General features: G+C 35.2%; 3 protein-coding genes across 4 annotated transcripts; 2 read left to right on the top strand and 1 right to left on the bottom strand.

The window, feature by feature from the left end:
- Nucleotides 1-26,045: 26,045 nt before the first annotated feature.
- Nucleotides 26,046-31,091, top strand: LOC127074766 (isocitrate dehydrogenase [NAD] regulatory subunit 1, mitochondrial). The gene is made up of 4 exons (XM_051016113.1): nt 26,046-26,675; nt 28,041-28,280; nt 29,529-29,607; nt 30,522-31,091. The coding sequence occupies exons 1-4, from the start codon at nt 26,151-26,153 to the stop codon at nt 30,794-30,796; spliced, it is 1,119 nt and encodes a 372-aa protein (XP_050872070.1). The 5' UTR covers nt 26,046-26,150; the 3' UTR covers nt 30,797-31,091.
- Nucleotides 31,092-31,476: 385 nt separating this feature from the next.
- LOC127074764 (isovalerate--CoA ligase AAE2) lies at nt 31,477-33,859 on the top strand. The gene is made up of 2 exons (XM_051016112.1): nt 31,477-31,964; nt 32,277-33,859. The coding sequence occupies exons 1-2, from the start codon at nt 31,641-31,643 to the stop codon at nt 33,756-33,758; spliced, it is 1,806 nt and encodes a 601-aa protein (XP_050872069.1). The 5' UTR covers nt 31,477-31,640; the 3' UTR covers nt 33,759-33,859.
- Nucleotides 33,860-34,082: 223 nt separating this feature from the next.
- On the bottom strand, nt 34,083-56,121 carry LOC127074763 (isovalerate--CoA ligase AAE2). 2 transcript variants are annotated; one of them, XM_051016110.1, is made up of 3 exons: nt 55,662-56,121; nt 35,733-35,957; nt 34,083-35,628 (listed from the first exon to the last, which is right to left on the bottom strand). In XM_051016110.1, exons 1-3 carry the CDS (start codon nt 55,869-55,871, stop codon nt 34,198-34,200), a joined length of 1,866 nt encoding a protein of 621 aa, XP_050872067.1. In that variant the 5' UTR covers nt 55,872-56,121; the 3' UTR covers nt 34,083-34,197. The 2 variants fall into 2 exon arrangements, with proteins under 2 accessions (XP_050872067.1, XP_050872068.1); XM_051016111.1 differs by having other exon boundaries at nt 34,083-35,648; nt 55,662-55,808.
- Nucleotides 56,122-72,089: the final 15,968 nt, after the last annotated feature.

Genomic DNA, 72,089 nt, shown 5'->3' with positions numbered 1-72,089 from the left:
TAGGGTTTTGACCACTGGTCAACCCTAATCAGTTGCATTGGGCCAATCAGGGCATAATCAGGAGATGGGGTCTATGATGAATGTGGAGATCATTCTATGGTTTTATTGAGATTATTGAGGCTAGGGTTTCACCCTTGGGCCATTTCATCAGAGGATTGGAGCTCAGATTGATCTATGCATTGCCAAATTCATCTATCAGTTGAAAAAGTCAATTGTGGTCAACTGTGCTTGATTTTATGGATTTGGAGGTGGGATTGAGTTGGATACACTTCACTCATGTTGGAACAAGTGTTATTTGACATTTCAAAGCTCAAGAATGGAGAAAATCAAGTCAAGACAAGAAATTGCCAAAAATAGAAAGTGACTTGTAATAGAAGTTTCCAAAAATGGAAAGTTTTTGACCTCAAAATTACATGTCCAAGGAAGATTCAAATGAAAATTTGTTCAACATGAAAGTTGTAGATCTTGGTCTCACCTTTCCAAAAAGTCCAAGAACTTGAAAATCCCATGTATGGTTGGCAAGTTATGGTCCATTCAATTTCAAAAATGACCCATAATCAGAGGGGCATAACTTCCACATGGAGTGTCCAAATTGAGTGATCTTTTTATGTGCAAACTCCATTTGACATGTACTTTCATGGTGCATAATTGGAATTCATCAAAAATGGTCAATACAAAAAGTCAATTTTCAAGTGTACAATTAAAGATCCAAGGGCAAAATGGTCCAACTTGAGAAATAATGAGAATTTTGGAATGGGGATTTTTGCAACACCTCACAAATGATAATTAGAGATGGTTTGGACTGTCATAACATGTTGAGGTTCATTATTTGGTTAAGTCACTTGTGAATTGCACTTGAAAATTATACAATTTAGCATGGCATAGTGAAAATGCAAAATACAAGTCCAATGACCATGAGACCAATGCCAACTCATCATAACTGATATTTGGAGAGTGTGTGAGCTGTCATACAGCTGTCACAGGGCCTATGTGAAAAGTCCATTTTGCCCTTGCTTAGCAAACTCGACTTACAGGATGGGCATTCGATTCCACAAGGAAATACGAATCTTACTCGACTGGGGAAGAAAAAGACTTTGACTGAAGAGTGCATGAAATATATTATCTATTACCGTCAGAACGTAGATAACATACTCGCATGGAAGATTATCCATAACCGGTTACTGTGTTAATAAAGGATAAATCTACCGAAAAAGAAAGGACATCGGGATACCGAATACTGGGTATAAAATAATGAGCAATAAAAGGAGAAACAGTCATTACCAAACAAAGGTAAATGAAAGATGACTCTCAAGGGGATAAATTGCTTGATAAGAGCAATTATCCAAGAGATATATCACCAGTTACTGGGTGGTATACTCAAAAACGAAGGAATATCAATACCGAATATTGGATAAAGATAACCAACAAAGAGGGGATTACATCTACCGGTTACTGGGTAGAAAACCACAGAAATAGGACTTACAACTACGGGTTACTGGGTAGAAGGCCACAGAAATAGGACTTACAACTACCGGTTACTGGGTAGAAGGCCACAGAAATAGGACTTACAACTACCGGTTACTGGGTAGAAGGCCATAGAAATAGGACTTACAACTACCGGTTACTGGGTAGAAGGCCATAAAGTTCGTTGGGGAGAAGATGGACAATTACTGGTTACTGAGCAATTGAGCAGCTAAACCACAAGGGAACCGCAAGGGAATAACAAGAAAGGAGTCAATCTAGGAACAATCTAGAAAGACACAATCAAACAAGACTCAACCCAATGAGGATATAACTCAGGGCAGTAATTCCATCTCGATACACAACTGGGGAGGAAACTGAAACAATAATCATCCACGAGGACATAACTCAGTGGGGAATAAAGAAAGAAAGATATACACTTTTTGCTTATAGGGCTGACTTTATATGGAGAGATCAGACACAAACATCTGCTTAGGGAAGAACATTTCACCGATAACAGGAGATAACAAGCAAAGATATATGGCGAAGAATGCAACATGAATATCTGAATGTTATGATTATGCATGTATATGCGTGGTTTATGTATGACTGATGCTGACAAACAGACATATCTAACACAAACAGGTTCGAGAGCCACGAACAGACATCCGGTATAACATCTCAACAAGAAGGACAAGGCCCACAGGAGAAATCAACTCTGGTGGGGATGATCTAATACCAGGAGACGCCAATCACCGCTGGGGACAAAGACCACCGTTGGGGATAAGCAAAGTCACAACTTACGGTTGCCGGGGATATTCCAACAATTCTCGGGGACAGGTGACTAGATATCAATAAGATCTGTCGTAGAAGAACTCTACTGGGGATCTTATCAAAGGATGATGTGAAACTCTGTGGGGAACAACCGCCAAACAGATACACATCAATCAATCATTCCCTTCTAACTGCTGGAGAGACATCTCTGCTAAGGGGAGAAAAAACAATTGCTCCGTTGGGAAGGAAATAACACTTCTTCCTCATCACCGTCCAATACTGTAAGAGATCTTCAACCATGGAGGGGATACAAAGTATCAAGATCGGATTAGGTAATTCCACTGGGGATGGACTACAAGCGACCAAACTGGGGATAATCTGTGAGCAACCCTACTGGGGATTGAACTGCCAACATTCTCAAAAGAGATACCTTGGCTGAGGGAAACGGAAACGAATCCTTTGTCAATACGTACCAAGATGGGGATAAAAAAGGGACTCAAGCCCTTCACCAACCACCTTAGACAAACTTCCTGCTGAGGAGACAAATATCTGGAGAGATAGCTCTACAGGGAACACATGCTTACTCCGCTGGGGACTTCTACTCATACCGAGGAAAGATAAACTTCCTCGTGAATAGATAGCATATCAACCTTTATCAATCTATAAGGGATTTTAGGTCAGTCCACACAAGGGATGACAACCATACAATTGATAAAACGCAAATGTTAGTGTCTGATATAGAGGGATACACGTCTCTAAAAGATCAAAGCAAGAACTGGAGCAGAGAGGATCATCCACATATCAACCATACTGTAACACCTCAAAATTTGCCCTCCTCTCTTGGGACTAGCTTAACATATTTGCATATCATTTTAGATCATTAGGCATTGCATATTGCATATCATATGGTTACATTGTGCAAGCCATTCTCCCAAGTCTTGGTCAGAAGATAGAGAGGTCATATGCAAGCTAGGGTTTCATTGGACTGGTCATTAATCATCTGAGGATGTGGAGGTTCAAATTAGGGTTTCATGGTTCTCAAAAGATATGGGTCTTCATCTTGTTTGAAATGATTCATCATCATCATCATGGTTTGTCATCATCAGGTGTGGGAGCATATTCTTTGAGATTAGGGTTTTGACCACTGGTCAACCCTAATCAGTTGCATTGGGCCAATCAGGGCATAATCAGGAGATGGGGTCTATGATGAATGTGGAGATCATTCTATGGTTTTATTGAGATTATTGAGGCTAGGGTTTCACCCTTGGGCCATTTCATCAGAGGATTGGAGCTCAGATTGATCTATGCATTGCCAAATTCATCTATCAGTTGAAAAAGTCAATTGTGGTCAACTGTGCTTGATTTTATGGATTTGGAGGTGGGATTGAGTTGGATACACTTCACTCATGTTGGAACAAGTGTTATTTGACATTTCAAAGCTCAAGAATGGAGAAAATCAAGTCAAGACAAGAAATTGCCAAAAATAGAAAGTGACTTGTAATAGAAGTTTCCAAAAATGGAAAGTTTTTGACCTCAAAATTACATGTCCAAGGAAGATTCAAATGAAAATTTGTTCAACATGAAAGTTGTAGATCTTGGTCTCACCTTTCCAAAAAGTCCAAGAACTTGAAAATCCCATGTATGGTTGGCAAGTTATGGTCCATTCAATTTCAAAAATGACCCATAATCAGAGGGGCATAACTTCCACATGGAGTGTCCAAATTGAGTGATCTTTTTATGTGCAAACTCCATTTGACATGTACTTTCATGGTGCATAATTGGAATTCATCAAAAATGGTCAATACAAAAAGTCAATTTTCAAGTGTACAATTAAAGATCCAAGGGCAAAATGGTCCAACTTGAGAAATAATGAGAATTTTGGAATGGGGATTTTTGCAACACCTCACAAATGATAATTAGAGATGATTTGGACTGTCATAACATGTTGAGGTTCATTATTTGGTTAAGTCACTTGTGAATTGCACTTGAAAATTATAAAATTTAGCATGGCATAGTGAAAATGCAAAATACAAGTCCAATGACCATGAGACCAATGCCAACTCATCATAACTGATATTTGGAGAGTGTGTGAGCTGTCATACAGCTGTCACAGGGCCTATGTGAAAAGTCCATTTTGCCCTTGCTTAGTAAAATCACATTTTGCTAATCCATTTCATTTTGGCTAATTAAGGTGATTAAGGCTTGATTAATTGGAGATATATATTCCTAATCATAACAAACTTCTAACAGAATCATCAATCACAAGAAATCACAACCTCTTTTCCCTCCAATTTCCCAAATTCTCTCAAGAACACATCAAGCAAAATTCCAAAAATCTCTTCCAATTCTTGATCATTTGGCAAATTTCTTTTTGATTCGATCTTCATTCATCTTATCCTTGGACTGTTTTGGTTATTCATCATCAAAGGATCTCAAATTCACAACTGTCCAAGCGATGTGCATCCATGGCTTTTGAAGAATTCGTGCATTAGAAGCAAATTCAATCGAACCTGAGCACTTCATTCAACTTCTTGAAGTTCATGCTTCATCTGTTTTGGAACAAGGAGCGCAAACATCACACGAATCACCACTGCCTTTGAATCAAGGTGATTTTTCGAACTTCATGATATGATGAATTGGTATATGCGTTTTGAAGAGCGTTTAACGTAGATTATCATGATACCTTTGGTTTTGGAAATGGTAAACCCTAGGATAAGTTATGTTGATTCGAAGCTTTGACACCAAAACCTAATCCGTTCGATTCGTGAAACTTAGGAAGAATTAGTTGAAACCATTGGCATATTTGGATTCCTCTCACTTAGACCGTTCCAACGCATATTCATTTGTGAATTTTGGTTGAGTTTTAGTGTTCATGTGTTCTTGGTGATTCTGGGAAAGAGATGAAGAAATTCTGGAGAATTTTCATGTTTGATCCGTTTTGTGCCTTTCCAATTTGAATATCATGTTTACCGCGCCTGGATCGTGAAAATTACCATACTGCCACTGATTTAACTTAATTAAATTAAAACAATTCAATAAAAATTTAAAAAATCACCAAACATTAAAAAATTCATAGAAAATTATTGGAAGGTCAAAAAAATATGAGGATTTTTTCTATAGTTTCCAAATTCCCTCTAGAATTTTATGGATATGATTTTCAATGTTGTGCGTGGTGAATTATTGACTTGGACCATTGATCTTTGACTTGTGTCATATTTTTGCATGTTTTACCATTTTCATTGTGAAATGCTCATACCTTAAAAGAAATGCATGAAATTTTTTGAGCTCATTCTAGACATGTTGATAGTGATTTACATATAAAGTTCATGATTTTTGGATACCTGTGGAGTGAGATATGTTTTTTTGAACTTAGGTGTGACAATTTGTGTCACACCTAGCTAGGTCGTCTTCATGAAATTATTTGCCTAGCCTAGGATTGCTGGATTGAGTTGAAATTTTACATGGATGTTTATGGATATGTTGAGATGCTATGTGAATTTTTCTGGATTTTTATGTGGCATTTTCAATTTGATTGATATTTTTCATCTCTGTATGTCAATTGTGCAAGCTCATGTGACACATGTTTGTGTTATCTTTGTGAAATGCTCATATGGTTTTAGATGAATGTGAAATTTGGTATGATGGTTGTAGACACATTGTAGGACATCCCTGTTTTGGTCCCATTCATTTCTTAATTGTTTTCATTGACTTATGAATTTTTGAAGTGAATGTATGTGTTGATGCTATGGTTTGGCTTGAATAATTGTGTCTGTTTTTCTTGATTTTCATTGACATAGTTCCTTTTGTCCAATTGAGCTGAAAATTGACATGCTATACCTTGAATATGTCCTGTTTAGGTGTGAATTATTTGAGGATTTTTGGAATTGTTTTGATATGCTTTTGATTGAAGTTATGCTGTTTTGACATTTGAGGTTCCATTTGACCTAGTTTGACTTGTTTTGGTCATGAAATGAATATGGTGAATGATATGAGTATGGGATCAATTGCATTTGCTTTCTATTTGCATTAACTTGATTTTGGTTGAAGATTGCTTGCTGTTTAGGATTTTTTCTCACTTTTGGACCCTAGGCTTGGCCTAGTGGTCTTGTGTCTCACATTTGCTTGATTTTTCAGGATGAAAAGCACGATGCTTAAGGAGATTGAACCAAGTCAATTAAGTTGATGTTGTTTGATGTTGAGAACTAACATGAATTTGTTTTGTAGGTTGTGAAGCTTGAGCTTGAGCTTATAGCTTGCCTTTGTGTGCATTAATCTGTATAGTCTGACTGATTAACATTTGCTGTTTATTGTTGTCTGTCTGAGTACTGATGATACTTGATTGTTTTCAGGTACATTTAGTTGCTTACAGTTCTTTTAAGAACTTGCTTGCTGCTGCTTGGTTTTTAACCACTTGAGGTAGGACTTCTATTCTTCATGTAGTCTGGGAGACCCGGCCGGGCAATTGTCTGAAGTCCTCCTTAAGAGGCAATGTTTGTGGTTGTTTACATTTGTGCCAAGCAGGTGAAAGACCTCTATGAGGCAATTGGTGGATCAAAGGGATATGCAATCTATCCCCCACTATTCTGTGAGTCGTCCCTCTGCTCACCCGGCTGTGTGTTGATGCATTGGGACACAAACCCAAGATCTTGTGCTGTTGCACAATCGAGTCAGAGTCTTTGAGCGTAGAAGGGTCCCTCCATTCTGGACCCACGCTCCTTTGTCTGAAGCTCTCCCTGGTCAGGGATAAGAGCTGTGAGGTCTCATCCTCACTTCACCTTTTCATCTGCTTCACCTTAGCCTCGTAATGGCAAGGTTAAGAGCGAATCATACCCATGCGCAGATGACTTGCTTCGGCAGTCAAACCCATTGTTTGAGCCTCACTTGATTGGTTATAGTGTGTGCTATGTGAATATTTGTTTGAAATGCTTGGGTTGTTCTATTTGTATGCTTGTATGCTTGCTTCTTTCCTGGATAGGATTAGCTTGCAGTTGCGCAAGTAGGTAGAAACCTGAACATAGGGTAATGATGCATGACAACACTAGGCTCGAGTACAGCTCCCTGGTAGTGTGTCTTCCCGTGGTTTCTGGCTAGATTTTCTTTCCCTTGAGGGGGAACTACATCGCCCTGATCCTCGTTCCAGACGAGGTATGTAGGCAGGAGACCGCGCGAGGTCTCTCCGGGCACCCTTTTCTTTTTTGCGTGTGTTTTGTTTGGCAGCTATCAGGCTCGAGTTCCCGACTCCCTGTTAGTCTGTGTGTGCCGTTTCTTCTGACGTCTCAGCGTCTCTTCTGGCTTGCTTGATGACTTGTAGGCTCGAGTTCCCGACTCCCTACTAGTTTGCATGTTCTTCCTTTCCCTTGAGGGGGAACTACATCGCCCTGATCCTCGTTCCAGACGAGGTATGTAGGCAGGAGGTCGTGCGAGACCTCTCCGGGCACTTTTTTTCTTTTTTGCGTGTGTTTACTTGTCATCTGATTGTGTTTGTTTGGTTCGGATGCTGACGTAAGCCCAGTGATTGGCTGTCGGGCTCCACGTTTGCCGTTTTGTGCGTGTTTTGGTTCGGATGCTGACGTAATTCCATCGAGTGGTTATCAGGCTCCATGTTTGCCATCTGTTTGTGCATTTTGTGTTGTTTGGCGTGCGTAAGCCGAACTACAGCGGCTCTGATTCTCGTTCCAGACGAGATATGTAGGCATAGGACGCGATGTCCTATCGAGCTCCCTTCTCCTAACCCCACCTGCGTTCCCTGTGTGTGTGTGTGATGTTTTAGCAACCTATTCTTTATTTTAGAACGTGGATCCCGTCGAGTACGACGGACGTGAGGGGTGCTAATACCTTCCCCTTGCGTAACCGACTCCCTTACCATTTCTCTTTGGTCGCGAGACCATTTCCTTTCCAGGTTTCTCTGAGCGTTTCCTTTCCCTATCTTGGGATAAATAACGCGCAGTGGCGGCTCTGTGTTGTTTTTGTTTCAGCCCGCCGGTTGTTTTTTCGCGGATGCGACACATACAACCAATCACGGATTGCTAATGAAATTCTGGTATCAGATATGAGATGTCGAAGGTAATGTCACGACACTAATATCTGAGTAATGCAAACATGATAAAGATAAAGAATAGTAATGCAAGAGACACAAGCAATTGTTAACCCAGTTCGGTCCAACTCACCTACATCTGGGGGCTACCAAGCCAGGAAGGAAATCCACTAAAATAGAATCAGTTCAAAGACTCTCCGTACACTTCAACAAGTTACAGTCTTTCTCACCTGATCTCTACCCGTGCAATTTCTACCTAAGCACTCTTAGATATGAGAACCCACTCACTTCCCTTCAATCACACCTGTGATTTTAAACAACAATTCCTTGTGAAAAGAAAACACTTTTCAATAACACACACTTGATTTTACTTCACAGTTTCAATCAAGTAGACACACACTTGATCTTGCTTAACAACTTTTATCAAGTAGACACACACTTGATCTTGCTTAACAGCTTTGATCAAGTAGACACACACTCTTGCTTACAAGCTTAGAGTGACAAATTACAACCACAAATCAGACCAATTCAATCATTTATGGATGACTCAAATGGCTTACAAGTCTCACGACTAAACAAGACACAAACTCTTGCTCTCTCTTAATATTTCGTTCAGTATTGGTTGTGTGTCAAATCATGTTTTCCAAGTCCCTTTTTATAGAAGCTTTCAGCTGGGCTTGGACATCTTGAAAACCCTAAAACTATTTTCCAATTAAATCTTCTCATAACAGCTGGTTAGATCTCTTTGGAAAATAAGTAAATCAGGTTGTAATCAATGATTGAATGCGCCTGTAGATCAGATCTTCAATCATACACAGATTGTCATTAAATGCGCAATCACAAAACACATAACATTCTCCCTGAATGTTCTGTGTACAGGATGTCATGACATCGGGTCTGACATCCTGGAACAATCCTGCATAATTCCATAACTCCATTTATAATTTCCAGCAGGTACATACATATCAGATGCCATGACGTTGTGTATGACATCCTGATACAATCCTGCATAATTATATTTCTTAAACTCCAGCAGGTACAAAATGTCAGATGCCATGACATGGTGTATGACATTCTGAAACAATTATGCATAATTATGTTTTTAAACTCCAACAGGTACATAGATATCTTAAGTTAAGACATCACATGCAACATCTTGTGAACACTCTTTGTTTTACCAAAATTGCTGCCAACACTTAGAACCAACAAACTCCCCATTTGGCAAATTTTAGCTAAAACATATATCTGTCCATTTTGTTCACAAGAAAAAACACATCAGCAGTTAAACAGCATAACAGCAGTTTAAGCAGCAGCAGAAGCAAACACAATTACTAGCTATAGCTACTAGTAATACACACATGCACAAGGGTACTACTTCTCCCCCTAAATTTGTGCAACACAAACAGAATTACTAGTTATAGATGCAACTAGTAAGACTCACAAACACATAAATGCACAAGGGTACTTCTTCTCCCCCTAAATCTGTGCATTACAAACATCTCCTTTAAAAATAACAGCGTTTGTAACCACAACACCTGTAACAGTCAGAATTTCATTCTGACATCTGCTTCAACATCACCTGTGCACCACATCAGACATCCCCTTTGACATCTGTAAACAGAACAACATTCTGTCTTACATCAAACACATCTCCTTCAATAATAGTTGTTCATCTGTTCAGCTACATCTCCATATAAGCTCCACATATTTAACTGTTTCCACATCAACACTTCTCCCACTTTTTAGTCAAAATTGACCAAAGGTGACCAATTAGACAAAATAAATGTCAATTAGCCTAGCAGAGAATGTCACAACAGATGTTATAACATTAAAAATGTTAAAACATAATTGTTAGGAGATACAAACCATCATCATACACAGCTGTGACAGTTGAGATAATGAGAAATCCATGGAACTCATTAAGAGCCCAAATATTACATAAAGGCATCAGTAAGAATTGCCACAAATTACACATATTACAACAGAAAAACAACAGTAAAACATCAAATTCTTCAGCATCCAAAGTAGCCAAAACAGCAGGGGAGCTAGTCTTCATATCAACATACAGAACAACCAACCTAACCCAGTCTTCATCACATCACATACAGTCTTCATACCAGGGGAGAACCATTACCACTTACTCTGAGGAAGAAGTATCATCTTCACCTTCAGAATCAGATCTGCCACTAGATTGAGCATTGGACCTCTCACTTGAGGTATTGGCATCTGAATCTTTGGTCTCACAAGCCTTCTCCATCTCTTCCTTCTCTAGGCCACTAATAAGAACCTCCAAAGCCTCCTTTCTTGCCTTGGTAACCCTAATACCATTATCTAGATCCTTACAAGTTTCCTTTAATTGATCAATCAAGCTACCTTGAGAGGCAAACTCCTTTCTTATAGATGTCATGACAACATCATTGACATGGCTTCCTTCAAACAGCTTGTAGTGAATGGATAGTGGAGGCTTTATTCTGCTTGGAATGTCACTTGTGTTGAGAATTCCTGGTTGCTGGCTCAAGATGATTCCACAGATGATAGAAGGAAAGGCAATGGGCAGCTTCACTGCATTAGTAGAGGCATGTCTGACAATTTGATCAAACATAAACCTTCCAAAGTCAAAGTTTATCCTGGTTCCAATAGCATAAATGATTCTTCCAAGGCCAATGGAGATGGTTGAGATATGATTAGTAGGCACCCAGTTGGTTGAACCAATCTTATGTAAGATGGCATATTTGATAGTTAGCTTGCCAGCTGATAGGTGATTCCTACTAGGCCATTCCTTAACTTGGCCAGCAGTAATAGTCCTACAGACTTCATTGTCTGTAGCCTCTAAATCCACACCTCCATCAGTTCCTCTCCCTAGGAACTTGTTGATTATGGTTGGGGAAAATCTCACACATCCACCTCTTACAAAAACCTTGCAAAACTCCTTGCTACTCTTTTCAGAAATATCCTCTGGGATATTCACAACAAATTCTTTCACTAACCCCTCAAAGCATTAGGGTAAACCAACAACAGTTTTCAACAGCCCAACATTCTTGATCAAATCCATCACTTCCTTCACCTCTACAGCCTCTTTTCCCAGCTCCCTTTCAACAGCTACCCTCCTTTGAATGACAAACTTCCATTTGGCAGCACCATCTTCTAAATGAAAAGAGATGTTATCTAAGTGCACAGCTGCAACTTTGCCTGGAGACTTCTTGATAGTCTGTCTTTTAGTAGGAGAGATGTCTGGGACATCATCTTCGACATCATCATCAGAGTCAGAACTCTCTCTTTCTTTCCTCTTTCTAACCTCAACTTTACTCCATGATTTGGAGGGTCCTACACCAGTAGTCTTCTTCCTAGTCATGACTATCATCATTTCAGCCACAGTCTTCCCTTTTCTGGTCTTTAATATCCTAGCAGCACTTGGTTTCACATGATGAACCAAGGTGTCATCCTCTTCCTCTGAACTCTCTTCCTCCAGATTAATAACATTCTCAGCAGGCTCATGAGAACCATCTACTGGTTTCTTACTAGGTAAGGTTTTACCTAGAGAGCATAATCCTTCAGCAGCCCCTTCTTTCTCTGATCTAGATGAGTCATCATCTTTCTCAGCTTGGGGTTCCACCTCAGGCGAGGGGTCCCTTCTAGACAGAGGGGTAGAAACACCCTTGATTGCATGCCCTTCATTCAGAATCCTAGTAACTAGGTTCCTAATGGTACGATCAGTAAAGTGCATGTCATCTTTATGAGGAGATTTTTCAGGAATGTTACCTTGCTTACTTCCAGCCATGGAAGAAGGGTCTGGGGCGTCACCTGATATCACACAAAGAGGAGTAATATCCAACACGTCTTCATCTAGAGACTCCATGGAGGGAGTCCTTGCATGATGAGAGGGTTTTGAACCAGAGGATGGGGGATGTTGAGACATTTTGTTGAACTTTTGAAAAAAATCTCTTTGCCCTAGCAGAGGTTTTATGAGAGGTTGGATAAAGATGGAAATGGCTGTGTTTAGGTAGCGTGTAGAAATGACATAAATACTAGTTCCAATACTAGGTAATGATGCATCATTAATGTGGCTCTTTCTTTTAAGTGGATAGAAACATTTTTATTACCTTTTCCACTCCACTTTAATTGCCATAACTTCACAAGAATCCAAATCCCCAATTTCACTCTTACATATTCAAGCTGATTATCATGCAATCCTCTTGCAAATTTGTCAGCTAATTGCATTTCATGCTTTAGAGCTATGAATTTGTCTTCCACAAATTTTCTAATGGAGTGATGACAGAAATTAATGTGCTTGGTCCAACTGTGCTGAATAAGATTTTTGGACATAGTTGTAGCATTCAGGTTGTCATAGTACAATGTCATGACATTGTGTGTGACATTGTATGCAATCATCAGTAGTTTCAACCAACCCTGTTGAGAACAGCTACTTCCATATGCTATATATTCAGCATAAACACTATTTTCATCTTTCAAATATGTAGGAGCAGGTGTCCTTTCACTCTCCATCCCAATCTTCACAACATTGTTCTTGGCACTTTTGCTTTGAGATAGACACATAGGCCCTTCTATCTGCTTGATTTGTAGCCCAAGTCCAACAAAGCTCTTTCCAACTTCAGACTGTATATGTCTAGAAACATGTTCAACCATCTGATTCAACCTCCTATCTATGTGAGCCATCATGAGCTTTTCTCCTTTGGAAGTGATGTTAAGTCTGAGTTTCTGGTGTGACATCCTTGTCTGACATTTCTCACAGACTTTCAATTTGGGAGTTTCTCTAGCAGATATAATCATCTTCATCCCTTTCTCTTTGACTGAGGTACATTTAGAGGAGTAACTAATTTGAGAGTTCCATATGTAACAGTTGTCTTTGGTTTCTTTGTTAGTAATCAGACATTCAGTTTTAGTGAAGTTAACATTTAGACCTTTGTCACATAGTTGACTGATGCTTATTAGATTTGCAGTCAAGCCTTTAACAAGTAGGACCTTATCAAGTTTAGGAACTCCAGAACAATCAAGCTTACCTATTCCCTTGATTTCACCCTTTGCTCCATCACCAAAGGTTACATATCTTATGGCATGGGGATGAAGGCCAGTTAGCAGGTCTTTGTTTCCAGTCATGTTTCTGGAGCATCCACTATCAAAATACCAATCATCTTTGGCTGAGACTCTGAGGGGAATGTGAGTTATTAGACTTGTAACATTAGTCTTAGGAACCCATTGCTTCTTGTTGACAGGCCTGTGCTGTTTGGGTCTGGGTTGATAGTGAGTTTGATGATGAATAGGGCTAAGATAACCATACAACTTATAGCAGAAGGGCTTCAGGTGACCAAATTTCCCACAGTAATGGCATCTCCATCTTTGGTGTTTCCCTTTCTGCTGTCTTCTCTTCTGATGTTGTGATATATGATGTGACATCACAGGTTTGCTTTTACTATGGCTGCACTTAGGTTTGGCTTTAGGTTTGCAACCGGTGTAACTGCACCCAGACTTAGATCCATTATATCCAATGCCAGATTTGTCTCCTGTTATTTGTCCAGTTTGGAGAATCTTGTCTAGGGAGTCAAATCCATTGTTTAACATTCTTACATACTTGGTCATCTCTTCTAGTTTAGAACTCAAGAACATAACTTCAGTTTTCAACTTGGAGATGGTTTCCACATGGTCTGCCTTCTCATTCTCCAGTTGTACTATCTTATGGCTTTCAACTTGTTGACTTTCATCTAGCTTGGCATTCAGAACCACTGCTTCTGTTTTTAATTTGGAGATGGTTTCCAAGTGTTCTACCTTCTCATTCTCAAGTTGAGTTATTACCTTTTTCTGGCTTTCAACCTGTTTACACACCTCTACACTTTTGTGACACAGCTTTCTGTAGGTAGTGGCCAACTCTTCAAAAGTTACTTCATCATCACTTGAGTCTTCATCAGAGCCCCATTTTACATTCAAGGAAGTCACCAAATTTGCAGACTTTTCTGTTTCACTCTCATCAGACCAAGTGGCAGCAAGACTCATCTTCTGCTTCTTGAGGTAGGTTCCACATTCAGTCATGATGTGTCCATACCCATCACATTCATAGCATTGTACTTCTTTTCCTTCTTTGGGCTTATCATCTACTCTTGTTCTTCTTCCAACATTGTTGGATTTACTGATGTCTTAAGAGATGTTCTTGACATTAGCCTTAGACCTTACATCCATCTTTTTCAACAATCTGTTGAACTGTTTTCCCAGCATTGCCACTTCATTGGCCAAATCTTCATCAACATCCTGACTATTTTCCTCTTCTGTATTTGACATGAAGTCCATGCTCTTGGTTTTCTTTTCAGAACCATCATTTAACCCCATCTCAAATGTTTGGAGGGAACCAATTAGCTCATCAACTCTCATGTTGAAGATGTCTTGAGACTCTTCTATGGCAGTCACCTTCATAGCAAATCTCTTAGGGAGTGACATGAATATTTTCCTTACCAATTTTTCATCTGACATCTTCTCTCCCAGGGCTCCTGAGGCATTAGCAATTTCAAGGATACTCATATGAAATTCATGAATATTTTCATCTTCTTTCATCCTTAAATTTTCAAACTTGGAGGTGAGCAGCTGTAGTCTAAACATATTTACTCTAGAGGTGCCTTCATGAGTGGTCTTGAGAATGTCCCAAGCATCTTTAGCCACTTCACAGTTGTTTACCAACCTGTAAATATTCTTGTCTACTCCATTGAATATTGCATTCAATGCTTTAGAATTTCCAAGGGCTAGATCATCCTCCTCCTTGGACCATTGTTCTTCAGGTTTCTTATCAGTTGTGGCTTCCCCTTCTTTAGTAATTACAGGATGTACCCAGCCTGTTAACACAGCCTTCCAAGCCTTGTTATCAAGAGATTTTAGGAAATATACCATTCGAGGTTTCCAATAGTCATAGTTAGATCCATCCAAAATTGGTGGCCTGTGAACAAATCCTCCATCTCTCTCCATACTACCAGAAAGTATTGTCCATAGATCTCACCCAGAACCAGAGCAGGATGTCTGCTCTGATACCAATTTAAATTCTGGTATCAAATATGAGATATCGAAGGTAATGTCACGACATTAATATCTAAGTAATGCAAACATGATAAAGATAAAGAATAGTAATGCAGGAGACACAAGAAATTGTTAACCCAGTTCGGTCCAACTCACCTACATCTGGGGGCTACCAAGCCAGGAAGGAAATCCACTAAAATAGAATCAGTTCAAAGACTCTCCGTACACTTCAACAAGTTACAGTCTTTCTCACCTAATCTCTATCCGTGCAATTTCTACCTAAGCACTCTTAGATATGAGAACCCATTCTCATAGGTCTAACATGGTCAACCAAGATTTGACAAATTTTTTCAACAATATTTGAAATCAGAAACTATTTTAAAACAATTAAAAACAATGAAAAATAACACAAATGGATTAAAATCTCAAATAAATTTCAAATCAATTAAGAAATTGATGAGACTATTTTTCATTGACTTATCATGATCCACATGTGTTAAGAAAATATTTTTGGATTTTTCAGATATCAAAAAGTATTTTAAAATGAATTAAAACTATTAAAAACCAAATAATTCACAAAAAATATTAAATGAAGTCACAAAAATAATTATAAATCAAAATATGAAACTAGATTTTTCAAGAAAAAAATTGGTGTTGGTCTCATATTTTTGTGACTTCAAATAAAATATTTATGAATTTTTGAAAATAAAAGGAATTAAATGGAATTAATCAGAAAATAGGAAAATAGCAAAAACCCAGTGCCCTTGGATATTTCATTAATTGACGTGGCACACATCTCATGGCTCAGAGGCGCGGTCATACCATATGCTCAAGTCAAGCGCGCAGTTCATTGAATTAAAAGAAGTCAAACAAATGGAAGGCCAAGATTATAACATTTCCTCAAGATCCAATGGACCTGAAGCTCCCACGTGGGAATGGTGGTGGAAACCACCATCTTCTCCGGCCACCACCCGCAGGGAATTCAACTTTAATGAAAATGAAAAAGCAAGGTATCAAAATGAAGCTGGAGTGATGAGGATACATCTGAAATGGAGCTTCAAACAACACGATTTGTCCAAGCTTTTGATCCAATCTTGTTCTGGGAGTGTGATGAGGATGCAAGGTTAAGGAATTAAGACTTGAAGATCAACTAATGATGTTGAAATTCAAGCTTGAAATTGAAAATGAAAACTGAAATTCCTTTGAGTGAGGGTGTGGTTTTCAATCCAACAGCGTTTTAGATCTCCTTCAGGTTTATTTTTGAATGAGTAAGAGCTTCTATTTATAGCTGAACTTGATGCAAGGTGGTGTTTAGCTCGTGTGCATGAAAATTGGACCTTCCATGCATGGGCCTGTACAGGCGCTTGCAAATCCCAAGAATGAATGGAAATGCATGCTGAGGTCAAATAGAAATGATTTGGACGTGCAGCTGGCTTGGCATTAGCTTGTACATCAAGTTATGAAGTGAAATGCCAAAATGCACATAAACATTAAGCTCTTAGAAACTCCCACATGGAAAATCCAAAAATGGTCATGTGAGTAATGGTTGGAAAGATCTTGGAATAAGGAACAAAAGTCATGTTGGGAAAAAATTGATTTGTAGTTTGGAAATTTATGGAAACTGGCTGTGAAGTTTGGGGTACAAAACATGTCTAGGTTCCCTTTTGAAAAACTTGCCAAAAGTAAGCAACTTCAAGCCCTTCTGTTTCAATGATGCAGGCCTCAAATGGAAAAACCTCCAATATCAAAGTTGTAGATATTTTCAAGATGATCAATTTGAACTTAAATTTTGTATCATTTGGATTTTTCATGAGAAAGTTATTCGCACTTGAAGTTGGACATTTTCAAAATTCAATGACTTAGGTCCAAATTGACCTATAATGTTTTGTATTATCACATGTGTTTATTTTAGGATTATGAAACTTTGTCCAACATAACATTTGAAGTAGACATATAAAGATTTCCAATGCAATTGGTCTCACCTCAAAATGATAAAAATTAAGGAAGTTAGGTCCTTGGGAAGTTGACCAAAATTAGGGTTTCGGTCAAAATGACCTATAATGTTTTGAAATGAATGATGACCTTCCAAGTTTCAAATGGATTTTTGATGAACATTAAAGTTGTTCATATGATTCATAAGAACAGTTTTTCTCTTGGGGTCATCTTCATTTGACAAACACATCACAAGTTGTATCTCGGTGATCCTCAGCTTAGTCAGATGACTTGACTGGTCAACTTCTAAGGCCAAACTTCACATCTTGATGAATGAATGATTGAGGATACTCACATAGGCTAATATATGCATAAAATAATGAATGAAAGAACTTACCTTGATTTTATTTGATCATAGGTTGAGGTTGCTTCATGAGCAAGGCACAATCAATGCACAGTTGAATTAAGGTTTCCTTGGGAAACAATCCTCAAGCCCTTTGAGTTATATTGATCAAATTGGAAAATTGAGATACTTGGGAGACATATATGATGACTGGGAGCTTTGTGGACCATTTTCATGCTTTCTTTCATCTTCATCTAGCCACTTCATTGAGCTTAGGAGCCTCCTAGAAGCATGGGAGCACATGATCACTTGAGCTTCAAAACAAAAAGAGTTAGTGACATATTTTTGTGCTTTTGGTTAGTAATCAAAATAAGAAGAGCAATAATATACAATACAAGCATGCTTGGTGGTCTCAAACCACTCACACAAGTCCCCATCCCTAGGGTAAAGGAGCCAAACATGCTATGATCCATGAGGCAATGCAATGAGCAAATGATATGATGCCATGAGGGATCTTAGGGTCAAAATTAGGGTCTTACACGATCGAACATAATTTTAATTGGCATCAAAGCAAACACCCTGATCTGATTGGGTAAGCTATATGATTTTCTCTATATTCTGTTCAAGATGGACAATGCCAAATAAGAAGGATTTATGAACCGATCATTGATTCTTGATGGTACGCACTATGATTATTGAAAGGCTCGTTTGGTTTCCTTTCTCAAGTCAATGGACTGTAAGACTTGGAAATCAATCATAAAAGGATGGACACCTTTAAAGATCACAACTAAAGACAACACTGGAAATGTGAAGCCCCAAAAGGATTGGACAATGATTGAAGATGAAGAAGCACTTTGAAACTATCGTGTTTTTAATACAATTTACAATGGAGTTGATAAGAATATTTTCATAATCATTAATACTTGCACTAGTGCCAAAGAAGTTTGGGAGACTCTTGAAGTTGCTCATAAGTTACATCCAAAGTTCATATGTCAAGACTTTAACTTCTCACAACAAAATTTGAAAACCCAAAGATGAAGAAGGAAGAAACTATCTATGAACTTGATGACTTCTCGACAAGTATACCGATAATTTAAAAGTAATAATAAAATATTTGTCTCCACTAGGATTTGATTTTAACAAGAAAATTAATTGAGAAATTTAGTAAATAATTGGGGGTTTCTTTTGAAAAGTGGTTCTAAACGAGAATTGAAACGCGTAAAAATCAAGAATGTGAAGGCGATTAGGACTATTTATCGAATCCCCTAATTTTTGCCTATTGTTGAACTGTGTATCTGTTGAGTTTCAATAATATTACCATCTCACTGCGAATTAACAAAAACACTACACCCAATCCATTGGTGTGTAGCTCACTAATTTACACAATAATCCACTAATTCCGTAGGCCAATTCAAAGACAAATTAGGCGTTGTCAACGCGTTAATTCATAAGCAAAAACTCCAAAATTCTTCCCATTCCTAGTCCATTTACGAAGTTGAATAAAGTGTATAGTTCAGATAATTAGACTAACGCTTAGAAATCCTTAATTATCTGGATTGATTAGTACGCTTGTAAGCGACAAGAAGCATTAAATACAAGAAAATTTTAAATAAGATAATAACATTAAAAGTACTCAACAAATCTCAAACAAACCTATGATCCAACAGAGTAAAAACAAGGTTAATCTCAAAAAGCCCTAATCTGGAGAAACTTAGCTACTCATTGATAAATTAATAAATACCATGAGTTAAGAAGTCTTCATCATCAAAATCTATGGAAGAATTGCTCTCTAATGACTCCAATGTGCTATAAAATCATTGCTTGAATGACCATAGTCGTCACTTTCTTCTTAGAATTCAGAACCTTTGAAAAAGTGACCAAAGTTGCATATAAATAGAAAAAAGCGTGTCAGGCTAAAAAAGCAATATCGGGCCATGATAAATCGTCATTGCACCGCGATGGGTTGCATCGCGCGTGCGACAAAAATAGTGGCAAAATCATTTTTTTCCTCCACTTTCTTCATTTTTTCACCAAGTCTTTATATCTTCCTTGTATTGACTTTTTGATACTTTCTTCAGGTTTTAACATGGTTTTTTTTATCACTCTTCTTCTGATTTTAACCCAATTTATTCATAAAAATCACGTAATGAGAATGTCATCACAATCCCAAACTTGAACTATTGCTTTTCCACAAGTAACTTGTCTGCACACTGAATATTTCATCAAAATTAAAATGCTTACCCTTACCAATAAATGTCACATTTTTCTGACTAACACTTCAGTTACATGTTTCAATCCAATAAACTATAAGAAGTTATATTGACATATAAATACTCAATTTATCTTTCATCTCACAATTACACACTCAATTTGAATGGGTAGTCACTCATGCAAAAACATTTAGCAATGAATTTGAAAATTTTCTAATTGAATCAAACGATGTCATATTTAAACACACACTTTTGAAGTCTTTTACAAGTTGTAATGTGTCTTATATTAGGGTAGGATAATTTAGGATAGTAGGCTTAAACCTTTGGAGTTATGTACCTAATTTTCCCAATGCTACCGTATTCCTTCCATATTACTCTTTTATAATGTGCTTTGTACTATAGAATTTCATTTTGTTGGTCCTATTTTTCACAATTTTTTTTGAAGAGGCTATTTTAAGTTATTATTTTTCTTTTTGACTAATTTCTCTAGTACTCCAATCTCAAACTTATTCGTTACTCACTTCCAAGAGCAACCTTAAACTTATTCTTTTGTATCAATAAGTAAAAAAATATATTTCTACCTAACTCCCAAGAGGATGATAAGAATTTATCTTATAAGTCATTGGATATAATATGGCTATGTCATCAAAAGAAAGGTTTTAGGCACAACGGGGTTAAACAACATATATTATTATATTAAAATATGGTGGCTCCAAAAGGCTCAAAGTTTTGACAAACAACTGCCTAAGTGTGTATTTATCAGGCCAATAGACTCAAAATCATAAAAGATGTAAAATCTAGAAAATGACTAATGCATGAACACTCTCACAAGAGACAAAGTGAACAATGGAAGTATTTGGCTAAACACTTACAAGCTGAGGTATCTGAAGATTGAGTAAAAAGAGTCGACTTCCCTTTTCTTTATCAATCTTCAACCGACAAGGAAACTTTACTGTTGATATTTCATTCTTTTCTTTTTTCTGGTGACTTTTTCTTTTCTTTTTCACGATGACACTTGGTAAGGTATCAATTTAAAAACTGAAAGAAAAACAACATCAAACAAGTTTATTAATATCAAGAAAAGAAAAGAACCAAAGGGAAAAATCTTCTTCAATTCCGGATAGTACTCACCTTTATTTAAAAAACTGAATAAAAATTGCAAATTAAAATTCAAATTCTAATGGGTTGCCTCCTATTAAACGCTTTTTAAGGTCACTAACTTGACTCTTTTTCTAAGGTTCTGCGAGCATCAAAGAAACCTTCTCCAATGCATTTTCACTACCTTCATATGACCTCAATTTCTCTTCTTTCTCAATAAAAGTATGCCCCTCTCGTGGATTTATTATTTGAACAACTCCACTTGCAAAAACTTATCTCACAATAAAAGGACTAGAAGTTCTAGTTTTCCACTTACCAATAACCCCTTTCCAACTACATTTATAAAGCCCAACTTCTTGTCATACCTGGAATTTCTTTATCACCATTATCATACCATGAAGCTTTTTCGTTTTTTCTTTCACCATACTTACTTGGTAACAACGAGGATTTTCCTTCAGATGCTTCAGCGCTTCAAACATGTTGAAGATAACTTTTTCTTCGTTAAATCTCAAAATCAATTCTCCCAGAGCCACATCGATGGGAGCTTTACTTGTTTCCAAGAAGGGTCTTCTTAAATGTAATGGTGTTTCTGAATCTTTAGGCATCTCAAGAATTACAAAATCAGTTGGAAACAATAACCCATCAACTCTAACAAAGACGTCTTCCAACACTCTATATTGATACATGATCGAACGATCAACTAGAGTCAACATCATCTGTGTTGGTTTTGGGTTCACCACACTTAAAATTTCTCATCATGGACAAAGGCAGCAGGTTGATGCTAGCTCCTAAATCACATAATACATGATTAATGGTTAGTGATCCAATTGAACAAGGAATAGTAAGTCGACCAGAATCAATGATTTTTTGTGGAAGCTCCCTCTGAATGAATACATTGAACTCTTTCGTTAAAGCGGTGTTTTCACCATGCTTCAACTTCCGTTTACCCTATAAGAGCTATTCCATGAACTTTTCATAAACATGCATCTACTCGAGGGCTTCACAAAATGGAATATTGACTTGTATCTTGTTCAACATTTCCATAAAACTCATACACTAACCAACTTCCTTTTTCTTTTTAGATGTCTTTTTTAGAATCAGGTAAGGTGGTTTGATGTAGTCGGGTAGCTTGGGATTTGACTTAGTTAAGATCAATTTCTTAGTTCTTCTGAAGGGTGGATCTTTATCAATGAACTAGTCAAGGGAGTACCCATTTTTCTCATCTTCACTCGTATGCTCACTTTTTTCTCCCTCAAAATTCTTCTCAACGTTTTCCTTAACCACCACTTCTTTTCTTTTCCTTTTCTTTCCATTTTGAGGTTCGAAAGACACCGATCTATTTCTCAACTCAATGGCCTTGCATGTTTCATTCTCCGGGTTATCTACGATATTACCCATAAATCCCATGCTTGAACTAGCTTGAGCTGCCATTTGACGCGACAATTGACTAACATGTATCTCTAAGTTTTTAATGGATGCATTAGTGTTCTTGTTCATCAGAATATGGTCATGTGCCATATCTTGTTGGTACTTAGTCACTTCTTCTTAGGCCTTATTCATTTTCACAAAACTCTTAGCAATGGACTTCACGAAACTTCATAATGCTTCTTCAAGAGGCGAAGGCTTGCATTGAGGTGCTTAAGAAGCCTGTTGAACACCTCAATTAAAGTCTGATTATTGCTCCATTTGAAATTAGGATGATCCTTCTAACCCGGTTTGTAGGTGTAGGAATAAGGATTATTCTTCTGAAAAATTAGCATACTGAACTTTGTCACTTTCAACCTCGATGGAACGATTAGCCATTGACCTGATCTCCTCCACATAAATCACAATAAAGCACCCGAGTCTAACTTATATTAGCTTGAGCAAGTTAGGTTGCGACTAACTGTTTAATAAGTGTTTCTAATTGAGCGGCCAAAGTTGTTGTCGAGTCGACGATATGAATACCTTTTGATTCCGTTGCATGTTCAGTTGAATGGTACTCATCATCACACATATTTTCAATAAACCTCTTCGACTCTTCATAAGTTTTTAATCTCAAAGTACTTCCAGATGAGGCATTGAGAAACATTCTCGTTTGTGTTCTCAACCAGATGGGACAATGACAACAAACCAAATGGCCTCAAGCAAAATTATCCTGCCAAATAGTGGAAGCAAATCCACAATATGTAAGAGGAAGATAAAAGACAAAAACACAAATAATCTTCTTACTCAATTTGATCAAACTCGCCTACTATAAGGAGAGAGTGATCCTCTTGTACTTTTAAAAATTGTTACAAGAGATTACAAATGAGTTACAAGAAAATAGTCTCCCAAATTTTCAAGAACAACCCCTACTTTCTATTCAAGTGTTTCTCAATCTCCCAGACTCTATATATATGAATAACACAAATCCAAAGTGTTTAAAAGTATTTCTCAATCTCTTTAGATACCTTCAATGGTCTAGTAAATTCCAAAAACACACTCCAAAAAATGTATACTTTTGCCTCTATAACTAAGATTACCCACCTATTCCTTTAGACTTTGTTTGAGAGTTTGGAGGGGAAGGGAAGAGAGGACTTCGAAAAATATTTTAAAAAATATATAGAGAAATCTTTAACATATTTTGGAAAAAAAAGACATTGTATAGAATGATAAAATAATGCTTATTATTAATATCTTTTTAATTTTTGAAATACTATAACAACAAAAATTATATTTTAACAATTTGTCTAAATCCTCCCAAACTCTCATCCAGCATAATTTTCTAGTTCCTCCAAATCAAAGAGATTTTGGTTTTTAAATAAAAATGAATCCCTAAAAACCCTCCCCGTCTAAATCCTTATATTCTTTTCACCAAATATGTTACTTTTTTCTAAGCTCCCCTATCTCCTTGGCCAAACTCCCAAACATACCCTTAAAAGTGTGTTTGGATGAATAATGAGGAAAACTAATTTTTTAAGGAAATTTAAAATGACTTGACCAAAATCCATTTTTTAGATAAAAAATATGAAGAATTGTTAAAATAATATAAGTTTATGAAGTATTTTATTCAGGTTAAATTAAAAAAAAAACTAAATGACACAAAAAAGTAAATAATTTGAAACGACTCATTCATTCTATATAATGTGAATGTTTAATTGATTATTATTTATTTCAAAATTTGTAAGATAATTCTCATATTTTATGAAAATTTCATATTCAATCATTTTTGTAAAAAAATAACAAATAAGTCCCTAATAATTTTCAAAATTTATAAAAAAGTAAATAATTTGAAATTACTCATTCATTCGATATAATGTGAATGTTTAATTGTTTATTATTATTTTTCAAAATTTTCAAGATGATTCTCATATTTTATGAAAATTTCAAATTTATCCATTTTTTAATTTTTTTTTTACAAATAAATCCCTAATAATTTTCAAAATTTACAAACTGATACTTCAAATTTTAAAAAATTACAAATAATTGGTCTTTGTTTTTTATATTTTAAATTTGACCAAAATTTTTAAAATTTATGAAATGATCCCAAAAATTTAACAAGGAATCATTTTAATACTCCATCCAAATAAAATAATTTAAAAATAAATAAATTTTAATTGAATCATTTAAATTACTTAGAATTTTAAATTTCTTAAAAATTTCGAATTACTTCATCCAAACATATTGTTAGGGTGTGTTTAGATGAAGTATTTAAATGAAAATATAATATTTTGAGGGTATTTAAAATAATTTAGAAAAAAATTGTTGTTTGAATAAGAAAATGAGAAGAATTGTTAGAATGATTGAAATTTATAAACTATTTTATTTAAGTTAAATTTAATGATTTTGAAATGACACTCAAATTAAGGAATTTGAAAATTTTCTCAAATTCTATAGAATGTGAATGTTAAATTGGATATTATTATTATTTTAAAATTTACAAGTTGATCCTCATATTTTTTAAAATTTATAAATTAGCCTTTAAAATTTTTCAAAAATTGCAAAAAAAGCGATCCTTAAAAATTTAAAATTTATAAATTGTTCCGTTTAAATTTTAAAAAATTATTACTTGGTCCTTTTTTTCAAAGTTTAAATTTGACCTCAAATTTTTTTAATTTTATAAAATTAACTTAAAAATATTTAACAACGAATCATTTTAACCCTCAATATCACTTTTAAAGATAGAAACTCATTACCTCATTATCAAGTCAAAACTCACCCTCAAAGAAAAAAAATAAAATATAAATAAAATATAAATGCAAATTGGATATTTATAAAATACATTGAGTTAATAAAATATGATACATTTACTTAGTAAATAAACAATTATTTTAATATTTGAATATGTAAGACATTGTCATTATAATAATTCAATATATCAAAATTGTAAATATATCCTCGTGATTTTTAATCTTTTTAGTCATCAAATATATATTTTATTAATAATTTTGGTCGACAAATATATTTTTTAATAATCAATTTAATTAAAAAAAATTTAAAAACATTTTTGGATATATTTATAATTTAAACTTTCAAAAATTATAACCACACTACCTCATACATTCATAATGAAAAATAAATAATAATTTAATTATTCTCATTCCTCCGTGGGAGAAATGGAGGCCCAAAAGGCATATTATTCCTCTTCATTTGTTAAAAAATATAATAGAAAGTTAAAGCAAAGTTTAATATTATTTATAGTGATTTATGTTAACCTCTAAATTTACATTGCTTTCTTAATTTTCAAAAAAAGTTTATTAATCCTTAACTTTTTAAAATATATCATGTTTTTTCAAAAATAATCATTAAATTTGTTAATAATTAATAAAAGAACTGATATAATATATTTAACATAAGACCATATTTTACAGATCAATATAAATCTTTTTAATTAAAAAACCAAGATAAATATTAAACCTTAAAACAATAAATAAAAACAAAATAAAGTCAAATTCTTACTAGCCACTACAATTCCGGTTCTCCCTATCAAAGATATTAGTTTCCTATAGTTGCAAATTTTCGTATTTACACACTCATCACGTCTTTCACCATTGGATAAAAATCAAACGGTGCAAATATTAAATTGGGAATTTTAATTTTAATAAAGTAAACAAATATGTTTAAAATCTACACCGTACAATTTCAATCCAACGATCGTTATTTTCTGAAGGCTTAAACGCGTGATTTTAAAAAAGAGCAGTGAATGTATTTTAAATGCGTCACTTTTCCATTTTATTCTTCTCTCTCGTTGTTCTTCCATGGTGGCTTCAAACATCACACACTAAACCAAATCTACAAAAACACTTTCAATTCGAAACCCTAACCGATGTCACAAATGGCAAGAAGATCCACACAACTCCTCAAACACCTCATATCAACCCGATCCCAATCGGATTCACTCGGTTCAAAGCGATGGGTAACCTACATGCACCGTCCCGGCGACGGCACACCGCGTCCCGTAACAATGATCCCCGGCGACGGGATCGGACCACTTGTAACCGGCGCCGTTGAACAAGTGATGGAAGCGATGCACGCGCCTGTTTACTTTGAGAAATTTGATGTACACGGTGATATGAAAGCTGTTCCCACGGAGGTTCTTGAATCGATCCGTAAGAATAAGGTTTGTCTTAAAGGTGGATTGGTTACTCCTATGGGTGGTGGTGTTAGTTCGCTTAATGTTCAGCTTAGGAAGGAGCTTGATCTGTATGCTTCGCTGGTTAATTGTTTTAATCTTCCTGGATTGCCTACGAGACATGATAATGTTGATATCGTCGTCATTAGGGAGAATACTGAAGGGGAGTATGCTGGTCTTGAACATGAGGTTGTTCCCGGAGTCGTCGAAAGCCTTAAGGTATAATAACTCTGATTTGTTTGTTATATTTTGTTGTTTTTTGTATTGAATTTCAATTTGATCATGAAGTTGTTGGTTTGTGGAGTGAGAGAAACTGAAAATTGAAATGATGAAATCATTTGGTTTATGGTTAAGAAGCTGCAAAAGTGATTTTGAATCCCCATGGTTAGACCTATATGTTTGCAAAGGAAATCTAATTAGTCCCGGTTTGACTCCGGCTATGTCAAACGAGTGTTAAGCTAGCGGAGGCCATACACTACAATAGTGATTAGTCTTTGGTTGATGTATTGAAGCTTGGATAAAAAATATCTAGACATTCTCATTTAAGTTTCAACTTTAGCTTTTGAGTTGCACTTCGAATGTTTAACTAATGAAGATTAATTTGACATTCATTATTGATATTGTGGGGGTTGGTGTGTTTCTTAATTGCAAGTTTTTTAAAAAGGTTTCTTATTGTTAATGGGCTACACCATCATGACTTTTGGTGTTTGTGATTTTGAGTGACCATGATCGAGGCTGCATCATTCGTCTTTGATTGTGATTTATGTAATTTATCGACTGGTAGGAAATTAGGGACCCAAATTTAAAGGGAATGAACTGCATTTTTGATTGAAAATATATGTATTACAGAAGGAAGCTCATCAAGGAGAAGACATTTCTCTCTCTTCCCAAACCTCTCAGGTTCTAACTGAAATTAACTCTGAACAACATCCCTTGCCATTTCTTCTTCCTATATCTAGGTTTCCTCCACAAACAAACTGGCCAAATCAGCAGTTGTAACCAATTCTCTAATCAATATCTTTGGTTGGTCATAGGCCCAAAACCCAGTATCTAACATCCAGTGTTATCAAATAGCGGCACCATGGCCGCTATGGCGAATATACATGGCAGTATTTGGGCTCGTTGCAATGGTAAATATCGTCCAATATTGTGGTTTTTTCCGCCATAATCCGCTATAACGGCGCCACAAAGCGTACGGTGGCGGGATTTTGGCTCTCCCCCATGGACCGCCATCGAAAACACTGCAAACATCAAGGATAGTAACACAACTTCAATTTAAAACCTTGGTTCATAAATATTCAATTTTACAAACTAACTTGAATGTTGGTAATGTTAATGTTTGGATTAGAACGAATCAGTTTCCAATTTTAAGTACACTTTCTCTTAATTTCTCTTATTTTATTGACTGGGCTGTAATCTACTATTTAAGGACTTATTTTGTAGAGAAAATAAGAAATGAAAGTAGAAAACATTCTCACAAATTATATAGGTTCTTATTTTCCCATAGAATATCTATCTAGTTTTTTTGTTGTTGTACTGATGCAGTATCGGGTGTTTTGTGGTTTGACTTGATATTTTTGGTAGGTGATTACAAAGTTCTGTTCTGAGCGTATTGCTAAATATGCATTCGAGTATGCTTACCTCAATAACAGAAAGAAAGTGACTGCTGTCCACAAAGCAAATATAATGAAGCTTGCAGATGGTTTGTTCTTGGAATCCTGTAGAGAGGTTGCCACCAAGTATCCAGGAATTAAATACAATGAAATTATTGTCGACAATTGCTGCATGCAGCTTGTTTCGAAGCCTGAGCAGTTTGATGTCATGGTATGTAAAATTTATCTACTTTTCTTTAATCTATGATGAAGTAAAGTATTAGCTTTGTGCTATTAAAGTATTGGGGATACAGGCAACTACTCACTCATATCATGAGTCCATTGGTGTTTCCATTTTTTAATAGATTGTTGTTGGTGTTCTAGTAAACACTTTTCTTATTTTCTGTTATTGACTTCTGATAGAATATCAACTGAGAAATGAGTCATGGCAGACAGGACAAAGAAAAGCAATAGCTGAGTTGCTTGCATAAATCATGATTCAGTTTTTGCTAAAAGTTTGCCATTGTTGGTTCAATCAAAAGATGTTTTAACTTTTAAGGCAAGAAATATATATTTTTTCAAAATTGACGGGGATTGAAACATCTCCAGATTTTGTTATGTTCCTTTAGGATTGTTGGCAATGTTGCAAAAAAGAAAGAAAGAGTATCCCCTAAGTATATTGCCTGCCTGGGTACTATGATCGCATCTGGTAATTAACATGGATCAAAGGACGTCATGATATTCTATCATAAATCATATACATAGCAAAACCACTTACTTCTAAGTCTTAATAATTTATTAACCTTTCTCTGCCTCTTGCGATTGAGCGGCCTCCATCTGATCTACTCCCTATACTACAGCATTTGCATTCTCACACATGCCTAAACCACGAAAGTTGAGATTCAAACCCTTTCTATGACATGGACCAACAAGGTTTAAATGTCTTGGAAAAATATTTAACTGTTTTCCTTGTTCCTGTGTGGATGGATGAAGTTAAGATTTGTGATAAGGAATTGTGTAGTAGTCCTTAGCCTTTAGAGTATGTTTTGCCATAGAAGTTTGGAGGTTAGGGAGGGGAGAGAAGTTTTCATTTTCGTTTTTACTTTTTGAAAAGGAGATGAGTGAATCGAGATCATCATATATCTTTCTAAGCATCACTTATTCATTTAAAACATTATATTATGTATCCCTCTAAACTTAAAAAAATAACCCTTCGATCATTTTCTCCCCTAATTTTCCCACCCATACACAATTGGAGGATGTAGGTTGCAGATCTAATTTGTGGAATATTGAAGGGGCAAATAAATTTTGCCTCTCTTTTCTATTGGTCCAAGTACGAATCATTGCAGGGTATTGATCATTAACCTCAAGGCCAGATGATTTTGTTTTTGCAACTTTCTGGTCTTCATAATTTGTTTCTGATTTTTAGTTGAACAATTTTTTTTTTTTGAAATTCATGGATAATTTCACCTTGTGGTAGGTTACCCCAAATCTGTATGGAAATCTTGTTGCAAATACTGCCGCAGGCATTGCTGGAGGCACTGGAGTCATGCCAGGAGGTATAGTTATTTGTTACTACCATATTGCAACTTTAAAGCTTTGATTTGACTATGTTTCCTTTTAAATACTTCCTTGCCCACTTTTACCATGTTCTGAGATGTGCGAATAATGTTCAAAACTTGAAAGAATAAGCACTTTTATGTGCTTATCTAGATACTTGTTCTGGAGAACATTTTTATGCACTGAAATTTTTTTGAATAGTTATTCTTAAAATGTTATTTTAGGTATTTTATCATTTTATTGACCTTTTTTTGAAATCAAAATTTCAAAAAATCACTTGATTTTGAAATTATTTCAAATAGTTTTTCATAGAAATCATTTTTGAGATACAACTTTTTTGAAAAAATGATAATTTCGACTATGTTTTGATCTTCAATAATGTATGATTATGTTACCGGATGTAAAAATTAGTCTTTCAATTTAGAAAAAATGTATATTAAAATATTTGTAATATTTTAAAAATCATTTTTGGAAATAAAATAAACAGGCCCATAATCTAACACAATAGTATAACCTTTTAGTCTAATTAAAGACCCATTTTGTACTAATCTCTTTAAGTAGGTTATTAATCCATCTTTAAGTAGACTAACAAGCTAATTGGCAATGGGTTAGGTTTATTTTCGAGAGAATTAGCATTTTCCTTATTAAAAAGGTTTGCAAACATATAATCTAACACAATGTACAAAATCCGATACAAGATTAATAATAATAATAATAATAGAAATACAATTTTATTATGTGGAATATTTACTTAAATATGTATGGAAGTAGTATTAGTGGCTATATGAATATGATGGTGGTAGCTGTAAAAGTACTCATGGTAGGTTGGAGCTGGTTGTTATGTTTTGGTCTTAGGGAGAAGTTATTATTCAGAAACATGATTCTCCAAAATCTTGGGGGCTTTTTGTTGCAGGTAATGTCGGGGCTGAACACGCCGTGTTTGAGCAGGGTGCTTCAGCAGGAAATGTTGGTAATGATAAAATAGCGGCACAAAAAACAGCCAACCCCGTGGCACTTCTTCTCTCATCAGCTATGATGCTTAGGCATCTCCAATTTCCTGCATTTGCTGACCGTTTGGAAACTGCTGTTGAAAAAGTCATTCTAGAGGGCAAGTATCGGACAAAAGATCTTGGAGGGACAAGCACCACCCAAGAAGTTGTCGATGCAGTAATAGACGCCTTAGATTGATTAATTTAGTTGCTGATTTCTCGATTGCAAGTCACCTTCGTATAATCTTTTCTAGTTAATTTTATCAACATTGTTGTGCATCCATCAAATTGGAAATAGCAATTTTTTTGTCGTGAATAATGTTTATGCAACACAGAAAATGATGTATTATTTTTTCACCCAAAGAACAAAGAGAGTGATAAGTGGTTTTCACTTTTATTTAATGATTTGATTAATGTTTATGCAACACAGAAAATGATGTATTACTTTCTTTCCTGAAGAACAAATAGAGAGTGATAAGTGGTTCAGACTTCTATTTCTATGAATTTTTTCAGCTGTTTATTTGGTTGGAGCTTGAAAATACTGAGATATTAATACTTGAATAAGGGATGAAAATGTATAACCGACCCACAATTTTTTTATTCATTAAAATTAATCTGAATTTGATGTTATCTATATACTTTTGAGATTCAATAGATATTATTTAACATATTTCTTTTATTGAATCGATATAAATCATATCACCATTTTTCAATTTCTGGTATATCTTATATCTCACCAACTTTTAATATGAGAAATAATCTCATTACAATAGAATAATAGAATAATGTCAAATGGCATTTTATTTAAATAAAGTCAATGACCTTATCTACACGACTCCTTCATACTTAATCTTATCATTGGTTTCTAAAAATAGGAATCGTATTTTATTTACTAACTTCTAAATGAAAATCAAGACAATATATCATTGTCAGAATTGTATCCCACTTCAATGTTACTAACTGATAAACTATTGGCAATCTCAGTTGAGATTCTTTTACATTGAACCACCAACTGTGTGTGTGTGGTTACTCACCCTCTTACCATGAACAACATCTTCAAGATCATGCTTTGGACTCGTTCTTTAACCCATTTCAGATCCACCCACAACATCTATTCACGTAAAATTTCTAACTTTACCAAGGATCCTGATCGAGGATCATGGGAATCAATGGAGGGTCTCCTTCATTGCTCTGCAAATTCAGTTCCTTTATCTCCTATCAACTTTTTGGAGAGAGCAGCAAAGGTTTGCAGAGACAGAACATCTCTTGTCTATGGTTCCTTGAACTATAACTGGGGTCAAACTCATCAACGTTGTCTCAAACTCGCTTCTTCTCTTACTCAACTAGGAATTTCCCGTGGAGATGTGGTGAGTTGTGTTCTTTTTTACAATTTTTCAGAGCCGATACATGTTTTTCTTTAAGAGTTGGAATCAAATTAGGTATCAGAGACTTACAACATTCACACACATTGCACATCAATCACTTTTCAGTTCACACACATTTGAAGCAAATGTAAGAAACAAAGTTGTGGAGTATACTGGTTTCACCTCTATAGCTAGTTTATGGCACTGTATGATTCTATTTGTAACTGTATCAGATTCAGCTTTATATGCGACAATCCTTTCCATCAACTCAAGTTTTCTAGTTATTGGCTGCTATTCAATGTTGTTTGTAAACAGGTTGCCACACTAGCACCTAATGTTCCTGCAATGTACGAGCTGCATTTTGCAGTACCAATGGCTGGAGCCATTCTTTGTACCCTTAATTCTCGCCTAGACGCAGCTATGGTTTCAGTCCTGTTAGAGCACTCACAAGCAAAGATCCTTTTCGCAGACTACCAACTACTTGAAATTGCTCAGGGAGCATTCGACTTGCTTCGCAAAAGAGGAAGAGAATTGCCTACTCTAGTCGTAATTACTGATTCTGATTGCTCATCTACTGTCGATAATACATCAACTAGTTACGAGTACGAGAAGCTAATGGAGTTTGGCCATCCTGGTTTTAATATTGTGAAACCGAAGAGCGAATGGGATCCTATAAGTATAAATTACACATCAGGCACCACATCTAGGCCTAAAGGAGTTGTTTACAGTCACAGAGGTGCTTATCTAAACTCTCTAGCAACAGTTTTACTCTTTCAAATGAACACATTTCCGGTTTATCTTTGGAATGTTCCGTTGTTCCATTGCAATGGTTGGTGTCTCCCTTGGGGAGTAGCAGCTCAGTTAGGCACAAATGTTTGTTTAAGGAAAGTATCTCCAAAGGACATATTTGAGAATATAATTCAGCATAAGGTGACACACATGGGAGGAGCACCTACAGTGCTCAACATGATTGTGAATTCCGCGTCAACTCATAGAAAGCCCCTCAATCACAAGGTTTTAGTGATGACAGGAGGTTCTCCTCCACCGCCGCAGATCCTTTATAAGATGGAAGAGATTGGTTTTAGCGTCTCTCATCTCTATGGTTTGACAGAAACATACGGCCCAGGGAGTTTTTGCGCGTGGAGACCTGAGTGGGACATGCTGCCTGCAGAAGAAAGATCGAAGATGAAAGCTAGACAAGGTGTGCCTCATGCAGGGTTGGAGGAAATTGATGTCAAAGATTCTTCATCAATGGAAAGTGTCCCGGCCGATGGAAAAACAGTTGGCGAGATAATGTTTAAGGGGAATACAGTGATGAGTGGATATCTTAGAGATTTGAAAGCCACAAAAGAAGCTTTCAAAGATGGCTGGTTTCATAGTGGGGATCTTGCTGTGAAACATTCTGATGGTTACATTGAAGTTAAGGATAGATTGAAGGATATAATAGTGTCTGGAGGAGAAAATATTAGCTCGGTCGAGGTAGAAACCGTTTTGTATAGTCATCCGGCTGTTGATGAGGCCGCGGTTGTTGCCCGGCCGGATGATCATTGGGGTCAAACTCCTTGTGCTTTTTTGAAGCTGAAAGAAGGATTTGATGCAGATGCTCAAGAGATAATTGCCTTTTGTAGGGAACATTTGCCTCATTACATGGCTCCAAAAACAATCATTTTTCAAGATATGCCAAAGACTTCTACAGGGAAAATACAAAAGTATATTCTAAGAGAGAATGCCAAGGCTTTGGGAAGTATAACTATAACCAGCCTCTCTGATTGTGAAAATAAAACAAGTTCAACATGAAATTTCATTTTTATTTTCAGAAATATGTTGAATGATGAATGGAAGATTCACATTGTAGAAAAATATTTTATGATATATCATAAAGTTGAGTTACACTTCAATATGTAGTTTGTTTAAATAGAGAAAGAATCTAGAAACTACTTAAAGATAAAATAAAGTAAGCTAAAAATAAAATTAACATATATTATTTATAACACATTGGTGAATGAATACTAATAATTTCAAATTTGCAAGTAAGTTTGTCAACATATTAATTATGAATCTATTATCTAACTTCTCTATAACGAAATGTCAGATAAATTTCAATATACTTTTTTCAGACATGTTGAATAAGAATATATATATTAAAGGCTGATTTACTGTAAAAAAATCTCTACATGACTTTCACAGTATATATTAAAGGCTGATTTATTACAAACTTATTTTTACCATCTAAGGGTCAAGAGATGCTTCCCAAGGCCTTGGCTTTCTCTCTCAAAACAAACTTCTGTATCTTACCTGTTGAAGTTTTAGGCATATCCAGAAAAATAACTGTTTTCGGAGCCATGAAATGCGGCAAACGATCCCTGCAAAACTTTATTATTTCTTCAACATCTGCATCAACCCCGTCTCTCAATTTCACATATGCACAAGGAGTTTGGCCCCATATATCATCTGGTCTTGCAACAACAGCAGCTTCAAGAACCGCCGAATGGCTATACAAAACAGTTTCCACTTCGATCGAACTGATGTTTTCTCCGCCCGATATTATAATGTCCTTCAACCGGTCCTTGATTTCGATGTATCCATCAGAGTGTTTCACAGCTAAATCCCCGGTATGAAACCAACCATCTTTGAATGCTTCTTTTGTTGCTCTCAAATCTCTAAAGTAACCACTCATCATTGTATTCCCTTTAAACATTACTTCGCCGATCGTTTTTCCATCAGCCCGAACACTTTCCATAGTTTCAGGATCTTTGACATCAATTTCCTCCATTCCTACATGAGGCACACCTTGTCTAGCTTTCATCTTTGATCTTTCTTCCAGAGGCAACATGTCCCACTCGGGTCTCCACGCGCAAAAACTCCCTGCACCTAATGTTTCTGTTAGGCCATACATGTGAGTAATATTAAAACCATTCTCTTCCATCATCAAGAGAATCTGCGGCGGTGGAGGGGAACCTCCTGTTAACACTTCTACCTTATGATTCAGCAGTTTTCTATTGTAATTCGCAATCATGTTCATCACCACAGGAGCTCCTCCCATGTATGTAACTCTATGTCGAACTATATTGTCAAATATGTTTTTCGGAGAGACTTTCCTTATACAAATATTGGTTCCAAATTGCGCTGCAACCCCCCAAGCTAGACACCAACCGTTCCCATGAAATAACGGAACATTCCAAAGATAAACAGGAAAAAGCTTCATCTGAAAGAGTAAAACCGTCGCGAGAGAGTTTAGATAAGCACCTCTGTGGCTTAACACAACTCCTTTAGGCCTAGAAGTTGTGCCAGAGGTGTAATTTATACTTATAGGATCTAATTCACTCTCTGGTCTCACAATATCGAAATCATCGCGTCCATTAGCTACAAGTTTTTCGTATTCGTAAATAATTGAACTACTGTCAATAGTAGATGTGTAATCACAATCCATGATCATGACTAAAATTGGTTTATTTTTTGATCTTTTGGCTAAGTGCTCCAATGCGCCACGGGCCATTTCGAGTAGTTGACAGTCGACAAAAAGAATCTTTGCTTGCGAATGCTCTAATAGGACCGAAACCATGTTTACGTCGAGACGCGAGTTAAGAGTACAAAGAATGGATCCAGACATTGGTACTGCGAAATGTAGCTCATACATTGCAGGGACATTAGGTGCCAGTGTCGCAACCTGTTTTAAAACATGCAAATCTTGAAACATTTATGTATTACACATAACAGAATTCGAACCTGAGACCTGAGATAGAGTTAGAACTAAGAAATAACACAACTCACCACATCTCCACGAGAAATTCCCAGTTGAGTTAAAGAAGAAGCGAGTTTGAGACATCGTTGATGAGTTTGTCCCCAGTTATAGCTCAAGGAACCATAGGCAAGAGATGTTCTGTCTGTGCAAACCTTTGCTGCTCTCTCCAAGAAGTTGATAGGAGATAGAGGAACAGAATTTGCAGAGCAATGAAGGAGACCCTCTATTGATTCCCATGATCCTGGACCATTGACCTGTAAAATGTTACAAGTTTTACATAAGGTGAGTTTCAATTGTAACTAATATCACTAAATTAAAAATATGAAAATAATGCTCAATAAGAAGAAAAAGAGAAAGAAAGCCTTGCGGGACTAGCCATAGGTCATGCCTTGAATGAAATACACACAAGAAATCACGGTGGATTGCATGAAAGCATGTCTGATAATTGTGGTAATAGAATCCAATAGATTCTTGATATTGGTGCATCTCACCATATGAGTGCATTGTCTCAAATTTTAAAAGGAGTTAGAAATATATACAAGCCTTTTCATGTTGTTACACTCACTGGAAATGAAACCTTGATTTAATTTCTATTCACAAGCTCACCCATGATTTAAATTTCATCATAACTTATGATTAAAACTGTTGTACTGCATGAAGAGGTTTAAAAGCTCACAATGTAAAGAAAAACATGGAAACTCTGTGGCATAAAAGAATGGGTCATCCCTCAATACAAAATCTTCAGCATATATCAAAATTCCTTAATTGTAGTTTTATTTCCAATAAAGAAGAATGTTGTGTTGTTTGTCATAGGTCAAAATAGTGCAAAAGTTCTTTCAATTTTAGTATTAATAAAGATGAAAGACCTTCCGATTTAATTTATTGTGATTTATGAGAGAAATATAATACAAATCTCACACTGGTTCATATTATTTTATCACTATAGTTAATGACTACACCCAAGGAACATGTGTTAAACACAAAACTAAAATATTAGACAACATCGTTAATTTTTGCAACATGATAAAAAGGAAGGAAGTTTGAGATATGTTAAAAGAATTTACAATGATAATGAAACAAAATTTATTAACTCTAGTTTTCAAGCTTACATTTAACTATGATGAATCATCCATGAGACATCTTGTATAGCTACTCTACACTAAAATGGAGTTGTAGACAGAAAACATCAGCATAGATTGAATGTTGCACAAGCGTTTTCCAATCATAACCTTCCACTATACTTTTAGGAGAATGTGTACTCACTACAACACATCTCGTTAATATAACCTCCACTATAGCCAATAAAGGAAAGACATCATATGAGATGTCTTTTAAGAAAAAACCTAATTATTAACATTTGAGAGTCTTTGGATGCTTGTGTTATATGAAAAATGCATATTTGTTGGTTAACCTTAAGAATGAAAAAGGATGGAGAGTATATACTCAAGAGACACACATTTACCACATCAAAGGATGTTGTGTTTGATGAGCATACATTTTCATATGCCTTGAGACAATATGATACAATTAATAGTATTGAGAATCATATAAATCTACATACATATAAAATCAAGTAGAAGAAGAATCAACACCTTTATTTGATCAAGGAGAAAAAAATATTCTTCAATAAAGGGAGAGTTAATTCGTACTCTTAATCTTCAAGAAGAATCTAGTGTTATCCACGATAATGAAATCCCTTCAAATTTCAATCATTAAAAGGTAAGCATTTTTGAAACAAAAGAGGATCCATCGAATACTGAATCTAACATAATTGAAGAAGGGAATATGGGAGAAGAATATTTAGACAGTGAAGAGGAGATCATAATTAAGGGGGAGTTACAATTATCTCCTAGAAACAGAGAGCCCTCTGATTGTTTGAAGGATCATTGCTGCTATGCTATAAACTCGGAATGCACTTCATCAAAGAATAATTCTTCTTCAAGTATAGATGGAAATAACTCAAGTGCTTGTATCAAATTCAAACAATATCTTAGTAATTGTTTTGACATAAGATACTGAAGTTTTGAAGTATTTTCTTGGCTTAAAATTGACTCAAAGATCAACAAAATTATTTATTTGTCAAAGAAAATATAGTGTGGAAATTCTTAATGAACGTGGTATGCTTGATTCTAAGTTATCTCTTTTTTCAATGGAACAAAATCACAAACTGACTCTAGCTAATGGATAACATTTTTCCGAATCATCAAGGTATCGAAGATTAGTGTGACGCCTTATTTACCTCACTATTACCAAATTGGAGATAACCTAATCAGTTCATATTCTAAGACAATTTATGCAAACCCCTATTTAGGATCATTGTGATGCAATCATGGGAGTCTGGAGATACTTAAAATATTCTCCAGGTCAAGACATAATACTACCAAAGGATAATGATTTAAGATTTATTGACTATTGTGACTCAGATTGGACGTCATGTCCTATTACTAGAAAATTTGTTTTTGGATATTTTATGAAACTTGGGAATGCACCCATATCCTGGAAGACAAAAAAACAAATTACTAGAAAATTTGTTTTTGGATATTTTATGAAACTTGGGAATGCACCCATATCCTGGAAGACAAAAAAACAAATTACAATTTCAAGATCCTCAAGTGGGGCAAAATATTATGCAATGGCTCATGCAGAGACGGAGCTAGGTGTGTGTGAGTATGGGCATGTGCCCCCATAATATTTTTAATTTTTTTTTAATTAACATTATATATATATATATATATATTATATATATATATATATATATATATATATATATATATATATATATATATATATATTTGTTTAATTTATTTTGAAATTCTATTTTAAAATTAAAATATACTCAAATTGGTTGTGCTTAATTTCAAAAAAAAAATTTAGTAAAATTTTTAAAAATAATTTTATTTATATATTTTTATTTTAACATTAAGATATCATCACCAAATATCATAGATAATTACACATATTACAATAATTATTTATATATAGATAGATAAAAATATAACTTTGTTAATAATAAAATTGAGAAAATTACACAAATAAAAAACTAAGAAAATTATTAAATATTTTTTTAAAAATTAAATATCATAAAAGATAAAAAAAAATGATGTGCAATTTTTCTTTTAAAAAATAAATTACATATATTACACTATTAATTTATAAACTAATATGTCGCCTCCATAATTTAAAATCTCTACCTCCGTTCCTGGGCTCATGCTACCCGTAAAATACTATGACTTCCTAATTTATTAGTAACTCTCCAAATTTCTTGAACCATTGTACATTGTGATAATCAAGCAACTTTACATTTAACTGCCGGTTGATTTTTTTCACGAGAAAATCAAATATATAGAATTTGTCTACTATTTCATTCACATAATATAAAATTTAGTACTTATTTGCCAACCAACACCAAACAAACATATTCACAAAATCTTTAAAAACAAAACGTTTCCATGATAATATAGAATAATTGGATATTTATAATCCTCACCCTCCAATTTGAGGGGGGAGTATTAAAGAATGAATTCAATATAAAATTAGTTACTCATGATATAACTAACTCTTTGTTATAGTTATAAAGGTATACTTCACAAAATTTATTACATATATAAAGTTTTACCTATATGAAATTTACTTTCTTTTAAGTTCAACTCGTTTCTGAACACACATTAATTTTAAATTTTTTAAAAGATATTTTTAAAATCTATTGTATCAACATAAAAATAGTGGAGTTAGTTATTTAGTTATTTGCCCTTGTAATCTTTTAGTATATATGACTATACAACATTAGTTCAGATAAGAAATAATGAGAAAATTCTACAATTACTTTTAATCCTTTTCTTCAATGAACCGTTTCTCTCTAGTCTACATGGTATCAGAGCAATAGACTCTGGTGACCATTTTTTTTCTTTTCTTTTTCATCTTCTCCGATTGGCATCTTGCGTAAAGTCTGCACCTTCATCGGTTTTCTTCACCGATTTTCTTCACCGTTTCTCTGATTTCGCAACCTCTGCGTTCTTCCTTCAATCGGATTCACCATGGATCACCAGAGCTTCTCCGATTTCGCGACGAACTCCGCGAACCCTTACTACCTTCATCCGAACGAAAGTCCGGCGCTCATCCTTGTTGTTCCACCGTTGGACAACAAGAACTATCACATTTGGTCAAGATCGGTGCACATCGCACTGATGTCCAAGAACAAAGAAAAATTCGTTGACGGTACCTTTCCGAAACCACCGGTCTCCAATCCTCTCTATGCGCAATGGATTCGCTGCAATACAATGGTACTCTCTTGGATTCAGGGTTCAATTTCTGAATCGATTGCGAAATCTGTCTTATGGATTGATACAACAACTGGAGTTTGGAAGAATTTACGAATTAGGTTTTCACAGAGAGATATCTTTCGAATTTCGGATATCCAAGAAGATTTGTATCGATTCCGCTAAGGTACTCTCGATATCTCTGAATATTTCACGCAATTGAAAGTGTTTTGGGATGAATTGGAGAACTATCGTCCTCTCCCTTGCTGCACATGTGCTATCGCTTGCTCTTGTGGTGCAATTTCATCTGCACAAACATGCCGGGAGCAGGATTACATGATTAGGTTTTTGAAAGGCTTGAATGATCGGTTTTCTCACTCAAAGTCTCAAATCATGATGATGACACCTCTTCCTGACATTGACAAAGCTTTTTCTTTGGTCATTCAACAAGAACGCGAATTAAATTCTACTACTCCTTTGGACTCTTCTGAAGCCACTGTCACTGCTTTTCATGCTAACACTCAAAATAAGGGTTCGACAACAAACAAATGGAAAGGTTCTTCTTCCTCAACCAAAGGAGGCAACAGAGTCTGCACTCATTGTGGTCGAACAAACCACACAGTGGATACTTGTTTTGTGAAACATGGATATCGACCGGGATATCGAAACCGAACCAAGCCTGCATCTAATACTCAAGGTTCCTCACAATCTCATGCCAACACCATATCACATACTGCTGCTCAGTCTGAGAGAAATTCCACACCTGTGTTTGGGTTTACTCAAGAGGAATTTCAGAGTCTTCGTGCTATGCTTCAACAATCTCAACAAGCTTAACCTATAACTACTGCTAATGCCATCACCACCTCACCCTTTGCTTCCACTTCCCAAGCTCTCCCCAACACTGGTAAGCATCCCAATCTTTGGATTTTAGATACTGGAGCAACAAACCATATTTCTTTTCATCTAGCTAATTTTACATCTTATCAATCCATCGTGCCAATATCTGTATCTTTGCCTAATGGTTCTCATCTTACCGCTTCTGTTTCTGGAACCATAGTCATATCACCATCTCTAACTCTTTACAATGTTCTATATATTCCCAACTTCCATGTCAATTTAATCCCAGACACTAAATTGACAACCAATAATGACTACTCTCTAAATTTTTCCTCAACTCTGTGTAATATTTTGCAGAACCATTCGAAGCAAATGATTAGTACAACTAAATTGCACAGAGGCCTCTATGTCATGGATTCCAATGCTTTTCATAATTCTTGTAATTCTGTAGTTTCTAATTCTTTTGAGATGTGGCACCTAAGACTAGGCCACCTCTCTAATTCTAGTATGAAATATATGTCAAAACAGTTTCCTGTTATTCCGTGTAAAAATAATATGGATCCTTGTGATTCTTGTCATCTTGCAAAATTAAAGAAATTGCCCTTTCCTAACAGCTTTACTAATACTCATGCCCCATTTGAATTACTACATGCTGACCTATGGGGTCCCTTGGCCACTGACTCAATTTTAGGCCATAGGTATTTTTTAACTCTTGTAGATGATTTTTCCAGATTTACATGGGTTATTTTTCTTAAAGCCAAGTCTGAAACCAAACAAAGTGTTATAAACTTTGTTGTCTTACTTGAAAACCAATTCAACACATCTCTAAAGTGTTTTAGGTCTGATAACGGTTCAGAATTCTCCACTCTCAATTCCTTTTTCCTTTCCAAGGGAATTATCCACCAAAAATCCTGCGTTGAAACTCCCCAACAAAACGGGGTAGTTGAACGCAAACACCAACATATTCTGAATGTTGCACGAGCCATTACGTTTCACTCCAATATTCCCTTAAATCTCTGGACTTTTAGCATACAACATGCAGTCCACCTCATCAATCGTATTCCCAACCCTCTCCTCAATTACAAATCTCCCTATGAAATTCTATTCAAAACATTCCCTGTTCTGATTCATTTAAAGGTTTTCGGCTGTTTGTGTTATGCAACTACCTTGCAGGCCCATCAAACTAAGTTTGATGCTAGGGCTCGTAAATCCATATTTCTTAGGCACAAAGATGGTACCAAAGGGTACATCTTGTATGACCTGCAATCCCATGATTTATTTGTTTCTAGACATGTGATTTTCTTTGAGAATTACTTTCCCTTCAAAAGCAATATTTCCCAACCTAAACCTCCTGAACCTAACCCACCAGCTATGACATATGACATAGACCATACTGCACCTCCTGTTGTGGACAACATACCTGTCACTTCTGCATCTTCTGTCCCAGTCCCTAATGATAGCTCTACACCCAATGACAGCTTTACACCTCTCTTAAACTTATCCAATCCACACCCTTCTGCTACATCAGCTGTCCCTAACCATTCCTACCCTCATATCATTGACCATGAACCTCAAACTAGTTTATCTCCACAACCTTTTTCACCTCCTTCAAATAATCCTTCCCCCGGACCTGTGCCCCCTACCAGAAAATCTACTAGAAACAAAAATCCCCCACAATACCTTAAAGACTTCCATTGTAATATTCTTACTACATCTGGTACACATGAAGCACCAGCTAGTCACCACACCACACCCTATCCTATTTCCAAAAATCTATCTTATGATAGATGTTCTCCCTCTTACAAATCTTTCTGTTGCTCTATCTCTTCTAATGTTGAACCAAAAACATACCTTCAAGCCTCCAAACATGATTGTTGGAGACAAGCAATGGATTCTTAAATTAAAGCTCTTCAGGATACTCAAACATGGACTATTGTGGATCTTCCTTTAGGCAAAACTCCAGTTGGTTGTAAATGGGTATACAAAGTAAAATACCATGCCAATGGATCTATTGAACGCTCCAAAGCTCGCTTGGTTGCCAAGGGTTATACTCAATTAGAAGGTGTAGATTATTTTGACACTTTTTCTCCTGTTGCTAAAATAACTACGGTTCGAGTACTCTTGTCTCTTGCAGCTATAAAACATTGGCATCTGGAGCAATTGGACGTTAACAACGCCTTTCTCCATGGTGATTTACAAGAGGAAGTTTATATGTCTCCTCCTCCTGGCTATGATAATTTTGGATCTAATAAAGTTTGCAGGCTCAACAAATCTTTGTATGGACTAAAGCAGGCTAGTAGACAGTGGCATGCCAAATTATCTTCAACCCTTCTTTCTTTGGGTTTCTCTCAGTCCGAGGCAGATCATTCGTTGTATACCAAGCAAACAAATCACAGTTTTACTGCTCTTTTGGTTTATGTTGACGATATTGTGTTGACAGGTAATTCTCCTTCAGAAATTGAATTTGTCAAGTCTTGTTTGCATCAGAAATTTTGCATCAAGAATCTTGGCAATCTGCGATATTTCCTTGGCCTGGAAATAACACGATCAACATCTGGTATATTCCTTAATCAAAGGAAATATGTGCTTGAACTGCTTGAAGATACAAGCCTGCTTGGTGCCAAACCTGTCTCGACGCTCATTGATCCACACTTGAAGCTATCCTCCACTGATGGTGAACCATTGGAAGATCCCTCCACATACCGCAAGCTCGTTGGACGATTATTATATTTGACAAATACGCGGCCTGATGTTTCTTTTGCAGTGCAGCACCTCAGCCCGCTGATCCCTCATTACCAAGCTGCTCTTCGTGTTTTGCGGTACTTGAAAGGGTGTCCAGCTCATGGAATATTTTTCTCCAGCACCAGCCCCTTAAAACTTCATGGTTTTGCTGACTCCGATTGGGCATGCTGTCTGGATACTAGGAAATCTGTGACAGGGTTTTGCGTTTTGTTAGGTAATTCTCCCATTTCATGGCGCTCTAAGAAGCAGAATACTGTTTCCCGTTCTTCAACTGAAGCGGAGTACCGTGCTCTTGCATCTTTGACATGTGAGGTTCAATGGCTTTCTTACCTCTTTGCTGATTTTCAAATTACATTTCCTACTCCTGCATCCTTATACTGTGATAGCAAATCTGCCATCTATTTGGCACATAATCCTACATTTCACGAGCGCAGCAAGCACATTGAGCTAGATTGCCACGTTATTCGCGAGAAGTTGCATTCCAAACTTATTCATCTTCTTCCAGTTAGGATTATCTATTTTATTTTATTTTTGATTAAATAAAATATAACGTCTGACCATTCTTTTATTTATGTCTTGCATAAATATCTTAATATACTCATATATTAATTTTTTTATACTCAATTTTTTTAAATATTTAATTTAAGTATTCTATATTTTAAATAAATTAATAATTTATTTAAAATATAAGTTTTTTAATATAATTTTTTCTATTAATAAATTAACACTTTCGTAATTTAAATAATATTTTTCATTATCGTATAATTATCTCAACAAATTATATAAATATTTTAAAAAACTATATAAATTACTTTGATCCTAATCCCTACATATTTTATTTGATTTTGAATAAATTTTTAAATACTTTCAATTTTTCAAAGATGTTTATCTAATAATAAAAATAATAATTACTAATATTATCATTATTATTATTATTATTATAGTCAATAATTCATTGATGACTATTTTCATAGAATTTTAAAAAAAAAATTGTTTAATATTATCTTTAGTAAAAATATAGCATTTTAATATAAGTAATATTATGATTGAATAGAAAACACTTTTCTTCACAATATAAATTAGAATAATTAAAAAAACATAAATTTATAATTATTAAATTTGTGAAATTATAATTTAAACTAAATATTTTTCTAAAAATGAAAAATAATGAGAGAGGGAGTGTTTTTAAAAATTATATCATTAAAAAAATAAATTGTATATAATATTAAAAAGAAAGTAGCTCTGATGACTGTCCTGAATTCAACATGAACGAAAAAAAAGGAGAATTAAGGTTTTCGGAAAAGGCAATAACAAAGTTGGCTTCATGATTTCTAAAAATGCCGCCAAAACCAGATTTTTTGGTGTCATGATCAAAAGCTCTATTATAATTTCATTTGATCCAAGAAGTAGGAGAAGGTTGTTAAGTGACTTCTTTGATGGATGAAGCCTTAGGATAATGAATGCCGATGTTGAATTTTTTGAGCAGGAAGAAGTCCTTCATGGAAGAGTCAGCAAAATTACTCCCTCTGTTCCTTTATAAGTGTCACTTTCTTATAAAAAATTTGTTTCTTTTTAATTGTCACTTGCAAAGTTCAAGGTAGTATTAATTGTAATTTTATCAAAATTACCCCTAGATAATGATTGCAGAGAGAAAAAAAGTAAAATGAATGTAATAAATAATTAAGGGTATTATAGGTAAAAGAAGAATTATTATTTGAAAAGTAACAATAATGATTAGCTTCCTTGGTATGTGTAAAAAGTCAAAAAGTGACACTTAAAAAGGAACGGAGGGAGTAATAGTTTTGTTAGCTGAGAGAGAAACCTGAGCCATGATGTTTGCAATCATGATATTAGTGTTAATGATGATAGATATAGGCATAATAGCAACAAGCCTCTCAACTAGGACCTTTTTTTTTTGATAATCTTGAATTTAAAATTAGCAAAGGCTATAGGTCTGTACTTGTCTATAGAATCAACATCTTTATCCTTATGTATATTAACATAGATCTTTGGATTAAAAAATGGAAATGCCAACTAGTGTCAAAATAAACTTATAACATTTGTGTTGATGACTCTTTTGGTAATTATGTGGCTTCTTGCTGACGGTTTTTTTGGTAATGAGTTTGAAGATTATTTGTTGACTTTTCTGACTTGATTGATGGTTCTTCCTCATTTTATATTGAGTTTTTTGATTTCATTAAAGCTACTAATTTGGCTGTTAAGTCCGGTTTTGATAAAGTTTGGTTGAAGACAGATTCAAATATGATCCTTTTTGCATCTCAAGATTACAACATTGTGCATTGGACCACGAAAACTAGATGGATTAATGCTCTGAAATTTAGTTAGAAATATAGAGTTCCAGATTTCTCATATTTACATGGAGGGCAATTAATGCGCATAGTATAATACCTCTAATTCTTTTTATTTATTTGTTGTATCATAATAAACTTGTTTTGCCTAATTTTAGATTTATTGATGTTTAAGTGAGTTTTGACTTTACAAAAAAGTGTTATTTGTGTCAACGAATCTCAACTCTTTTTAAATTTTGATTTAATTTTTTACATATATGTATATATTATTTAAATAATAAAACATTTTTATTAAAATGAAAATTAAAGATGAAATATTTCAATATTCTCTATCATCTTCATATCTTAGTGTTCATCTTCATCCTCCCCATATAAAATCAAATCATAAAAAAATAATGGAACTCATAAGAAAAAAAATCAACAATCACACAAAATTAAAAATAAAATAAAAATTGGGTAAGAATAATAAATAGGGTGAGTAGGTATGGAAAGATGACGGGAGTACAACAAATTTATTTAATTTAAGGCTAACGCTAACATGTGTCTGAAAATACAAAAATACAAATTAATAATTTATTTACAAAATATTTTTTTAAAATACGTGTATTTAATTTTTTAAAACTTAAAATATTATTTTGTTCCACACGAATTTTTTAATTATAGATTCTTAACTTCATTTAAAAATATAAGAAAGTACTTGTAGGTGATTAAATAGGAGGATCCACATGTACTCTAATAAATAGGAGGATCCACATTTACTCTAATAAAGACGTCCACATTTGAATTTCAACCAACACGAGACATTACCCTATTGGGAATTGAATGCCATAACGTGACTCATTATTGCTTTCAATAGGCCAAAAAATCATTAATGATGGCAGCACTCTGGCAGAGTTACAAGTACAAAAGAAATGTCTTTGCTAACAAGTTGGAGTACACTATTACAAAAATATTCTTTAAATACATAAAATAAAAATAAAAATATTTTTAAAAAGTTATTAATATAGTTTAATATATTAAATACACAATTTTTATTTATATATAGTTTTTATAGTTTTTAAAAAGTGTAAAGCTAAGACAATATCAGTCATATATTTTAAATAGTGTTTCATATTTGAATACACAACTTTTTATTTTAAACTTAATTGTATTTATAGTCCCATATTTTATTATTTTTAGAGTTTTGATTTCTTTATTTTAAAAATATTAGGCTATGAAAATAATTGTCATTTCGTCTTTGTGCTCAAATATTTTTTTATAATTTTTTTATATGTTTATTATTATATATAATTTTTTATATCTTTATAATTTTTCTATATTAATAATATTTAAAAGAAGAAATCATTGTTAACATTACTTTTTAGTCCTGCTGATGTCGATGAGAATTTGTATAAGTTTTTATTTTATTTATATATTTTCTTTTTTAAAATAAAAAATATTAATATAATATTTTTTATTATTTTTTACTATTATATTTTTATTTATTAACTCTCAGTCTATTCAATTATTTAATTAATTAATATAATTTATAAAAGTATTTAAATAAATAATATTAATTTTATTATTAAAATTAACATATTTGATTATTATTTTTAAAATGATTAAAATAAAACATTTATTACTAAAGAGATGAAGTATATAACTGACATTCATCTATTTAATTTAATAAAAAAATACAAATAAACTGTTTTGACCGGTAACATGTAACTATCACTAAAGTAAAATTTTCTTTATAAAAAAAAAATACAAACTTAAATTTAAATAAAATTTATTATTAGAGCTATTACATATTATATTTTAAATTAAATTATAAATTTTTAGAAATTTTACTCAACTAACCCATTTTTTTTTCTTTTCAAAATAATCCATTTTTTAGATTAATTTTCAAACTATCTCACTTTTAAGAGGTGACGCCAGATGAATTGACGTCTGCTCTCTAAATTAAAGAGGTGACGCCAATTGGATTGACTTATGCACATGACGCTGTCAATCCAATTGACGTTTGTGTGTTAGGTTTTAAAGGAGACACCAATTGATCTGACAGATATGTGTATTGTGTATTTTTTTTTAAAAACAACGTAATTTTAGATAAAAGTCGAAATCGGACCAATTTAAATTAATATTAATTTGCCTTTACATAAGAATACCATAAAGACTAATGTCGTTGACCGGGATGACCTAACCAACCTCCGATACCACATCCCCTAGCTACCCGAACACGTGGCCCTAACCCACATTGATGATTTACCCAAGGTGTTTGATGATTTGAGGGCCCAAGAACATCACCACCGCCTGCAATGAAGCGCCATAGCTGAGTTCGTGACCCATGCCAGAGTAGTTGAGTTGTGTTTGAGTTATTGGAGGGCGACCAGGACGATTGAAGGGAGACATTGGTGTGAATGATGCGTCGAGGAAATGTTGAAATGATTGTTGTGGTGTTTGGTAACCATATGATTGTTGCATCACCCATTGTGTATGCTTCACTTGCCTGGTCAAGATCCATTCAAGACTCACTTGTTCATGGTTTATTATGGAGGTTTCTTTGATCTATTCAGCATTCACTTCATGGCCTTACATGTCCATTTTTTGCTTGTCTATGTTCATTGGTTCAAGTCCATTTCCATGGCATCACAACTTCCACTTGATTCAATTCATCCATAGCATTGCATCTGATCATATCCTCTGATCATATCCTCATGCCTAGTCCATGCCTAACCTATTTCATCTGGCCAATGTCATTCATGCCATTTGCATTACCATTGTTGTTTGGTCCATGAATCTTTGATTATGACCTAGTTCATTATACATCTTGGGCCTTGCTAGAGTTTTTGTTTCATGCTTGGCATTGTTCATCCAAGTTATGGTCATGTACATGATTAGGTATTCATCAAGTTCATCACTTAGTCTATTCCATACCATTTTCCATTTTGGTCCTTAGGTCTTAATTCATTCAAAGTTCGTGTCCATTGATTCATGGTATCATGTTCATTCATTTCAATATCTTTCATATCCATACAATTCATTTCAAACAGTCAATGCATTCAAATATCATATATCATCACATCCAAAGTCCACACATATACAAAGACTATAAAATTGACCATTTATATAACGATTGACTTTTGATCAACAATTGACTTTTTGCACGACAACCACTACATTTTTATAGTCTCTCAATACTTCTAATTTTTTCTCCTTTAGGTATGTTTCTATTTAACAAACGAATCAACTCACTCTGTAGTTGCTCGAAACGACAAATATTCCAGAAGAGCATCTCCATCGGAGACTTGTCTCTCGAATAAATCATTTTTTCATAACGACGACGAAGATGAATCATGTTTGCAATATAACGAAAAGAGATGTGGAAAAATGAATCACACAACACCTCTATTTCTACAAAAAAAATTACGCAATACACAGAGGTGTCAGACCAATTGACGTATCCTCTCTTTTTTTACACATGGACGTCAATTTGAGTGACAACACCATATGCATAAGTCAATTCAATTGGCGCCACCTCTTTAATTTAGAGACCAGACGCCAATTCAGCTGACGCCACCTCTTAAAAGTGGGGTAACTTGAGAATTAATCTGAAAAGTGAGTTATTTTAGTTTTTTTTTGAAAAAATGGGTTAATTGAGTAAAAAATTTAATTTTCAAATCTTTTCAATATCTTAAATAAATTAATCTATAAATTAATTTTTTACATGTTTGAATTTATTATTTGAGGTGCTAACCAGTTTGAGTGATTAAAAGTGTGGGAACTTTGCAAAATTCGTTATATTACACCTTTAAAAGAGCATTAAAATCTTACTCATGCGCACTCTTGTTTTCTATTTTACTCTAACTAGTATTACAAATACATGTTGGTGCAAAAGTAGAATAAATTATGAACGGAAATATTCTATTAAGAGAATGACGGCTACAAAACATGATAAAAGTTACAATGATTGCCACCCTATTTATAAGCTAAAATTAGGGTTACTAGAATAGGATAAAATACTAAAATACCCTCTAACAAACTTAGGGGCTAAGAAAATAGTACAACTAATAAATATGAATTACTTCTAATACCATCCCTTAATTCATATTCCATCAAAACTTGTAACACCAATTCCATCCCTTAATCTGAGAAATTGATCAGTCTTGATAGCTTTCGTCAGAACATCTGCCAACTGTTTCTGAGTGCTGCAATGTACAACTTCTAACACTCCCCTCTGAACTTGATGTCTCAGAAAATGATACTTGGTCTCAATGTGCTTGCTTCTCCCATGCAACACTAGGTTTCTGGCAAGATTGATTGCAGACTTGTTGTCAGTCATCAGCTTCAGAGGTTTGTTTACTTTAATCTTCAGATCCTGTAATAGATTCAGAATCCACACAGCTTGGCATGCAGTAACAGCACCTGCAATGTATTCAGCTTCACAAGTTGACAATGCCACGACAGGTTGCTTCTTGGAACACCAAGAAATGGGACCTCCCAGAAATTTGAATAAGTACCCAGGCATACTTCTTCTGTCAACTCTGTCTCCACACCAATCAGAATCTAAATAACTCAGAAGTTCTGACTCATCCTTTCTTCCAGAAGGAAATAATACTCCATACTTCAGAGTTCCCTTGATATACCTCAGAATCCTGACAGCAGCTTGGTAAGGGGACCACTTAGGTTTACTCATGAACCTACTAACCATCCCAACTGAATAGCAAATATCAGGTCTAGTATTGCACAAATACCTCAGAGAACCAACCAACTGTTTGAAGGTTGTAGCGTCCACATCCTTTCCATCAGAGTCAGAATCCAGTTTCTGATTTGTATCAGAAGGTGTGACAATAATCTTACAATTCTTCAGATTAAATCTCTTCAGAAGTTCTAATTCATACTTGAGCTGATGCAAAATAATACCTTTCTCAGAGTATCTGAACTCCATCCCTAGAAAGTATGTCATTTTGCCTAGATCAGTCATTTCGAATTCATTCATCAGAACTTTCTTGAACTTGGCTATCTCCTGTTCAGAACTTCCAGTCAGCAGTATATCATCAACATATAAACATACCAGAGTCATATTTCCTTCAGAAGTATGCTGAACATAGACACCGTACTCCATCTCACATTTCTGAAAGCCTTGCTTCTTGAAAAATGAATCAATCTTCTGATTCCAAGCTCTGGGCGCTTGTTTCAATCCATATAGAGCTTTGTATAATATGTACACCATCCCTTCCTGATTCTTTTTCACAAATCCAGGAGGTTGTGACACGTAAACTTCTTCTTCTAATGGACCGTTCAAAAATGCAGATTTTACATCTAAATGCATCAGAGGCCAATTCCTGTTAGCAGCTATTGCAATCACCATTCTGATTGTTTCATGTCTTGCTACAGGTGCAAACACTTCAGAGTAATCCAGCCCAGGTTTCTGTAGAAATCCTCTGGCTACCAACCTTGCTTTATGTTTGCCAATTGAACCATCTGGCTTTAACTTCTACTTGAAAACCCATCTGACGCTGATGGCTTTCTTGTCTTTTGGAAGTTCTGTCAGCTTCCAAGTCTTGTTTCTCTCTATAGCATCAAGTTCTTCTTTCATGGCCTTCAGCCAGAGCTTCTGCTTAAGAGCCTCTTCTGTACTTATGGGTTCAGAGTCTACTAACATGGCACACTGAATAACTTCTCCTTCAGAGTCTACTTCAGTGTCTTGCAGCATGTCAAATTCTGCATATCTTCTAGGGATGTTTCTGATTCTTTGTGGTCTCTGAACTTGTTCAGAGTCTTGAGCTTCAGAGTTTCTAGCTTCAGATGGTTGACTTCCTCCAGAGCTTTGACCATCTTCAGGGGCTGACATATTTCCAGAGTCTGAATTGCCACCAGAATCTGGATTACCATCAAAGTCTGGGTCATCAGAGTCTGGATCATCAGAGTCACCTTCATCTTCTGAGTCTTCTCCAGAGTTAGAATCACTATCAGAATCAGAATCAACGTCAGAGTTTACTCCAACTTCAGAAATTCTTAACTCTGACCTTTCTTCAGAAGTTCTAACATCAGAATCAGATTGAGACTTATCCCAATTCCAAAATTCAGATTCCTTCACAATCACATCTCTGCTGAATTCAGTTTTGTTGGTTTCTGGACAATAGAGCTTGTATGCACCTGTATTGTGGTACCCTATCAGAATCATCACTTTGCTTCTATCATCCAGCTTCTGTCTTCTGGCTTCTGGAACATGTTTATAGCAAACAGAACCAAACACCTTCAGATGACTAACACTTTGCTTATCTCCAGTCCACTTCTGTATTGGAACTATTTCCTTCAACTTCTTCGTAGGACATCGGTTGAGTACATACGTTGCAGTGGCAACAGCTTCTCCCCAGAGCTTCTGAGGAAGTTTCTTCTCCTTTAGCATGCTTCTCACCATATCAAGCAAAGTGCGGTTTCTTCTTTCAGCAAGACCATTGTGTTGAGGGGTATAAGGAGCAGTAACCTCATGCTCAATTCCATTCTCCTCACAGAACTTCTGGAACTCTTTGGAGTTATACTCACCTCCACCGTCAGTTCTAAGAATCTTCAACTTCTGACCACTCTGATTCTCAGCCTTCATTCTGAACTCCTTGAATTCATCAAACACCTCGTGTTTAAACTTAATAAGGGATACCCATGTCATTCTTGTGAATTCATCAACAAATAACACAGTATTTATTCCCTCCAATCGATGCTATTGGAAATGGACCACACACATCAGAATGTACAACTCCCAAGGCATGTTTTGCTCTTGGAGCAGTTTCTGACGCAAATGGCAATCGTGGTTGTTTTCCTTCCATGCAAACTTTGCATGACTTTTCAGGCTTCTTAATTGCAGGAATTCCATGTACCAACTTCTTTGAATTCAAATGTTTTAAGCTTCTGAAATTCAAATGACCAAATCTTCTGTGCCACAACTCACTCTCCTTCTCAGCACTTGTTGCACTAAGACATTCTAAGTCTACAGTTCTGACATTCACCTTAAATGTTCTATTCCTTCCCTGTTCTGACTCCATAATCAACTTCTGATTGCAGTCATACAACTTCAGAAGATTGTCCTTCATGGTAACTGAAAAACCTTTCTCAATTAATTGTCCCACACTCATCAGATTGCTTCTGATGCCAGGTACATACCACACGTTCTGAATCAATGCTGTTTTCCTATTGTTCAGAATCACTCTGACATTTCCCATACCTTCTGCATTAAGATATTTGTCATCAGCACATCTGATCTTTGTCCTCTTTTCAGAGTCAAAGTCAACCAACCATTTCTTGTTTCCAGTAAGATGATTTGAACAGCCAGTGTCCATATACCACCAGTCTATCAGATCCATATCATCAGATTCAGAGGCCATCAATAGCACAAATTCGTCATCAGAACTTCTGGCTATATTTGCTTCTTCTGATTTTCTCTCCTTGTTTGACCAACAGTCTCTAGCAAAGTGACCAAACTTCTTACAACAGTAACATTGGATCTTCTTCTTGTCATACTTCTCTTTTCCCTTCTGAGCATTCTTTTGTCTATCAGAGGTTGAGCTTTTTGACTTCTGACCACCATCAGATCTTCTCCTGGCTTCTGACTGCTTCTGATACCTCCTATCAGAAGTTGCTTTCAGAGCCTGCTGCTCTACTTCCCTTTCAGAAGTTCTCTCAGTCAAACGCAACTCTTGCGCTTCTAGACTTCTCTGCAGCTCTTCAATTCTCATGGTGCTCAGATCTTTGGAATGTTCTATTGCTACCACAATGTAATCAAATTGAGAGGTAAGGGATCTCAATACCTTCTCCATGATTGTTTCTTCAGAAAGAGTTTCTCCACACGCTTTCATCTCATTAGTGATCAGAATCACTCTGGAGATGTATTCAGAAACTTTCTCATTATTCTTCATGTTGAGATTCTCATATTGCTTTCTCAAGGACTGAAGCTTCACCTTCTTCACTGATGCGTCACCACCATAACATCTAACCAGTGTGTCCCACGCAGCCTTTGCTGTCGTTGAATCTGCAATCTTCTCAAACACATTTACATCAACACATTGATGAATGAAAACAATGCTTTCTGATCCTTCTTCCTTACTTCCTTCTGCGCGTTTTTCTGTTCATCCGTCGCATCTGCTGCTACCGGAACATAACCATCAGTGACAAGATCTAGAACATCTTGAGCACCGAACAGTACGCGCATTTGGATCATCCAATGATTCCAGTTTTTACCGTCAAATACTGGAAGTTTGGTGTTCATGTTGCCGTTTCCGTTCATCTTTCTACCTTGCACAGTACACTCAGATTTCTCACAGTGTTTTCCAACCCACAGAATTAAAATTCTTATCAGATTTTGTTCAAGATTCAACACGAATCTAAGAATCAAAATCAAACACACAAGACCTCACGTTCACTCGTGTTTCCCGTGTTTCCCTAATGAATCCGAACCGGAGCTCTAGATACCAATTGTTGGTGCAAAGGTATAATAAATGATGAACGAAAATATTCTATTAAGAGAATGACGGCTACAAAACATGATAAAAGTTACAATGATTGCCACCCTATTTATAAGCTAAAACTAGGGTTATTAGAATAGGATAAAATACTAAAATACCCTTTAACAAACTTAGGGGCTAAGAAAATAGTACAACTAATAAATATGAATTATTTCTAATAATACATACATCTGGGAATGTTTGGATCCATTTTGAATCAGAAATTTATTTGAATGAAAAATAAAATTATTTGTGCTTTGACTTTCATTAAAAAATAATCTTATTTAATTTAATATAATGAGAAAAAAATATATACACCGATAGTGGAAAATAATTTTACACCGTTAATCAATCAACATTGTATATCCCGTCAAATATCGTTTAAATTTTAAAATTACATTGATGATATGACAAATTAATAAATCTTTATTGAATGATAGTATAAAATTATTTTACAATGTCACTATATTATATTTAATTTTTAGTGAAAAGGAAAATATATTGACAAATCAAAAACATGTATCCTAATGTATCCTGCCAAATCATTATTTTATTTTAAAGTACTAATATATGATTTGATAAATTTAAATATTTTGATTGAATGTCGGTGTCAAATTAATTTAAACCGATAATGCACTACCTTTAAATTCTAATTTTTAATATTATATATATTTAATTTAATTTGATTTTTGAATATTTCAATAAAAATTATAATTGTTTTATTAATAACAACGATCAATCATATTTTAATAACAAGTGAAATAGTAGAAAATAGTTTAAATTAAACTAGTGCAAGTAATATTAACACAAATTAAACACCAATATATGATATACTATATTAATAAAAAATTAGTAAATAACAAAATATATGTACTGGGTGTGGTTTTTTTAAAAATCAATCTAAAATTAAAACTGATCTAAGCTATTTTTATAAAACAATATTTAAATATATTCAATAATATTTAGTTTTATACTGTTTTTGAATCTTTTAAATTGGTTTGCTATTTTTATTTAAATTGGTTTGAATTATTACCTTAATGGAAATGGAACAAATTCTTTTTAGTTTTGATCATTCAATGATATGTTTCTAACTATCTTACAAGTCTCACAAAATTGTGAGAAGTTCTCCATTTGAATATGAATATGAAACATTGTATTAAACCTAGCCATATTAGTAGTAATATTTATCAGTTAACTAAACTAAAACTACTAAACTAAAACTAAAAAGTGATTTAATTATTTACGTTACTAAACACATTTAAATATTATTAAACACATATTTAAATCTTATTACTATATCATCATTAATATAAAAACAATATATAAAAAAAACTTACCTTAATCTCTTGTGGTAGTGCTCTTCCATTTTGGTTCTGCCTATGCAAATATGTCTCTGCCTTTTGATCTGAGTTGATGCAAGTAATTGTCTTTGTCTTCATTCTTTCTTGTCTACATGCTCCATGTTTGGATCTATCTATTTGAACTTTATATTTGTGATGGAATTGGGCATTTCCAAAACCATTTGAAAAAGCCAAAATGGATGCCATAAGATTTAAGTGAGCAAGTATCTTGGTTATGGGGAAATATTGGTGTTATGCATGTATATTATTTTTATGATCAATAAATAATGTGTATGAAGTATGGTGTGTACTTTTTATTGTATTGTCATAATGCAAAATGAGAAATTAGAGGATTAAAAAAAACTATTAAAACTACAATGAAAATTGAAAGTGACACTCTTATAATAAAAAAATAATTTTATAAATGTAACAATTATTATACGAGTGACTCGAAATCAGATATAAGCAGATAATCACTTGCATTTTAGTAAAGAAGTATAGTACTTTGAATTTTAATGCAACATATATATTCAACTTTGTTATAGTTAATAGAAGACTCTAAATAGTTAATAGAATAAATTTATTTTGCAAAAATATGTCTCCATGATCATTATATAAACAATTAAAATTTAGGTTTGGTAGGAGTTGATTTGATTTAATGTAAAGGTGAGCATGAATTCAATTAAGCAATTACGTGATACTCTCGCTCATGATTCATGCTCTTGTGTTTTTTTTTCCCTTTCTCTTTATGCCTTTTGCTGTCTTCCTTTCAAAGAGTTCAACGCTAAGCACATGATTTTCTCAAACAATATTAAATGTCTTTCTCAAACATTATTGATATGTTATGATAGTATCTCAATGGTCCTATTTATCTACTCAGGAGATGAAAGAGATCCACGAAGGAGCACAATCACAATCACCCTAAGTGAAAAATTACAATTTACATTACACAACGGGTTTGTTGAAATAATTAGGATTTTCAGAAAAAATAAAAAAGGAGAGACAAAAAAGATAAATTATATATTATGAAACAAGATTTTATTATTATGAAGTTAGTTTTGATTTATATAGTTTCTGGTCTATATAGACAACCAAAACATAGTTTGTTAGCGGTAGTATTTGACTTTGTCAAATACTTGCTTACACACTTAGACACACATGTTGTATTTGACTCCATCGAACACATCTTACTTCTATTTAGTTTACTTCGATTATGTTGTCTAACACAACTATGTCGAATACAACTTTCTTACTAAAATACTGAATTACATATTCTAACACACCTCATAGTTCCTATTTTTTAGGCTTCTTATCCCAATGCTTCTTTTCAACTCCTCAAAACTGACTTTCTTAAGGGGCTTGATGAGTATATCAGCTAGTTGTCATTCTGACTTGCAATGCTCAAATTCAAGCTTTCCTTTATTTACTTGATCCCTAAGAAAATGACGCCTTCTTTCTATGTTCTTACTTCGACCATGACACGCATGATGATTTGTCAAGTCGATAACTGGCGTGTTATCAACAAAAAACTTCATTTTCTTAGGTTCCATGATCTTGAGTTTTTCGAGTAGCATCTTTATCCATGTTGCTTGACATGCTGCATACGATTCAACTATGTACTCAACTTCACAAGATGACAAAGCCATAATGCTTTGCTTTCTTGAGTTCCAAGATATTGGAGCACCTTCAATTATGAATACATAACATACCGTAATCTTCTTCTCATCTTGATCTTCATTGAAATCTGAATCAATGTAGCCACGTACCTTTGTATATGTGTTAGTATTATTCTACCTTGGCATCCACACGCCATGATCAATAGCACCTTTTATGCATCACAATACTCTCTTGATTGCATTCAAATGACATTCTCGAGGTTTCTCCATGAATCTGCCCAGCAACCCGACACTTTTGACAGATATCTGACATGGTATTGCATAAATACCTTAAAGATCCAAGGACTTGCTTGTACAATATTGCAATTACAAATTTATCATTTGTATCCTTTCTCAACTTCGCTCTAGTTGCCAATGGTGTGACAACTGCATTACAGTTACTCATCTTGAACCTTTTCAAGATATCTTGGGCATACTTCTTCTGGTGCAGAAACAATCCTTCACTTGTGTTCTTTGTGAGGGAAAATATGCCTAGTCCTTATTTTAATGATGTCAAACCTCTCTAGTCGCCCACAACGTGTCTTTGGATAATATCATCATAACATAGAAAGCATTCATCCTTTAACATGTTCAAAATATATGTTCCATGTGTCCAAGCATATATGAGCATATCTTATATGTGAATCATGCACTTAATCATAGTAAGTATCCTAGGTTCATAGGAGATCAGTTTAAATTGGTCATAATATGTTGTAAAACTCATTTTAGAAGTTTAAGCTCTGTGAGTCGACTCATGACTCGGAGCAAAGCCTTCGGGTCCGAACAGGTCGAGTCACAAGTTGACTCATTCTTGGAAAACCTGAATGAGTCGACTCATCCACTCTTTAGGTCGACTCATTTCTCACTTTTTTATTGAACCATATTGCCACGGGTCCGAATAGGTCGAGTCATAGGTCGACTCAACCCTGTAATAAACTCTGTTTGAGTCGACTCATCCCCTGTTTGAGTCGACTCGTCGCCTGTTTCACTTAATTTTCTGCTGTGTAACTTTGTGAAATTTTTCTGTTATGTTAGTTATATGTCCATACGTCATACAAATATTCAAATGTCTTTTCTTCAACATTTCAACAAGAAAAGTGAAAGATATACACAAAAGTGCTCATCATCTTCATTCTTTATTGCATTTCTCAATAATCACAGATAATAATCTTTGTTGAGCATTGTGCATTGCAGCTGTGATAATGTCCAAATAAGATTGAATTATCTTAGTTTGGGTTGAGACTTTGTGTGGGTTTTTCTTGAATAAAACCCTTGAGGTTTTGTCCTCCAAGAATTGGTTTTTTTTTTGCACTAACCTTTACTTCGCAGATTCAGCCGAGTGAAAAGTTTGAAGAACGGAAGGTTCGGTCAAACAAGTAGCGGTAAACAGAGGATTATGAAGAAAGCTTAGGGTTCAAGCGACTTGCATTCGAAATCAGCCGAGCTGAAGTTTTGGAGAATGATGCGTTCTTCCAATAAGGTAGCGGTAACCAGAGGTTTGTTCGAAGTGCTTGAAGAACTTGGTTCAACTCGAACCAATGGGAGAGAATAGAATAGGATCTGCAACAACTCTAGGGTTGATCTCCAGTGATCATTTATTCTCTTGTATTGACTTTGCAACATGTTAATAAAAACATCTCAATTCTAGATTTAGAATTAAGGGCAGACGTACCCTAAGCGAGGACGATAGGAGAACTGCCTCAACAAATTCGATCTTGTTCTCTCTATCTCTTAACTCTTTAAATTCTGCATTAATTACGTTTTGTGTGAAATTAATCGTAAACTCAATATCGATTGATTGTTGTGCATAACAACTGTTTGATAAATTGTTGCAATCACTTTGATTGCAACTGAGTAAAATTCTGCACATTCAATTTGAGTGAAATTGATACTTGGTGTGAAGTGCACACCAAGTGTTCGATAAAATTAATTTCGCACAAACTCAGTAATATTTTCCTTGATCTGTTATTGTGTTAAGCATTATTAGAGGTAACGATATCAAGGATCATAGTAGTTAATTGATTGATTTAGATAGGGGTTGATATTCTCTATCTTAAGTAATTCCATTCGGTTTCACGTATATCCGATCTTTCCATTAACAAATCGTTTAGACGATTACAATCTAGGGTGCTTCCGCAACCGTTGAAAACATTTTTAAAAAGCGCAGATTTCAAAACTGATCTATTCAACCCCCTTCTAGATCGGTACTATCGTCTAACATTCTTAAACTCTATCCCTAATAAATATGACACGTTCCCTAGGTCAAACATTTCAAATTCTCACATTAGTTATGTCTTGACCCTTTTTATTTCTACCTTGTATGCACCTGTAATCAACACGTCATCCACATACAAGCATATAATGACTCGACTGAGTCTGCTTGCATTATTGACATACACTCCATGCTCTAAAACACAGTCTGTAAAACTTTCTCTGATCAGAAAGTTATTTATTCTCTTATTCCAAGCCCGTGGGGCTTGCTTCAAACCATATAGAGCCTTCCTCAATCTGTACACCTTCTGCTCCTTCCTTTAGATTTTGAATCCCGATGGTTGCTTAACATATACCTCTTATTTCAATGGTCCATTTAGAAATGTTGACTTTACATCTTATTGATGTATCTTCCATACTTTATATGTTGCAGTTGACACAACAATTATGATGGTTTCTATCCTTGCAACAAGTGCATAGACTTCGTCAAAGTCGATACCAGTTTTTTTGCAGAAAACCTCTTGCCACCAGGCTTTCCTTATGCTTGGCAATTTCACCATTTGACTTTAGCTTTCACTAGTAGACCCACTTCACATCAATTTGCCTTTTGAATGAATTTCATACAAGCTCCCAGGTCTTGTTCTTCTCTATTTCCCTGAGTTCTTCTTGCATGGATGCCAGCCAATTTGAATAATTCATAACTTGATCCAAATCAATTGGTTTTGATTCAGACATCATCATCACTTCTCCTGTGAAGTCACTCTCTGTATCAATTTCTTGACCTAGAAATATCTCATATCTAGCTAGCGTTTTTGACTCAGTTCTCATTCTAGTGGATCTTCTAACATTCCACTCAGGTGGTTCTTCATTTCGACTGATTGTGACTTTAGTTTGTTGGTCTTCGTCAAGCACATTTGTGATTCTATCTTGCTCATGTCAAACTGACCCCTGAGTCCAACTCCACCCTTTGATTTTGTCCACCAGAACATCCCTACTGGTCACTAGGTTATCATTATTTGACGAATATAATTTGTATGCATCAGTCGAATAATAACCTATGAGCACCATGGTCTGACTTCGACTATCTAGCTTCTTCCTTAATTATTCAGGTACATGCCTGAAACACATTGATCCAAATACTCTAAGCTAACTGACATTTGGCTTTAGTCATGTCCAAGCCTCATAAGGTGTCTTGTCGACTATCGTCTTGGTTGGACATCTGTTTAGAATATATACTCTTATCGAAGCTGCTTCACCCAAAACCTCTTTGGCATTTTTTAGCTTTCAACATACTCCTGGTCATGTTCAGTATACGTTTATTTCCCTTCTCAGTTATACCATTGTGCTGAGATGTATAAGGTGCAATAACCTCATGCTTTATACCTTCCTCATTATAAAATCTTGCAAATTCTCTATAGGTATATTCACCTATGTAGCGGTAAATTCATGACCATTAAGCTATGGATAAACTTAACGCCAATAAAACCAGAGTCGCCACTGCGCTTTTATTGTTTCCAAGGGAAAAGGGAAAAGTACGAACAAAACCCAAAGATAAGAAGTTTTCAAATCAAACCTAATAAAATGCCAGAGATTATAGGTAAGGGGGTTGGTTACACAGAGGGAAGGTGTTAGCACCCAAAGTGTCCTAGGTACTCCTAGGGAGCTCTTTTTTGTGTGTACATGTGTTTTGGTATAAAAGGATGTTTGCAATAAATGGAGTGTGGCGATGAGAAAAGAATTCATTATTTATTTTTTGTGTTTGACAAGACCTTAGGACTTGTGCCTACGTACCAACATAAAAATGAGGGATCAAAACCTCATAGTTTGTGGTAACAATTTCGAAGTGAGTGAGTTGCTTTTAACAAAATTTTAAGTTTAAAAGAGGCACAAAAGGCCTAAAAGAGTTTGAATAGGTGTTAGTTCTTTTTCTCTTTTGAAATTTTAAGTCAATATGGTTAGATTCATTTACGAATTTGATTAAGAAAAAGAGTTTAAAAATGCAATGGCATAAGGCCAAAGTTTCTAATTTGCAATAAAGTCTAAGTTTTAAAATAAAAACACAAGCAAAGAAGATTTTGAAAGAGGGGAGAGATTTGAAATTTAATAAGTGGGAGGAGATGAAGAGACTAATCCTAAGCATAAATTTAAAAGTTAAGAGTTGAAAAGATCTGACCAATGGGATGCAATCCAATAGACAAGAATGTCATATAGAAACCCACTTTCCCTTGGACTTTAAAATCAAGCAATGTCAACAAGCAAGCAAGCAAGATGAAGAACAAGCCATCGAATAAAGATAGCCACATCCAAGCTAGTAACTCCATAGTCTTCTTCATAATCTTCCCCATGTATCAGATGACATACTCCTTGAATGGCTCAGAAATAGGTATTATACACAGGCTCAAAGTAACATTTGCATCAAGACCATGTAGCAGATGAACTCAAAGGGATCTCAACACTTGCATCAGAAGGAAGTTCAATTCACAAGCACTTGGTTTCAGAAAAATTGGCATTGGCCAAGTCCTTTTGCATAGGGAATGTTGCCTAATTCTAAGTCCAAGTCTCAGATCAAATCCAATAGTCCACATAAACATTTTTTAAGAGTTTTTTGTTGTTATTATGTACATTAAGGTCAAAAGACCACAAACACAAACAAAATACACAAACAAGTATATACAATCACAATATATGGCTCAAGTGAGCAAAGTAAAAAATGGCATTAAAATAAACAAGTTAAGTGGTATGGATAATGGCAAATGATAAAAGACTTGAATTTAAAGTGCATAAAAATAAATGGCTTGAAATTAAAAGTTAGTTAAATGTTAGTTGATTAGAAGTTAGTATTGTTTTTTCTTTTCAATTGTTTAAGTCATTCTTTGGAGAACACTCAACCCTCTATTCACAAACATGGATCCTTGAACCAAGACATCTTCCAAAGAAAGGAAAAAAGGTCAAGTTTCCACACAATACCATGAAAGAGGGGAGACTTACAATCTCACTTACTAGAATGCTTTGCTTTGGGTCAAAATTTAGCGCTATGTTAAGTAATCGTAATTGGACTTATGTAGAAGTCACAACTATCTGAGGTCGGGAAATAGAAATTTTAGTGTTAATGTATATTAGAGATATGGTATAATGAACCATACTCCTAAAACATATCACACTTAAAAGAAAAATGGAAAAAGGGTGGACCTAATCTCATCCATACTTGTATTGGTTTATGAACCAATTAACCTTAGGATATAGAGATATCATGGGTCAATGAAATGGATGGGATAGAAGGGGATTGAAGATGAAGAGGGAAGGGAAATGAGACAAACACAAATTGGTCATGGGAGGACTTTTATCAAATTAAAATCATTCATTCATTTTGGGAGATGAAATGTATATTTCATCAATCCCCTAAATCCAATGATTTTAATCCAACAAAGTCAAATCAACCTTGACCAAGGCCCCAAACAACATAGTCAAACTCAACAAGTCAATGGAAATAGCTCAACACAATTTATTCACAATTAAACAATTAAAAATCAATTAAAAATGCATTAATATAAATTATGGTTGATCATAAACCTAAAACATCTTCAAAACACCAAATAAATGGCCAAGAGATTTATCATAGGTTAAACAAGGTCAAAGGACCTTGGAGAAAAAATTTCATTATTTTTGAAAACTTAAAAGTATTTTTAAACAATTAAAAATATGCACAAAAATAATTAAATCATAAAAAATATTAATATTGATCCAAAAATAATTTTAATCAGAAAATGAAAGAGAAAAATATTTGAATCTTTTTGGTGTAAGTCCTATATTTTTTGGATCAATATTAAAATTAATATGAATTAATGAAAATAAGGCAATTAAAATAAAAATGAAAAAATACAAAAAAACGTGGACCACTTCCCTCATTAATTGAGGTGGCAAATCAAGTGGATCAGAGTGCGCTATCCATGTGTTCCCTAGTCAAATGTCTCACACGTGTGGTAATCAATTTGGACGCTCAGGATTAAAACAATTTAAACGGATCATGTGGTTCAGAAGGATGCCAACACATCGCCGGAGCCATAGCTCTGGTCTTCTTCTCTGGTGGACCTCACCGGACTGGTCAACCCTCAACCATCACCAAAATGAAAAAGGAGGACATGAATTTAAAGAAAAAATGCTCAGGAGCTCGAATCTGACCTCAATTTTGTCTAACTCCAAGTATATAGAAAGATACAGGGAGTTAAAATTTGAGGATCATGATCTGAGTTGCTTCGATTTGACCTCTAAGCAACTCAATCTTGTCGCCTACAATTGTAGGACTTCAGACAACCAAAAATTAACAAGAATAATGGAGAATTGAATGAGAATCGAAGAGATGAAAAATTCTAAAAATCACCTTCAATGTAGCTTCAATTTGGCACGACCTTGCTCTCAATTATGCTTGGCCTTGCTTCAGATGCTTGATGAAGTGGAAATGGGTAAAAGAGAAGGAAGTACTCTTGGAGTTTCAATCTCAAAAAAAGTGGGAGATTCAAACTCGATTTTCAAAGAAAATCTTCAAGCTTATCCTTTGAATGTGAGGGTTTAGGGTTGCTGATTCAAATCTTGCGCGCCAGGGTCCTTAATTCTGAGCAAGATGACTTCTATTTATAGCCAAGGAGATTAATAATTGTACACTTCCATTTTTGGCCAAAGTTGGAAATCTCACTTGCATGCTTACGTGGACGTGTGATAGGCTCATCAAATGATGCACTTAGGTCCAAAATTATGTGTAAGCAATGCTGAAATCATGTGGAAAGGCCAGGCAATCGTGTATGAAAAGTGGAACTTCAAATCTTCCAAATGGTCCTTCAACTTTAAGCCATGCGCAAGTCATTCATACTTTGTCCAAATGAGATGAACTTGGACTTTTTGGAAAGGTTATATCAAGAGAAACAACGTTAATGGTGAACACTTTTTCATTTGAATCTTGGATCATGATGAATTTTGAGGTGGAAGTTTGGAAAATCAAACATATCAAAAAAAAATCTAAGTACCAAGCCATATGTTCACTTCTTCCACCTTGAGTAACTTTTTATATGGACTTCAAATGGAAAACGTGCCTTCATCAAAGTTGTATCTATCTCAAATTCATTCAAATTGGTCACAAATTTGACCTAATTTGGATTTAACACGAAGGAGTTATGCATTTTTGAAGTTGAGGAAAATCACTTGTTCAATGGTATTGGCCCAAAATGACCTATAATGTTAACCTTTATCACATGTATTTTCAAGTTGAATTTGCACTTCCTCCAAACATAAAAGTTGAAGTGTACATCTTGAATTTGATCATGCAACTTTAATGACTTTCATATCATAAAAAATGAGCAAGTTATGGTCTAGGAGTTGACCTCTAAATTAGGGTTTAGACAAAATGACCTAAAAGCTTTCACCATAAAAAATGACTTTCCAAGCAAAACTAGATCTTGAACTCAACATGAAAGTTGTTTGGAATGTCATTTAGAGTAACTTTGATCCTGTAATCATTTTCATATGACAACAGTTGTAGGAGATAGGGTCTAGGGAACCCCAGTTTTGACCAATTGAATTCCTCTGGTCAACCACCATGAACCAACTTGCTAGCTTGATATTCTCTTGACTTTTGGGACTCATGGAGGATCATATATGCATAAGATGATGAAATGTGAAGTATCCCTTGAAATGTTTTACCAATTGGTGAAGAAACTTGTTGAAGAAGTCACATAAGATACCTAGATGAATTAGGGTTTCCAAGGCAAACCAACTCCAAACTCTTGATGATTTCTTGATCAAAATAACATGTGAAGATCATGGGGATCCATATATGATACTTAGAGCCAATGTATATCAATTCTTGATTGATATCCTTGTAATGAGGGTCTTAAACCCTAGATATGAGCTTAATAGAACATAGGTGAGCATGTGCACTACCTACAAAAGAGTTAAACTATACAATGACATATTTTTGGTATTTTGGTTAGTAAACAAAGAAAAATAAAGTATGATACAATCAAATGTGCTTGGTGATCTCTCCTAATGCAAACCCAATGAATGAGGGGTAAGGAGGATGCCAAGTTGTGATCCCAATGCTAATGCATAAGATAACATGAGGGATCTTTGGTTCAAAATTGGGGTCTTACAGCTGCCCCTATTTAAGGACGTTCTAGATGAGGAGATGAAGGTCAAAATCTTCGCATCGACTTAGTAGAATGGGCTTAAATAACAACATGTAGAAACAAATTTTGGTCCCTAAGAGACCTCATGATGCATATGATATGAATGTTAAAATAATCCCCGTGGGGAAAATGTTGCCACAAAGGAAAAGAATCCAGAGAGACCGAAAGTCCGCAGGAGTATAACGCATTTTGTAAGGAAAACTCATTGGGGAGACAGAGACTCTGGGGGGAAAGAGGTTGTGCGTAGGCCAGGCTACGACTTTAAAACTGCTGGGGGACTCGAGGGATTCCATGAAAATAAATCAATGGAAAGACTCAGCCGGGGAATAAAAGGAACATCTACAAGAGCAATGGGTAGATCAAAACAAAGCTGAAATACTCGAACCAAACAGGAAATGGCGATCTCACTGAGGAAATACGCACTCAGACTCAACTGGGGAAGAAATGATCTTCAACACAGGAGTAACAGAAGTATATTATCTACTACCGGTTACTGAGTAAGGAGATAATAAAATCTGTCAGAGAGGACATCCGTTATCGATTAGGGTAAACATATCAAGGACGACTCGTTGGGGGCAACAGAAGGTGTATTCATTACCAGTTACTGGGTAAGAATTAACCTGCTGGGGAAAGCCAAATAGGATTTACAACTACCGGTTACTGGGCAGAAGACCGCAAAGAAAGAGAATATCCGTCACTGATTAAAGTGAACATATCAAGGATAGACTCAAAGGGGAAGAATATCCGTCATCGGTTAAGATGAACATATCAAGGATAGACTCACCTGGGGACATTAGGAAGGATATCCGTCACCGGTTAAGATAAACATATCAAGGATAAACTGCCTGAAAAAAGTAGGAATTATATCTATCGGATATTGGATAGAATATCGAAAAGAGAATATCTGTCACCGGTTAGGATGAACATATCAAGGATAAACTGCCTGAAAAAAGTAGGAATTATATCTATCGGATATTGGATAGAATACCGAAAAGAGAATATTCGTTACCGGTTAGGATGAACATATCAAGGATAAACAATTACCGGTTACTGGGCAGAAGACCGCAAAGAAGAGGAAATCTGTCATTGGTTAGGATGAACATATCAAGGATTAACTCTCTGGTGAAAGAAATAGGGATTACAACTACCTTTTTACTGGGTAGAATACCAAAAAGAGAATATATGTCATCAGTTAGGATGAACATATCAAGGATAGACTCAACTGTGGGGGAAGAAAATATCCGTCATCGGTTAGGATGAACATATCAAGGATAAATTTCCTGGGAAACGTGAAAGCGAATCCGCTGGGGAGAAAAAGGGTTACTTTTGCTGGGCATTGGGCAAAAGTGAAATACTTGCAAATTTAGAAGAATATTACCAGTTACTGGGTAATAGACTCCCAGGAGATCAAAAGCATCTATCTAGGTAAGATCTAGAAAGAAACCGTCAATCAAAGACTCAACCCAATGATGATATAACTCAGGGGGAGCGATTCCATCCAGAAAATCAACTAGGGAGGAAACTAAAATAATGATCATCTACGAGGAAGTAACTTAGTGGGGAATGAGAAAGGTTAAATTCTTTCTGCTTAAGGGGCTGGTACTCTACAATTGAAAGAGAACAAACATACCAAATCTGTATGGGGGAAAGGATACTATCGTAGTAGAGGATCAGAGAAATACTGAATTACAAAGTGCATTATGATGCAATAATGAAATTTATGAATGTATATGTATATGTATATGTATATATGATGATTATGCTGACAAAATGATCATAAATGATACAAATGTCGCTGGTCTAAATCATCGATACAATTCTCAGCCAATCCTCACAAGAGGGAAGCATTTGATGGAGAGAATCATCCACCTCAGAGGCTCAAAACGGGTTGAGGAGAAGGAAAAGATTGCCGAAGATCTGCACTATCAACTCCACGGGGAATTTTAGGTCAACACCATATCAAATGGGAGACAACCTCACAGAGGATTGAAAATATTGCTCAAGAGCCGGGGCTAACAGAGGTTAGGGATAACTCTGATGGCGACTTGCGGGGGAACAAAATTTGTTGAATCTATGCAACCTGCTGCAATAACGCACCTATAACCCGAGGGAGGCAATTACGAACTCAGCTGAGGGAACCATCAAAACTCGGCTGGAAGCTGAAAAGCTAATGGGGAAGAAAAAGAGATCACACCAACTGCTTGGGGAAAACCAACACTGCTTCGCATTTTAGGGCTTACCTGTTCTCGGACCGCTGTGGTCATCCCTTAATGAAATCAATTGCTCTTAAAGTAACTGCATTTATTATTTGAGAAAACATGATTTTTATTTTTAAAACTTTAATTTCAAAATGATCATAGTAAAATTTAATTCTATTTAGCTGAATAAATAAGAGTAGAAACAATTGGATAAAAAGCTCAACTTTATTTAATAGGATGGTAGTCTGTAAATGACAAGACTCCATAGATCTTTACAAAAGTTTGAAAAGTGGTAATTTACATGGAAAAGGGCTACATTGAATACAATGATCACTAATCCTTCTACCTCTTTCAATATCCGTTGTGCTTTTGGCATTGGTTGAAGACGAGTCAGAACCAAAGGTTGTGCTCAAGAATGTCTTCAAGACTGGGGATTTACAACTTGCAGTCACTTGCCATAATCCCTAATTTTTGCATAAATTTCCCTAAGGCGGGGTACTCAATTTATCGGGATAATTATCTTCTATTTTATGTCTCTAACTTTTGCCTGGATCTCCCTTTCGGGTTTTTAATCCACCGAGACGCTCATTTTTGCCTAAGCCGCCCTTTCGGGTTTTCAACTTAGTGAGCTGTTCTTTTCTTTTTTAGGCGAAGTATTTCTTGACTGCATCAGCGTTCACATTACGCATGAACTCTTCACAATTCATAGTTGTAAGAATCAAAGCGCCGCCTGAAAAGGCTCTCTTAACAACATATGTGCCTTCATAATTAGGAGTCCATTTGCCCCTAGAATCTGGTTTGAAAGATAAGATCTTCTTGAGCACAAGGTCACCTTCTCTGAATACACGAGGTCTGACCTTCTTATAAAAAGCTTTCTTCATTCTCTACTGGTATAACTGACCATGACATAAGGCAGTTAACCTCCTCTCTTCAATCAAATTCAACTGATCAAATCTAGTTTGACACCATTCAGCTTCCGTTAATTTGGCTTCCATCAGCATGCATAATGATGGGATCTCAACCTCTACCGGGAGCACAGCTTCTATGCGATAAACAAGTGAGAAAGGGGTTGCCCCTGTTGAAGTGTGGATGGATGTACGATACCCATGCAAAGCAAATGGGAGCATCTCATGCCAATCCTTGTATGTTACAACCATTTTCTGAATGATCTTCTTGATGTTCTTATTTGCAGCTTCAACAACCCCATTCATCTTGGGTTTGTAAGGAGAAGAGTTATGGTGTGCAATCTTGAAGTCTTTGCAAAGAGCTTCCACCATATTATTATTCAAGTTCGAACCATTATCATTAACGATCTTACTTGGCACACCATATCGGCATATAATCTGATTCTTGATCAACTTTACAACAACTTTCTTGGTCACATTCGCATATGATGCCGCTTCATCCAACTTCGTGAAGTAGTCAATAGCCATCAAAATGAAACGATGTTCGTTCGAAGCTTTAGGCTCAATCATGCCAATCATATCAATTCCCCACATGGAGAAGGTCCATGGAGAGGAAATGACATTCAACAGTGTCGGAGGAACATGAATCTTATCTGCATATATTTGACACTTATGGCATTTCTTCACAATCTTGCAACAGTCAGATTCGATTGTCAGCCAATAGTAACCTGCTCGCAACATCTTCTTAGCCATAGCATGTCCATTGGAGTGAGTACCAAAGGAACCTTCATAGACTTCATTCATCAACATGTCTGCTTCGTGTCTATCCACGCATCTGAGCAAAACCATATCGAAATTTCTCTTATAAAGCACATCACCATTCATGTAGAAGTTGCTAGCTAATCTCCTCAAAGTCTTCTTATCTTTCAAAGATGCCCCAGGCGGGTAAATCTGAGATTAGAGGAAACACTTAATATCAAAATACCACGGCTTCTCATCTTTGACCTCTTCAATAGAAAACACATGAGCTGGCCTATCAAGACGCATCACGGTCAAATTAGGAACTTCATTCCAATACTTCACCACGATCATTGAAGCCAACGTTGCAAGAGCATCTTCCATCCGGTTTTCATCTCGAGGGATATGATGAAATTCAACCTTTGTAAAGAAAGTTGAAATCCTCCTCGCATAATCTCTATATGGTATCAAACCGGGTTGATTCGTCTCCCATTCACCTTTGATCTGATTCACGACCAAAGTTGAATCTCTATAGACGTCTAAATACTTGATTCTGAGATCAATGACCTCTTAAAGCCCCATAATGCAAGCTTCATACTCAGCCATATTATTTGTACACTTGAAAGTCAATCTAGCTGTAAACGGAAAATAAGTGCCTCGAGGAGTAATAATCACTGCCCCAATGCCATTACCATACTGATTAACAGTTCCATCAAATACCATGCCCAACAGGAATCAGGCTTTGGCCCTTCTTCAAGCAATGGTTCATCACAATCCTTCATTTTCAAGTACAAGATCTCTTCGTCAGGAAAATCATACTGCACTGACTGGTAATCTTTAATTGGTTGGTGAGCCAAATGGTCAGCCAAAACACTACCTTTGATCGCTTTTTGAGATCGGTATTCAATATCATACTCTGATAACAATATCTGCCAACGGGCAATCCTCCCAGTTAAAGCAGGCGCTTAAAAATAGACTTGATTGGATCCATTTTGGATATCAACCATGTGGTATGATTCAACATATATTGACGCATACACTTAGAAGCCCAAGCCAACGCACAACAAGTCTTATCAAACATAGAATACCGAGTCTCACAGTCGGTGATCTTCTTACTCAGGTAGTAAATTGCATATTCTTTCTTTCCAGTTTCGTCTTGCTGACCAAGAACACAAGCCATACTTTCTTCAAGCACGGTCAAATACATGATCAGAGGTCTTCCTTCAACAGGCGGAGACAGAATCAGAGGCGTAAGTAGATACTCTTTGATACTGTTAAAAGCTTTTTGACAATCTTCGGTCCAATCACAAGACTGACCTTTCTGAAGAAGCTTGAATATAGGCGCATATGTGGCAGTTGATGCGGTGTTTCGCAAGTATAAGAACGCGTTAGAGTAATATAAAAGATTATCGAATCCACAGAGACCAAGTGTCAATCTATCATTATCTATTGTTATGGTGTTTATCAAAGGCAATCGAAATAGGTGTTTTTGGAGTGTGCAATGAAAAGTAAAGTATTGAAATAAAATATAATTAATAAAGACAGGGTCGAATGTAATTCACATAATCAATTAATAATCCAAGTACTTGCTAGTAGAGCTACTTATGGGCAGTGTTTCCTACTTTGAAAAGAACTAATTTGACAGGAACTGTCGCTTTCGCGTATTCAGAACCGAGTTGTACTCCCTAATCAAACCCTCTTATTGTCACTTATAAAAAGGCGCGCATTGCGTTAGAGTAGTAAACCTATTTTTAAGAAATATAGTATCTTGACTAAGTTGAAAAGTATTATAACCTGGATTTCTTAACCAAAAGAGGTTCTTACGAACCAGACTCTAAACTTATAAACGCGTCCGAAAATAGTTTTAAAATCTCTTTTCTTCTTAATATTAAAAACTCCTAATGAACTAGACAAAGCGCTTTCGCTTTTTTGAAATAGTTAAAAACAATTAAGTTTAAAAAGACGTTGGACGGCTTTCGATCTTACCCAACGGAATTGAAGTGCGGGAAAACTTAAGTTGAAAGTTAAAATAGCCCTTAAGTGTTTCTACGAACAATTGTACGGATTATCGGTTCAATTACGATCTTACATTCTAACCTTATAGATTTAGTTAGACATGGTAAAGTAAAAGTGCATTAAAATAAATAAAAGTAGTGCGAGTGCGGAAAGTAAATAAAAGTAGTGCGAGTGCGGAAAATAAATAAAAGTAAAGCGAGTGCGAGGAAATAAATAATTTAAAGCGAGTGCGAGAAATAAATAAAGTAAAGCGAGTGCGAGGAAATAAATAATTTAAAGCGAGTGCGAAAAATAAATAAAGTAAAGCGAGTGCGAGGAAATAAATAATTTAAAGCGAGTGCGAGAAATAAATAAAGTAAAGCGAGTGTGAGAAATAAATAATTTAAAGCGAGTGCGAGGAAATAAATAAAAGTAAAGCGAGTGCGGGAAAATAAATAAGATAAAGACAAGTAATAAAAACCTGCTCCAATCGGAGGGTTGAATAAATTGCAAAGCGGAAATGAAAATGGCGGCAGGATTAACTTCC

The sequence above is a fragment of the Lathyrus oleraceus genome, chromosome 4 (assembly GCF_024323335.1).
Source record: "Lathyrus oleraceus cultivar Zhongwan6 chromosome 4, CAAS_Psat_ZW6_1.0, whole genome shotgun sequence".
In the NCBI taxonomy this organism is placed as follows: Eukaryota; Viridiplantae; Streptophyta; class Magnoliopsida; order Fabales; family Fabaceae; genus Lathyrus; species Lathyrus oleraceus.
This window is presented reverse-complemented; position numbering and strand designations above follow the sequence as displayed.

Bases quoted from the DNA above. Each gene is read 5' to 3' on its own strand.
- LOC127074766 (XM_051016113.1), top strand. From the start codon at position 26,151: ATGTCACAAATGGCAAGAAGATCCACACAACTCCTCAAACACCTCATA. The intron at 26,676-28,040 runs GTATAATAACTC...TATTTTTGGTAG, and splicing joins GAGTCGTCGAAAGCCTTAAG to GTGATTACAAAGTTCTGTTC. The intron at 28,281-29,528 runs GTATGTAAAATT...ACCTTGTGGTAG, and splicing joins CTGAGCAGTTTGATGTCATG to GTTACCCCAAATCTGTATGG.
- LOC127074764 (XM_051016112.1), top strand. From the start codon at position 31,641: ATGAACAACATCTTCAAGATCATGCTTTGGACTCGTTCTTTAACCCAT. The intron at 31,965-32,276 runs GTGAGTTGTGTT...GTTTGTAAACAG, and splicing joins GAATTTCCCGTGGAGATGTG to GTTGCCACACTAGCACCTAA.
- LOC127074763 (XM_051016110.1), bottom strand. From the start codon at position 55,871: ATGGCATCCATTTTGGCTTTTTCAAATGGTTTTGGAAATGCCCAATTC. The intron at 35,958-55,661 runs GTAAGTTTTTTT...AACATTTTACAG, and splicing joins CACTACCACAAGAGATTAAG to GTCAATGGTCCAGGATCATG. The intron at 35,629-35,732 runs GTGAGTTGTGTT...GTTTTAAAACAG, and splicing joins GAATTTCTCGTGGAGATGTG to GTTGCGACACTGGCACCTAA.